Source organism: Mustela lutreola, chromosome 1 (assembly GCF_030435805.1).
Source record: "Mustela lutreola isolate mMusLut2 chromosome 1, mMusLut2.pri, whole genome shotgun sequence".
NCBI classification, from domain to species: domain Eukaryota; kingdom Metazoa; phylum Chordata; class Mammalia; order Carnivora; family Mustelidae; genus Mustela; species Mustela lutreola.
Genome location: NC_081290.1, coordinates 108961125 through 109033213, shown reverse-complemented (window position 1 = coordinate 109033213; position 72089 = coordinate 108961125). Strand labels below are relative to the sequence as shown.

The 72089-nt window shown below is 37.6% G+C and overlaps 2 protein-coding genes across 2 annotated transcripts in view; both read right to left on the bottom strand.

The window, feature by feature from the left end:
* LOC131830058 (all-trans-retinol dehydrogenase [NAD(+)] ADH4-like) overlaps window positions 1–5708 on the bottom strand; it is an 18412-nt gene extending 12704 nt beyond the window's left edge. The window contains exons 1-4 of the mRNA XM_059172465.1: window positions 5557–5708; window positions 4591–4692; window positions 3385–3526; window positions 1911–1998 (exon numbers count right to left, since the gene is read on the bottom strand). Coding sequence (XP_059028448.1) covers window positions 1911–1998; window positions 3385–3526; window positions 4591–4692; window positions 5557–5574 — 350 coding nt within the window. The 5' untranslated portion in view covers window positions 5575–5708. The remainder of the gene's footprint in view (window positions 1–1910; window positions 1999–3384; window positions 3527–4590; window positions 4693–5556) is intronic.
* A 41809-nt stretch (window positions 5709–47517) lies between these two features.
* Window positions 47518–64006, bottom strand: LOC131819641 (alcohol dehydrogenase 6-like). The gene is given in 9 exon segments (XM_059154891.1): window positions 47518–47542; window positions 48180–48318; window positions 52953–53081; window positions 54293–54557; window positions 55703–55919; window positions 56036–56123; window positions 60213–60354; window positions 61984–62085; window positions 63989–64006. Coding segments are annotated over 9 exon segments (1125 nt in total).
* Between the last annotated feature and the right edge of the window lie 8083 nt (window positions 64007–72089).

The window sequence follows — 72089 nt, the reverse complement described above, 5'->3', positions numbered from 1 at the left end:
CTGACCCTTCCCCAGCACCTACCCTCCCCCATGGGATGTTTTGTTTTTTTTTTGTTTGTTTTTTTAAAGATTTTATTTATTTTATTTGACACACAGAGATTACAAGTAGGCAGAGAGGCAGGCAGAGAGAGAGGAGGAAGCAGGTTCCCTGCTGAGCAGAAAGCCCAATATGGGCTCCATCCCAGGACCCTGGGATCATGACCTGAGCCTAAGGCAGAGGCTTTAAGCCACTGAGCCACCCAGGCGCCCCCATGGGATGGTTTTGAAGTAAACCTCACACATTAACAACTTCATTTGTAAACATTTTAGTATGTATCTCAAAAGGATTCTTTTAGGTTGACATATTGCATTCCTTTGATATGATTAAATCTCTTTTAATCGATAGGTTCTCACCTCCCTCCTTTTTCTTCTTTTTTTCCTTTGCAATTTGTTTACTGAAGAAATAGTCATTTGTCCTGTACAGTTTTCCTCATTCTGAAGTGTTCTGGTTACATTCCTATTAATTCCTCTTAATTACATTCCTATTAATTAAAACCTGAATTAATTAAATTATTAAGTAAGTGAATTTATTAATTAAATAAAATAAATAAAATTAAATAAAAAATTAACTAAAACCCAATTGGGTTTTATACATTTTCCATCCCTGTATTTCCTCTAAACTAGTATTTTCAGTCTAATTGGCTGATTTAATTAAGGTTTTATATTTTGTAGGACTATTTCAGAGGTGGTGTTGTGTATCTTCATCTGGAGACAAATATTACCTTGTAGGTAATTCTAGGAAGAATTGATGGTCATTGCCAAAATCTGTTATTTCTTTAAATTTTGCAAAAGGGTATATTAATTCTTTAAATATCTAAACAACCCTGCAAAGTAAACATTATTATTATTCCCATTTTATAGATGAGGAAATTGAGGCATGGTATTAGATGTAAGAGTAGTACAGTTTAGCTTCTGAAATAACTAGCTTTATTTGGCATTAAGGACAAATAGAGTTTTCTGCATGTAGTCTCATTAAAGAATAAGGTGATGAAGGTTTTGAACTCTGGAGTCAGACCATGTTCGAAATCTAGCTCAGAACTTATATCTGTAGGCCTGGGAATAAATTATTTTAGTGCACCTCATTTTATTATTTTCTCATTTCCTATAGAAGTAGCTACTATTTTGAGTTTATTTATTTATTTGAGAGAGAGAGAACAGTGCGAATGGGGAGAGGGAGAAGGAGAGAAGCAGGTAGAGTCTGATGTGGGGCTTGATCTCACCACCCTGAGATCTAGAGCTGAGCTGAAATCAGGAGTCAGAGGCTTAAGGGACTGAGCCCCTGTGTATTGTACTGTTTTGTATATAATATCTTACTAAATATATTTGTCAGCAACTTGCTTTGTTCCGTTAACATTATGTATGTGAAATTATTCTATGTTGTTGTATGTGGCTCAAGTTTAACCCTTTCCATTGTTGTATAGTTTTCCATTATGTTACTACAGAGCAATTTGTTAATCCATTCTCCTATTGGTGGACATTGGGCTATTTTTTTTTTTTTAAGATTTTATTTATTTGACAGAAATCACAAGTAGGCAGAGAGGCAGGCAGAGAGAGAGAGAGGGGAGCCCCATGGAGCAGAGAGCCCGATGTGGGGCTCGATTCCAGGACCCTGGGATCATGACCCGAGCCAAAGGCAGAGGCTTTAACCCACTGAGCCACCCAGGCACCTGGACATTGGGCTATTTTTAAGTGCTGTTATAAACAGTGTTGCAGCGAACATTTTAGCATATGTTTCTTTGGGTAATTTTGCAACAATTTCTTATATACACCCAGGCCTAGAATTGGTGGGTAGAAACTTCAGGTATTGCCAATATACTTCCCCATATATTTATATCAATTTATAGTTTTACTAACCAGAGTATAGAGCTTACCTGAGTTTTGTACAGAAATTTGTGAGTGGACTCAGACAGAACTTGCATTTTCTACATTGAGGCATGTAGAGTGGAATTACTTTGTCACCTGGAAAGAAAGACCATATGCTGGATGTTGCCTAAGATACAGCTTCTAAAAAGTTTCTACCAGAAGAGTTAGTAGAAAACACCATTCTTTATGATACACATTTTATGTTCAGCAGGAAGTGTAAATGGGGATGGTGTTTTGTTGCTTTATAAGATTGCTGATTCTTCCAAGCATTGCATAACTGTCTTTTTAACTTTTTTTTTTTCCTTTTTTTTGGTTACTGGGCATGTAAGCAAGAAATCTGCATTGATACCGCTAGCTACGGTGTCCTGTCTGAGACTCTGCTGTCATTGCAACTCTCTGCATCATGACTCTTACTATTATTTTTATTTTTTACATTTCTGAGCATCCAGTAGGGAACAGAGTATCCTCATATAATAGGAGAGGTTGACAACAACATGCTGGATATGGAGATTAAACTTGATGTCATTGCCGCGTGTCACCATTTAGTTCACTCTCACATTCTGTATCTTTCTGCCTTTTACTCTATTTCAATTTGATAATGGCTTCTATTCCCTGATGACCATTTAGTATGGACTAGGCACCTTCTAACTGCTTTGCATACTATCTCATTTAATTCTCAGACAATATTTGAGATGGGTACCTTTTCTCTCCACTTCACAAAACAGAAATCTGCTGTGTCATAGAAAAGTGACTTCACTGGTGGAGGTCACACATCCACTAAATGGCTCAGTAAACGGCAGAGCTGGAACTACATTCGCCAGACTAATTGACAGATACAAAACTTACAGGAGCAGTTTATTTCTCTGATCTTATTTGGCATGGAATCTAAAACACTTCTAGGTTTGGAGCATTCTCATTAAAGGAGGAAAGAATGATATGGGTCCTCCTACATGACAAGTGAGTACTATATAGCCCATATTCCAGTATTTTGTGAATATGTTATAAAATGTGAAGTAAATGATTTCAGCCATTGCCATACTTCATTTACATACTATTTTTATATTACAAAGTTTCAAAAAGACACATAAGCTGACATGGGCATATATAATATTTCTCACTTAAGCTAACTGTAAATACTCATTCTTTAAATTCTTTATGATATTAAACTATTTTTGTTTTATTTAGAAGAGGCTGTCATGAATTTTCATTTGTGCCCCACTTTGTGGCTTTGCTTCATAGCACAGTTTCTTGATGCTATATGTAAATAAAGTGACCATATTTTCCAGACTTTATTAGTTCTGATATCACATATTCTGTCTCCTTGTTAGACTGTGGTAGATTGCATGTCTTACTTAGTTTGTTTTTGGAAGATATGGTTCCCCTATAAAAATAGAGATCAATTATAACATGCAAAACCAGGACTCTTTCAGTTCTCAAGCTATCTGGACATTTCCATTGAATCGGAGACAGGAAAGAACATACCTGGTTTGAAGTTGGTCACTCCTGGCCCCACACTTTCCACAATTCCGGCACCCTCATGGCCAAGGATCACTGGAAGAAGGCCATCTTTAAATTTAGGATTGATAGGATGGGCATCAGTATGGCACAGGGCAGTGGCGATTATCTACAAGGCAACCATAGACTTGAGTCCTGTTTCTGTCATATCACTGGAGTTGTTAGGAGGGTAGTTTTAGGTCCAATGTCACCCTGAAACTTTACAACATTCCTGGAGCTCAGTAAAAGAATTACATTTTGGAAAAAAAAAAAAAAAGAACAATTAAAAATATCAGCATATAGTCTTTTCTTCTAAATCTTTGTTTTCTAACTTTCATGGCCCCTGGAAAATTAGGCGAAGAGATGGAATTGGCAGTTAGTGTCTCCAGGAGAGGAGAAATCAAAGGTAAAAGAGAAAAGCTGAACAGAATCTTTTAGAAGAGGGAGTGTAGGGAACACAGGTTCCTAGGGCTTGTGCAAATTTTGTTGAAATTTTATGAAGTGAAATAGAAATAATACAATTTTTATAATTCAAAGTTATAGCAGATAAAGGATTGTCTCAGTCACCAACATACCCCTTACTCTTCAAGATTCTCTTGGTGAGGCTATCCTATTCATTCTCATGTATAAACCTGTCTTGTAGTGGTCCGGAGGTAAAAATGGAAGCCAGGCCAGCTGTGGCGAAAATGGAGAAGTTCTGCCACCTTTTGATTTGTGATCTCTGCCTCCTTGGGATGGTCTCTTTTCCCTGCTTACCCATACTTCCCCCTTTGCGCCCCCAGGACTCTTACTGCCCTGGGCAGCACTTCAGGTCTTTCCTCTATTTTGTTTTGGAGCCAGTTCCCCCCCCCCCCCATTTTTCTTTTAATAACACTTTCCAATACCTGGCAACTGGAAACCAAAAGAAAATCTACCTGATTCTCATCTGAAGTGAATTCCTTGGTCTAATTCTTAGGGCTAATGATTAATATAAAGATAGTTCAAATAAATGTTAAACCTGTTATCAGTAACAACTGGTAATTAGTAATTTGCACCTCCTGAGATAATGTGTATTTTTATCTGGACCTAAAGACTGTAGTTCTGCTGAAGGTGAAACTCCAGGTACTCTCAGTCATGCCACGCAGGCTTGACCTGAAGAAGGCAAGTCTGCACTTAGTGCCTCGTCTGTACGGGCTATGAAAAATCCCCACTTACTTGCACACGAACTTCATGAGCCTTGGGGGGAGCTACCTCAACCTCTTCTATGCAAAGAGGCTTGCCTGTTTCCCAGGCAACGGCTGCTTTGCATTTAATAACCTGAGAAAGAGGGAGGAAGGGGAAATTAATCACATAAATAACAGATAAGCCTTAAACTAGCATTAATCAAGATTGTATTTAAAAATTTAAGTATGACATTGAAGGAAAGTGGAAAGAAACAAACCTATAATCCTCTATTGTAATGCTACTATTTTTGATTTTGGTATGCTTTTCCCAGTCTTTGACACATGAATCCATAATTTTTGGTAGTTATGCAATTTTAGAATTATATTTTTAAATATCATTAGTCTTATTGCAGATGCAATATATATTAATTATGGGAAGTTTCAAAATACAAATAAAAATAAAAGAAACAAAATCCATCTGGGATTTTATGACTTATTTTATGATTTTGATGTAAATTTTTTCAATATCCCTATATGGGATCTTTTGTAATACTTTTGTATTATAAAATACTTTTGTAATACTTTTATATTAATATAAAATATGAGAAACTAATACAAAATACTTTCATAATACTTTTGTAATAATATGAAAACGTAATACTTTATAATCTACATTTTCTACTTATTAATACACTATTTTCCATATTCTTTCATTTCTAACAGATGCAAATTCTATTGTGTTATTGTAGCATAGGTACTCAAATTCCTCTTTTTTTGACCTTTATAAGTAATATTTAATTGAACACTCTTGTATTAAGCATTTTGGCAAATCCACAGTAATTTCCTTAAATTCCTAGCACGAGTTCACTCATATCCTTTTGATCAGCTTTAAATAGCTGCTTTCTGAGAGTAATCCTAAAGGAAATTTGTTTTAGTAAACTTATAAAGAGACAACAATAACAAAAAAACCCAACCACACAAACCAAGAATCAAATAAAGAAACAGTATATTTGCTTACTTTGCCCTTGGTGCCCATTTTCCTTTGGCAAACTAGGCTTGGAAGTTTCTTTCTGATTTAAGAAGCTCTTCCACGTCTGTTCAGTGTGTTCTGTGTCCTGTAATGACCTGTCTTTGAATAAATACCATTACTGCCTTTTATTATCCAATCACTTTCTCGTTTATGGCTTTGACACATAGCTCTGCACATTTCTCATGTGATTTGTGCTATCATATTTCAGCTGCCAATTGCCACTGCTCCCAGCCCTTATTTGAAGAGTTTATGTTTCCCTCCCTCCCCGTCTTTCTTTCTTTCTTTCTCTTTCTTCCTTTCTCTCTCTTTTCTTTTTCTTTTCTTTCCTTTCCTTTTCCTCCCTCCCTCCCTCCCTCTCTCTCTCTTTCTTTCTTTCCTTCTTTCTTTCTCTTTCTCTCTTTCTTTCAAGATTTTATTTATTTATTTGACAGAGAGGGACGGTGAGAGAGGGAACACAAGCAGGGGGAATGGCAGAGGGAGAAGCAGACTTTCTGCTGAGCAAGGAGCCCTATACTCTCTTGGAATCATGACCTGAGCTGAAGGTAGATGCTTAACAGCTGAGGCACCCAGGAGGCCCAGATGTTTATGTTTTTTTCCCTTTAATTGAAAAATAAAAGATAATAGAGAAAAGATTTTTAACCTTACACAGATGAGTTAACATATAAAGTAAAGGATGTTTCTACTGCCCTAGACCTTCTCCTTCACAAGCCTAATCATTTCCTTATAGTTTATGGTTCTCTACGTGGTAAGTTTTACCCATTAGAACCTTAATATGAAGGAATCATAGTGTATGTGTTCTTTTGTCTTTTTTTTTCTCTCAACTCCAATTTGTGAGATACATCCACATTAATCTGTTTTATCACCTATTTTCCTTTTTGCTTTTTTTTTTTCCTTATGATTAATCAGTGGTTACATAAAAATCCTTTTAAAAAATTATTCATTTATTTATTTACATAAAAATCCTTTTAAAGTATTCTGTTGTACATGTGCATAAGTTTCCTTGGGGGAAAATATATGATTAATGTGCAACCAGTACACAATATTATGGGATTATTAAGGCGATGCCAACTGTTAAAACATTGAAATTTTTGTTCATTTGCTAAAAAAAACCACTACTCCAAATTCTCAGATTTCCTTTTAACTCTGTGGTGGCCCTGGGAGCCCTGTTCAGTCACTGCTAAGGAGCTACTCTCTTGCTCCTCCAGATGTGTGAGCTCATCATGCAGCCCCCAGAGGTTCTGCGTCTCTGATGGTATGTAGCAGGGTAGTCTCTGGACCCCGGTAGGGAAATCCCTAGTGCCCTTCAGACATCCTGGGGCTATGACCTATGGTGCTGTGGGCCATAGATCCCTTGAATCATACTTCGGAAACTGAACATTGGTTGTTAAGTACTTTGACTAGGAGTGGAATTGCTGAGTCTTCAACTTTGATAGATAAGATCAAAGAGTTTTACAAAGTGGCTGCACTTATCAGCGTTGTTGCTGATAAGAGTTTCCATTGCTCCATATCCTTGCCTATGCTTGGAATGGTGGACTTTAAAACTTTTGATAATCTGTGGTTGTGAATGGTATATGTGTTTGAAATTTGTTTTTAAATTTGTATTTCTCATTCATTTTTCTTTTTTTTAATTCAAGATTTTATTTAAATTCAAGTTAGTTCACATATAGTGTATTATTATTTTCAAGGGTAGAATTTACTGATTCACCAGTTGCCTATAACACCCAGTGCTCATTACATCAAGTGCCCTCCTTAATACCCATTACCCAGTTACTCCCCCACCTCCCCTCCAGCAACCCAGTTTTTTCCCTATATTTAAGAGTCTCTTATGGTTGGCCTCCTCTCTGTCTTTATCTTACTTTATTTTTCCTTCTGTTCCCCATGTTCATCATTTTTGTTTCTTAAATTCCATATATGAGGGAAATCATATGGTATTTGTCTTTCTGACTTATTTTGCTTAGCATAATACACTGTGTACTTCCATTCACATCATTGCAAATAGCAATTTCATTCTTTTTGATGGCTGAGTAATATTCCATTGTGTGTGTGTGTGTGTGTGTGTGTGTGTGTGTAGATGCACATTGTATGTATATGTGTGTGTGTATACATATACACATATAATGTGTACACACACACGCATATGCACACATATATCACATCTTTATCCATTCATCGGTTGGTGGACATCTGGGCTCTTTCCATATTTTGGCTACTATTGATAATGCTGCTATAAACGTTGGGCTGCATGTGCCCCTTCAAATCACTATTTTTGTGTTCTTTGGATAAATACCTACTAGTGCAATTGTTGGGTCATGGGGTAGTTCTATTTTTACCTTTTTGAGGAGCCTCCATACTGTTTCCAGAGTGGCTGCACCAGCTTGCATTTCCACCAAAAGTGTAAGAGGGACCCCCTTTCTCTGCTTCCTCACCAGCATTTGTTGTTTCTGTAAGTTGTTAATTTAAGCCATTCTGGCTGGTGTGAGGTGGTATCTCATTGTAGTTTTGATTTGTATTTCCTTGATGCTGAGTGACATTGAGCATTTTGTTCATGTGTCTGTTGGCCATTTGTATGTCTTCTTTGGAGAACTGTCTGTTCCAGCCCATTTCTTGACTGGATTATTTGGTTTTTGGGTGTTGAGTTTGGTAAATTCTCTATAGATTTTGGATATTAGTCCTTTATCTGGTACATCATTTGCAAATATCTTCCCCCATTCCATAGATTGCCTTTTAGTTGTGTTGATTGTTTCCTTTGCTGTTCAGAAGTTTTGTCTTGATGATGTCTCAGTAGTTTGTTTTTGCTTTCATTTCTTTTGCCTCTGGAGACATGTTTAGTAAGAAGTTGCTGTGGCCAAGGTCAGAGTGGTTGCTGCCTGTGTTTTCCTGTAGGATTTTGATGGGTTCCTACCTCACATTTAGGTCTTTCATCAATTTTGAATTGATGGGTCTGATTTGTGACCCAGTATGTTGCTCTAATCTGGAGAATGTTCCAAGTACACTCAAGAAGAATGTGAATTCTGCTGCTTTGGATGAAATGCTCTGAATATGTCTGTTATGTCCATCTGGTCAAGTAAGTCATTTAAAGCCCTTGTTTTGGGGGTACCTAGGTGGCTCAGTTGGTTAAGCGTATGTCTTCAGCACAGATCATGATCCTAGGTTCCTGGGACGGAGCCCCCACGTTGAGCTCCTTGCTCAGCAGAGAGCCTGCTTCTCCCTCTCCCTCTTGCTAGTGCTTTCTTTCTCTCTCTCGATCTCTCTCTCTCTAACATAAATAAATAAAATATTAAAAATAATAAAGCCCCTGTTTCCTTGTTGATCCCCTTAGATGATTTGTCCATTTCTGTAAGTGGGATGTTAATTTCCCTACTATCATGCATTATTATCAGTGAGTTTCTTTGATTTTATTGTTGAGTGGTTTATAGATTTGACTGTGCCCAAGTTAAGGATATATATATATATATATATATATATATATATATATAATTATTAGGTCTTCTAGTTGTATAGATGCCTTCATTATGATATAGTGTGCTTCTTTATCTCTGTTACAGTCTTTGGCTTAAAATCTAGTTTGTCTGATAGAAGTATGGTTACTCTAGCTTTCTTAGTTTTTTTTTTTTTTAACATTTTATTTATTTGAGAGAGAGAGAGAGAGAGTGAGAGCTTGAGCAGGGGGAGGGGCAGAGGGAGAAGCAGACTCCCTGCTAAGCAGGGAGCCCAGTGTGGGGCTTGATCCCAGGACATCGAGATCATGTCCTGAGCCAATCGCAGATGCTTAACTGACTGAGCCTCCCAGGCCCCCTTCCTCCAACTTTCTTTTGATGTCCATTAGCATGATAAATGGTTCCCTACCCCCTCACTTTCAATCTGGAGGTGTCTTTGGGTCTAAAATGAGTCTCTTGTAAGCAGCATGTCAGTGGGTCTTGTTTTTTTTTTTTTTTAATCCAACCTGATACCATGTGTCTTTTGGTTGGGGTATTTATCCATTTACATTCAGAATAATTATTAAAAGATATGAATTTGGTGCTACTGTATTGCCTATAAAGTCACTGTTCTTATAGATTGCCTCTTGTCCTTTCCAGTTTTTGTTACCTTTAGTGTCTCTTTCGTGCTCAAAGATTCCCCTTTAGTATTTCTGGAAGAGCTGATTTAGTGTTCATGAATTCCTTTAGCTTTTGTTTGTCTTGGGAACTGTCTCTCCTTTTATTCTCAATAACAGCCTTGTTGGATAAAGTATTCTTGGCTGCACATTTTTCCCATTTAATACCTTGAATATATCATACCAGACCTTTCTGGCCTGCCAGCTCCCTGTGGACAGCTCTGTTGCTAACCTTATGGGTCTGCCCTTGTAGTTTAAGGATCTTTTGTCTATAGCTGCTTTCATCTGCTTTCAGAATTCTCTCTTTATCTTTGTATTTTGGAAGTTTCACTATGACATGTTGTGTGTTGACCTGGATTTTGTTGATTTTGTGGGAGTTCTCTGTGCCTCTTGGACTTAAATGACTATTTCCTTCCCTAGATTAGGGAAATTCTCAGCTATAGTTTGTTCAAATAAACCTTCTGACCCTTTATCCAACTCTTTTCTGGGACTTCTATGATATGGATATTATTTCTCTTTATGGAATCACTAGTTCCCTATGTCTACCTTTGTGATCTAATAGTTTCCTTTCCCTCTTCAACTTCATTATTTTCCATAATATTTTAAATATTTTATTTATTTGACACCCACCCACACACACACACACACACACAGAGAACACAAGCAGGGTGAGTGGGATAGGGAGAAGCAGGCTTCCCACTGAGCAGGGAGCCCGATGCAGGACTTGATTCCAGGACCCTGGGATATGACCTGGGCCAAAGGCAGATGCTTGATGACTGAGCCACCCAGGTGCCCTTCCATAATTTTATCTTTAATATCACCTCTTCTGTCCTCTGCTTCTTCAGTCCTTGTGCTTATATCCATTTGGTTTTGTGTCTTAGTTATAGAATTTTTTTAAATTTCAGCCTGACTAGTTTTTAGGTCTTTTATTTTTGCAGCCAGAGTTTCTCTGGTGTCTTCTACACTTTTTTCAAGTCCATTTAGTAGTCTTAAGACTGTTGAACATGGAGTCTACTTGGGACTCTCCCTTTACTCCTCCCCTCTCCCCCTTCTCAAATAAATAAATAAATCTTAAAAAACAAAACAAAAAAAAAACAAACCCTACTGCTGCATCTCTGCCTACTAAATTCTAATTTATTCTTTTTTTTAAGGAATTAAAGAAAATTTTTAAGCTTTACATCAAATGCGGGTCTCAAACTTGTAACTCTGAGATAAAGAGTTTCATGTTTTACCAACTGAACCAGCCAGCTGCCCTTAAACTCTAATATATTAAGTCCATCTTCATGTACATATCTATCTTACCTTTTCCAGTTCTCCTTTTTGGGTGCAATCTTTTCCCTCTTTGAAGCTCCACAGCACTCATGTTTACATAGGTTGTACTGTTCACACATAGATAGCTATATGAAGCAAAAGTTATTCTGTCTTGTGTTCTGTTATTTTTATCCTTTCTGACACCTCATTTCCACCTCTAGCTTCCTTAATTGTAAAAATTTTATTTTACTTGCATTTCAAATCCTTCAGGGTATAGTTCAGAGACTGAAAAGTTCTCCATGCTTAATGAATGCTGATCAAATTTAATATTTACCTCAGTTGCACAGTAGCCATTAATGGACTTATTAGCCTTCTTTCTGCTTTTGTTTATGTGTTGCACTTTGATGAGTTTCTTTGAAGATAGAGATTTTATTTTTTATAAATATCAAAAGAACCTGCTAAAAAGTGTTTTGAGAGGAAGCTGGAAAACAGATTTCAGAATGGTAAATCCCTGGGCTTTTGGATGTGAGGGCTGCTTCTAATTAAAAAAAAAAAAAAAAAAGAAGGTCATGAATTTTTCTTGAGAGACTGGATTTACCTTTCTTGATCATTGATTTTTAGGGTTGTAGTTTTCAAGATTCTCCGTGTTGTATACATCTAAAAGTGTAATATCCCTCCCATTACATTTCTATATATAAATAATTTTAAGATGATAATTCATTAATACCAACATGAATATCCAAATAGCTTATTTGGGACCTGTGATGGTCCAAACTGAATTCACTGTGTTTCTGCATAAAATAGATTTTTCTCTATTTCTAAACTACATATTTTCTTTATTTCCTGCATCTAATTCTACATTTCCTTCATTCTAAAGCACTTTTTTATAAGATAAAATTTTTTTTTTTTTTTTTTTTTTTTTACAGATTTTATTTATTTATTTGACAGAGAGAGATCACAAGTAGGCAGAAAGGCATGCAGAGGGGAAGGGGGATGCAGGTCCCCCACTGAGCAGAGAGCCGGATGTGGGGCATAATCCCAGGACCCTGGGATCATGACCTGAGCTGAAGGCAGAGGTTCAACCCACTGAGCCACCCAGGCGCCCCCTAAGGTAAAATTTGTTGTACCAGTTGCTTCTTACCATCAATGGCATATCATTGTTTAATTGGTAGTATTTTTCTTTCCTTCTGGTATATAAAATTATGATGCATCTTAACATTGATTGCACTTTAGCTCTCATAAAATATAATAGTTGCAAAAACATGTGGATTATAACTCCTTAACTTTTCACCCATTTTGTTTCTACTCACATGACCTTTACTGTAATTCATTCTTCAGTTTCTTTTTCTTATCGAGTTAAAATTCATTTAACATAAGATTCACCATTTTAACTTCGTAGGTGTACAATTTAATCACTGAATATATTCACAATATTATGGAACCGTCACTAATACTAATTCCAGAATATTTCTGCCACTCCCAAAAGAAACCCCATTCTTTCTAATCCCCCCCTCTGCCTATTTTCTGCAACCACTAATCTACCTTCTGTCTGTATGGATTTGCCTATCTGAGACATTTCATTTAAATGAAATCATACATATATACAAATATACATACATATACAACCTCATGTGCTTGGCTTCTTTGATTTTCTGTAACACTTCCAAGGTTCTCCTGTGCTGTAGCATGTATCAGTGCTTCATTCCTTTTTATTGCCAAACAATATTCTTTTGTATGGGTATACCACAGTTTGTTTACCATTTTTCAAGTGATGGATATTTAGGTTGTTTCCACTTTTTGGCATTATGAATAATGCTACTATAAGTATTCCCATATAGGCTTTTGTGCAGAACATACATTTTTAACTCTTATGTATATACCTAGAGGTGGAATTGCTAAGTTATGGTAACTCTGTGTTTAATTTTTGAGGAACTGCAAAACTATTTGACACAGTGGCTGCACCATTTTACATTTTACATGCAGTATATAAGGCCTCAAACTTCTTCACTTTTCATCAACACTTGCTATTTGCTATTTTTCTTTTTTTCCTTTCACTATAGCCCTTCTAGATAGTGTGAAATAGTGTTCCTTACTGTTTCTTAAATGGTGTAGCCCTCATAACTTCTTCATTGACCTTCTGGTTTCTTCTCATTTTAGTTCATCCAAACCCCACTGGCCTAGTAGGTTTCCAAAGGGAAGTTATATAATTTCCTTTAAAACTATTTTTCAATGGTTCCACAACAAATCTGTCAAATTAGGTAGGACTTTGTTATTCCGGATGCAAAGACTTTAAATATATCTCTCTATAAATTTTGCTGCTCTTATTTCACTCCTTCACTGGTAATACTTTGTTTCAACAAATCTGGAAGATTCACTGTCACATGAACATCTCCTATACTGTCTTTTGTTAATTTTGTTTCCTATACCTTCACTTCTATAGGTGGAATTTCTACTTTTCATTAAAGGTTCATCTCAGAAATCCTCTTCCAAGTGAAACCTCTCATCCATACATGATTTTCCCTCTTCGGAGCATCTAGAGAAATTGGTATATTTCATATATTATCCCTCTCGCTCTGCCTTTTAATATGAAAGATCATGTTCTTTTCTTGACCTTCCTCATTAGGTACAAAGACTTACTCATCTTGTGTCTGTAGTTTTTTATAAATGTAAAATATTGATGAGTGCTGTGAAGTGTGTAAACCTGGTGATTCACAGACCTGTACCCCTGGGGATAAAAATATATGTTTATAAAAGATAAAAAATTAAAAAAATATATTTAATAATTAACTAATTTCACTATGAAATGCTTCAGTGGTTTCACAGAATTAGGTGAATCTTTTTGAAGTATACTGTGCTGTGTGTTAGGGAGGTTATGTGTTAGGGAAAAGAGAAAAAACTTGCTTTTAGTCTGTTGGAGAAACAGGAATGAAAATATGAAATCTACAGAAATATGAATCTGTGAATCTAATAACTTTAAACTTGCCTTGAAGGCAAAGAATCATGCTGGTGGATTGGTAATGTGGTGGACAGAATAAGAGCAGATTCCTGGGAATTGAGCTGGAACTTTAATTTAAAGGACAGTATTATTTGGGAAAGCTGGAGCACAATATAGGAAAGGCTGTTTCTTCAGTAAATCTAGTAACTGAAATTAAGTTACATGTTTGGTAAACTGTCTTATTGATTGGTTTAATTATTTTCAGCTGTGTGTTTTCAACATCTTTGAAGTGGCCTCGATATTCAATGACCCATGTTGTTAAATGACCTTTGTCTTCCTGAGGACTTTACAGAGCAAACAGGTCTGAGTGATGATTTAAAAAGATACTTCAGTTTATGCCAGTGAGGAGTTACGAAATTCAGGTACTTAAATAGTAATAAGTAGACCAGGGAGCATTTGATGGTGGTGAAAGCAGTTTTGTCATGAATAGGCTGCCTTGTCTAAGGGCTGTGAATATGGCTGAGATGTGCCTGTTTGACTGGAATTTCCCTTTAATTATCTTCCCAGGAGGAGATTGGAGGAATGTGCAGGTGCTGTCCCAGCCCCAGACCACAGTTGCTCTGTACTTTTGCAGTTATTCTTATACTGCTACAATATTAAGGTTATTAATGAAAGGAAAGATACTTCTAGCCCCAGATAGTTTGGGTTAAGACTTTTGAAGAGTCACCCTCTGAGGGCAATGTGTTTTTTAAAAGTATAGTATAGTAACTACTGCATTTTGTTTCTTGATTTGTGGGGGGAGGGGAGGCAGTAGAGTGGAATAATTAGGTGTTAGGATCTATTACTGCAAATATTGGCTCAATTTTGTGTATTATGTATTTGTGTATGGCTGGAGATGATTACTCTTACACTTAAAATAAGTTCATATAATTTACCTCTTTATGATTCATCTTTTTAAAGCATATCTCAGAATACAGACTAATATATTCATTAGCATATCATAAAAATGTGGCCCATTATTTTATTGCTAATTTTAGAGTTCCAGAAAACAGGAACTTTTAAAAATTACAAGATAAGGTAGTACTGAGAAAGGAAGCACAATAAATTAAACTCCTAGGTGTCTGCACACTGTAATGCCAATTTGTTAATTTATAATGGGAAATATATAGGGCCTGTCAGATTTCTGTGACTGATTGCTGCAAAGGCCACATCTTTACTGACCCATGGGTCCATTTTGAAACTTAAATTAGAGTTCAAAGTTCAGACAATTCACTTGCTATTGGGAAACCAAAAGAAAGTTGGGAATAATTTATTTAGACTACAGGGGAGGGAACTAAATTATTCAAGACATTTTTAGCGGGAAATGATAGGAATATCTGACCCCGAATTAGCTTAATTAAGATCATTATGGCTTTAATTAGATTTCTAGATTTCCAGGGTTGACTTTCCAGGTTGACTTTTGAGGTGGCTGATTTACTGGGTCAACGATGTCAGTAAGAACTTAGATTGTATCTTTTTCTCTGCTCTGCTGTCCCTGTTGAATTCATTGGGGGCCGTTTTTTCTTGTGATTAGAATCTCTAATTGGTACTACATGCTTCCTCATTCATTTGAAATTGGGAGAGAAGAGGAGAGGGGTATTTTGAATTTGATACTAGCTTTGAAATTCCAGAAAAAGAAGTGCCATCCCACTGAATTCCAGAAAATAGGAATGTCATTTCACTCGGTGATGTAGTCGTGATAAAGCGACAAAACAGCCAACCCAGATAGAACTCAGTTAAACTCATGGGAGATTATAAGCTGATTGGGTCAACTCAAGTCACGTGCCCATACACCAAGAACAGTTGTGGGGAGAATGTTAAAAGCTACTGTTAGATTTAGTTTAATCATCCGTGGGGAAGAATAATATTGGGGAATCAACCAATATTACAATAAACCTTAATGAATGCTCCTTTTTCTTTACTCTGGAGCTATATTTGCTTAAAGAAACAAAATTAATGACTTAAAGTCAAAACAACCTCTTCCACACATAGACATGGATGAATAAATATTGGCACCTTCTGCTTTTGTTCGTGTTCTATGTGTGTTCCTTGGGATTTCAAATTCTGGGACTGGAACTACAAAGATTTTTACTTTGTGATCTTTTCTTTTTTTCCATCATTGGAAACTGGAAAGAACATTTGCATATTTATGTTAACTTATCCAGCTTTTTTTTTTTTCATTTTAATTTTTCTACTCTTGGAGTATTTTTAAATATTAGGCATTCATTTCATTCCTTTTATTATTTCATTTCAAAATCCTGAAATGTATACCACTAGTATCTCTAAGTAGAAATCTTTTTAGTCTCCTTGTTTTTTTCTATTATGGACTTAGTTTCATTTTTTTTGCCTTAGGTGTAGCTTATAAATTGATTTTTTAGGGTCCCTGAGTCCTATGCAAAGCTTGGGGTTCAGAAGATATTCCTAAGAAATCCCAATAGGGGAATGGCACCCAATGGATACAAGGTCTAGATTAATTAGTAAGGCCTGTTATAAAACAGAAATTTGATACCTTTGAAATCACCTAATCTACTTTTCATAGATTATTACAGAGTTCTCAGTGGTTCTATAAAACACTGTGATTACATGTAATAACTACTTTAGCTCTACTCTCTCAGTCTTTTTTTTTTTTTTTTAAAGATTTTATTTATTTATTTGACAGAGAGAAATCACAAGTAGACAGAGAGGCAGGCAGAGAGAGAGGAAGGGAAGCAGGCTCCCTGCTGAGCGGAGAGCCCGATGTGGGACTCAATCCCAGGACCCTGAGATCATGGCCTGAGCCGAAGGCAGCGGCTTAACCCACTGAGCCACCCAGGCGCCCCATCTACTCTCTCAGTCTTGAGGATGGAGTTCTTTCTGAGATTTTGCTTGAGATAGCAATTGCATTGACTCCTTTTTAAAATTTTTTTTTTTTTTATTTTGAAAAACATTTTTAAGTTATAGAGAAATTGCCAAAGTATTAAGGCCGTGAAAGTCAAGGGAAGTATGGGGAGCTATTCCAGTTCTGGAAAGGTTAAAAAGATATGTTAACTAAATGCAACTTGTGATACTTAATTGGATCCTTAGGTTTTAAGGACATTATTAGGATAATTAATGAAACTCGGGTGAGGAATAGATGGTAGTAAAGTATTAATATGAATGTCCTGATTTTGATGTTTGTACTGTTAGAATATCTTTGCACAAAATATAGATTAAAGAGGTCGGGGATAACAGGACATTACATTGTCAACTTATTCTCAAATAGTTCAGGTGGATAAAGTCTTTGTTCTGTACATGCTACTTTTCTGTAAATTGGGTTGTTTCAAAATATGTATTTTTTAAGCATGAAGAAAAAACCCCTATATCCATATTCTAGTTTTGATCATTTTCCAATAAGTTACTTTTTTTTTTTTTAAGATTTTATTTATTTTAGAGAGAGCAAGATTGCAGGGGGTAGGGTGGAGGAGCAAAGGGAGAGGGACTAGCAGACACTGAGCTGAGTGGAGTCTGATGTGGGGCTTGAGCCCATGATCCTGAGATCTTGACATAGGCTGAAATCAAGTGCTGGATGCTCAACCAACTGAGCCACCCAGGCGCCCCTCCAATAATTTACATTATAGCATGTTTCCCCCTATGAGTTCCAGATCCAGTCCAGGATCATGGATTACATTTAGTTGTCATATCTCATTTGTCTCCTTCAATTGCGAATGGTTTCTTAGGTTTTATCTTTCATGATATTGAAATTTTTGAAGAACTATATGCCACCATTTCTTGTCTAAATTCTCTTTAAATTTTGAATATAAGTCCAGCGGACTTATGATCTTTCATGTTTTTTAACAAATAAGAATATTTTGATGATCCGGTGAATGCACACAGGTCATTTTCCTGGGATGCCTTCACTTTCCTTTGTTGCAGTTGGCTCTTGTTAAAGAGAAAAAATCATTCATGACAATTGTTAGAGACATAAAGAAGACTTTATTCAAGAGAGAGAGACTTGAGCAGAGCAGGTTTTGCAGTAGGGGAGAGAGATTGGGCTCAACTCCAAATATGACAAAGACAAGTGGAGATTTATGGCCAAGGAGCAGGGTTCAGTGGCAGTCAGTGGAAGGAAAATTACTAAGAGCAAAGGTCAAGACTAGGAAGGTTCTTGCTAGCTTGGCTCCATGGGATCCTTGCTGAAGACAAGCAAGGGTGATAAGATACCAAGGGTGGAAGAAGAGAAATTAGACCAGATATTGAACGTAATTTTTGTTTTTGTTTGTTTTGTTTTGCTAAAATAATTCAGTATTATTCCTAAAACTGGACTAAGCAGGCCAAGGACAGTGCCCAAGGCCAGGACCTAGTTGGGAAGAGGGCTCAGAGGAACCTGAATCAGATTTGGTGAAGGAGAGCGTCTTTATCACTCCTTGGTAGGGAATGAAAACCTTTTGTTTCAGATGGAGTTTCCTTAGATGCATTGATATATATCCAGTTAGGTAAGTGGGTAAGTTAGGTATATCCAGTTAGGTATATATTATATATATCCAGTTAGGTAAGTTAGGTAAGTTACATCAGTATTGGTGTAATAGGAAGAAGCAGTATTATTTTAGAATCTGCCTATATGGTTTGTGATAATTGGCCAGGAAAAAGTGAAAAATTCAATCTGGTATAGGAAAAATGCCTTTGTGGTCATGGGTGGTTATGTCGGGCAAGGCGTCTGGCCAGGGATTAGATGGAAGAGGTATAGACGAATAATTATGTTAGTGTAAGTAAATTATAGCTGGATTTTTAAAATCTTTTTTGTGTGGGTGCAACAGAATAACGTTGTTGTCTGTTCATGTTTCACTGCATTATCATCTATCTTTCCTAAGCCCTCAGCAAAGTCAACTGTCCACCGGGGCCTTGTGTTAGTGGTGCCTTGGAAAATACAGAAAGAGGGAAAGTACAGCATATGGTGAGGTGACACAGATGACAGTAGCTTTAGGAGGACAGCTGACCCATGGGATGCTTCAAAAAAAAAAAAATTCAGTAGGACTAGGAATTCAGACCACATGAACGTAAGCCCAGAAATACTCAGAAAACATGGAAGGGAGTCTATACGCCAGGCATTTTTTTGGGAGGGGGAATAGTGAATGCAAGAGGGGATGCACGTGTGTGACAAGTATCTGGATTACACTGTGAAAAATCAAAGTCTTTTTTCCTACCAGGGAAGTCATTTGTTTTTATTTTTAATTAAATATTGTCATGACTTTAAACAATCTATGTATCTATATCTAAGTTGAAATAGTTGTCTCATTGTAGGGGGTGCTCCTGCAGGTGAGCCATCAGAGTTAGGCCTGTGTTATGCAAATTGTTAGGTAATTCACAAGAGGTGTTTCTATGGAAACAAAAGAAAAACACAGATTAAAGTTTGGAGCAAAGTGCAAATATAGTGTTTGAATCCAGTGAGACGATTTCTGGATATCAGACTAAAAGCATCCTCAGATGGAGTAGGGGCAGGCAGTGGCAACCTGGTGGATTTTGGGGGCTTGTAGTTCACAGGCCATTGGTTGATCCTTCTGAGTGACCACAGAGCATTAGGCAGGAATATTGTGTAAACATGGACCATTGTGGCAGTTTCTCTGCCCGTGAACATAAGTCTAGCTAGCTTCAGTTTTCAGGGCTTTGAGGAAAAGGGCAGTTCTATTTCTCAGTGATTTCAAGTCAAAAGAATCAGAGAATATTAGAAACTTTACTTTGAAGTCATAGCCAGATATTTAAGGAAATCAGAAGAATTCAGGATCTGGCCTAGGTTTATAGGCAAATAGGAAACACTCAAAGACACTTTATCAGAATTAGAATTTAACATCCATAATGTGTGTTATTGAAATCTTTTTCTCCAAAATCACCCTCATTTCCACAGAAGGATAGCCAAATTAAGACTAATTTATTGTTCGTAAAAACAAATCCAGTTTTTTTTAAAAAAAGATTTTATTTATTTATTTATTTTAGAAGGAGGGGGAGATAAGAGTGCACAAGCAGAGGGAGGGAGAAGGAGGGGTCAGAATCTTAAGCAGACTCTGTGCTGAGTGTGGAACCTGATGTAGGGCTTGGTCTTACAGCCCACCCTGAGCTGAAACCAAGAGTGAGCTGCTTAACTGGCTCAACCACCCGGGAGCAACCAAGCAAATCCAGTTTTAATGAACTTGACCTAATTGTTTACATAAGTATTGCAAGAATAGTGATTGACCACATGGGTTTTTGAAATCTGTTTTGCTGGACAAAAAATTGGCTTTGATGGAACTTTTTATAAGGAATTTCAGATTGAATATTTAATAGCCTCTCAGGGCCAGAAGCCAAGTCAAATAGTTACCATCAAACTCACTTGCAGTATGTGTAGATTTGAGTGAATTCCTCTCTTCCTGATATTTCCTTCCCAAATATCCTGAGTTTCCTATACCTGTCAGGAAGTTACATTTTTTTATTCACCTGGTAAGGCTGCTGGAAACTTTGTAAGCAAGATATCAGGTCCAAATTTCCAAGGGGCTCCATTGGCTCCATAAAGTTAACCTTAGTTCCTTGAAACTGTCTGGTTAAATATGTGTCTATGCATCTCTTTCAAATATAACATCCCATTCAAAGTCATAGTAAAATAACCAATGTTAAAAGGAGAACAAATTCTTTTTCTTTTTTTAAGTTTTTATGTAAGTAATCTCTACACCCAAATTGAGCCTTGAACTCATGACCTCGAGATCAAGAGTTGTATGCTATTCTGACTAGGTACCCCAGGAGAACAGATTCTTATTGAACTTACACAAATAATGATAATTGCCATGAAATAAAGAATACTCACTGAGAGTTTTTTGAATTATAGAGGTTTCAGGTAAGGGAAAAAGATAAATATCTTAATTTGTTTATAAAGCATTTTTTAAATCAAATTTTTATAAGTTGTAGATACCATAAGAGAAAAAAATTTCCTTATATCTTGAAGAGCAAAAATTAGAAAACCAGCAGTGTTTCAAATAAGAGTCATAAAAACTATAACCATCCTTCTCAGTTCATTTAGTCCAGTGTTATACTTGTTTTGTTTGAATGCAGTTTTCCTATTCTAGAAAGTTTTAGTTTAGTTTTGTGATATTAAAAATATCAAAAGCCTGTATTTGTCAAAAGTCCTTATTTATTTATTTATTTTTAATTAATTTTTAAAAATTTTAATAAACATATAATGTATTTTTAGCCCCAGGGGTACAGGTCTGTGAATCCCCAGGTTTACACATTTCACAGCACTCAACATAGCACATAACATCCCCAATGTCTCTAACCCCACCATCCTCTCCTGACCCCCCCTCCCCCAGCAGCCCTCAGCCTGTTTTGTGAGATTGAGTCTTTTATGGTTTGTCTCCCTCCTGATCCCATCTTCTTTCATTTTTTCTTTTCCTACCCCCAAACCTTCACGTTGCATCTCCACTTCCTCATATCAGGGAGATCATATGATAGTTGTCTTTCTCCAATTGACTTATTTTGCTAAGCATAATACCCTCTAGCTCCATCCATGTTGGCACAAATGACAAGATTTCATTTCTTTTGATGGCTGCATAGTATTCCATTGTGTATATATATCACATCTTCTTTATCCATTCATCTGTTGATGGACATCTAGGTTCTTTCCACAGTTTGGCTATTGTGGACATTGCTGCTATAAACATTCGGGTGCACATGCCCCTTTGGAGCACCACGTTTGTATCTTTACGGTAAATACCTAGTAGTGCAATTGCTGGGTCATCAGGTAGTTCTATTTTCAACTTTTTGAGGGACCTCCATGCTGTTTTCCAGAGTCGTTGCACCAGCTTGCATTCCCACCAACAGTATAGGAGGTTTCCCCTTTCTCTGCCTCCTTGCCAGCATCTGTCATTTCCTGATAAGTCCTTATTTTTTTAAGGGATTTTTATTTATTTATTTGTAGAGAGAGAGAGAGCGAGAGAGAGAGAGCAAGCAGGAGGAGTGGCTCGCAGAGGGAGAAGCAGGCTCTGCGCTGAGCAAGGAGCTCAATGTGGGACTCTATCCCAGAACCCTGGGATCTTGGCCTGAGCCAAGGTTGATGCTTAACCAACTGAGCCACCCAAGTGTCCCTCAAAAGTCCTTTTAATGAACCTCCTTGAAACTGAAATGCATCTTTGAGAGCATCAGGGTCTAACAATAATCATAAATGGCAAAAGACTCAAAATGGCCATGGTTAAAAATCTAATGAGAGTTCATTTTAATGCAGTCCACAAAAAAATTTGGTTATTTTTGGACACATAATATTTTTTTTCTTTGTTTTAAATTTTTTATTTTTTATAAACATATATTTTTATCCCCAGGGGTACAGGTCTGTGAATCACCAGGTTTACACACTTCACAGCACTCACCAAAGCACATACCCTCCCCAAAATCCATAATCCCACCCCCTTCTCCCAAACCCCCTCCCCCCAGCAACTCTCAGTTTGTTTTGTGAGATTAAGAGTCACTTATGGTTTGTCTCCCTCCCAATCCCATCTTGTTTCATTGATTCTTCTCCTACCCACTTAAGCCCCCATGTTGCATCACCACTTCCTCATATCAGGGAGATCATATGATAGTTGTCTTTCTCTGCTTGACTTATTTCGCTAAGCATGATACGCTCTAGTTCCATCCATATTGTCGCAAATGGCAAGATTTCATTTCTTTTGATGGCTGCATAGTATTCCATTGTGTATACATACCACATCTTTTTGATCCATTCATCTGTTGATGGACATCTAGGTTCTTTCCATAGTTTGGCTATTGTGGACATTGCTGCTATAAACATTCGGGTGCATGTGCCCCTTTGGATCACTACATTTGTATCTTTAGGGTAAATACCCAATAGTGCAATTGCTGGGTCATAGGGCAGTTCTATTTTCAACATTTTGAGGAACCTCCATGCTGGTGGCATCACAATTCCGGACTTCAAGCTCTATTACAAAGCTGTCATCATCAAGACAGCATGGTACTGGCACAAAAACAGACACATAGATCAATGGAACAGAATAGACAGCCCAGAAATAGACCCTCAACTCTACAGTTAACTAATCTTCGACAAAGCAGGAAAGAATGTCCAATGGAAAAAAGACAGCCTCTTCAATAAATGGTGCTGGGAAAATTGGACAGCCACATGCAGAAAAATGAAATTGGACCATTTCCTTACACCACACACAAAAATAGACTCCAAATGGATGAAGGACCTCAATGTGAGAAAGGAATCCATCAAAATCCCTGAGGAGAACACAGGCAGCAACCTCTTCGACCTCAGCCGCAGCAACATCTTCCTAGGAACAACGCCAAAGGCAAGGGAAGCAAGGGCAAAAATGAACTATTGGGATTTCATCAAGATCAAAAGCTTTTGCACAGCAAAGGAAACAGTTAACAAAATCAAAAGACAACTGACAGAATGGGAGAAGATATTTGCAAACGACATATCAGATAAAGGACTAGTGTCCAGAATCTATAAAGAACTTAGCAAACTCAACACCCAAAGAACAAATAATCCAATCAAGAAATGGGCAGAGGACATGAACAGACATTTCTGCAAAGAAGACATCCAGATGGCCAACAGACACATGAAAACGTGCTCCATATCACTCGGCATCAGGGAAATACAAATCAAAACCACAATGAGATATCACCTCACACCAGTTAGAATGGCTAAAATCAACAAGTCAGGAAATGACAGATGCTGGCGAGGATGCGGAGAAAGGGGAACCCTCCTACACTGTTGGTGGGAATGCAAGCTGGTGCAGCCACTCTGGAAAACATAACATTTTAATAATTAGAATTTTAAGTGATAGCATTGCACCAGAACATATTAGAACTTTAAGAATTTTAAATGCTTTCTATTACAGTTATAGAATTCACTCGTACAATATAACCTGAGAAGATTTATCATCCCTTAACTGACAATGCTTTCCATGTAGTTTTTTTTTTTTTTTTTTTTTTTTATAATTTTTTATTTTTTATAAACATATATTTTTTATATACATATATTTTTATCCCCAGGTCTGTGAATCACCAGGTTTACACACTTCACAGCACTCACCAAATCACATACCCTCCCCAATGTCCATAATCCCACCCCCTTCTCCCCAACCCCCTCCCCCCGGCAACCCTCAGTTTGTTTTGTGAGATTAAGAGTCACTTATGGTTTGTCTCCCTCCCAATCCCATCTTGTTTCATTTATTCTTCTACCCACTTAAGCCTCCATGTTGCATCACCACTTCCTCATATCAGGGAGATCATATGATAGTTGTCTTTCTCTGCTTGACTTATTTCGCTAAGCATGATACGCTCTAGTTCCATCCATGTTGTTGCAAATGGCAAGATTTCATTTCTTTTGATGGCTGCATAGTATTCCATTGTGTATATATACCACATCTTCTTGATCCATTCATCTGTTGATGGACATCTAGGTTCTTTCCATAGTTTGGCTATTGTGGACATTGCTGCTATAAACATTCGGGTGCATGTGTCCCTTTGGATCACTACATTTGTATCTTTAGGGTAAATACCCAATAGTGCAATTGCTGGGTCATAGGGCAGTTCTATTTTCAACATTTTGAGGAACCTCCATGCTGTTTTCCAGAGTGGCTGCACCAGCTTGCATTCCCACCAACAGTGTAGGAGGGTTCCCCTTTCTCCGCATCCTCGCCAGCATCTGTCATTTCCTGACTTGTTGATTTTAGCCATTCTGACTGGTGTGAGGTGATATCTCATTGTGGTTTTGATTTGTATTTCCCTGATGCCGAGTGATATGGAGCACTTTTTCATGTGTCTGTTCGCCATCTGGATGTCTTCTTTGCAGAAATGTCTGTTCATGTCTTCTGCCCATTTCTTGATTGGATTATTTGTTCTTTGGGTGTTGAGTTTGCTAAGTTCTTTATAGATTCTGGACACTAGTCCTTTATCTGATATGTCGTTTGCAAATATCTTCTCCCATTCTGTCAGTTGTCTTTTGATTTTGTTAACTGTTTCCTTTGCTGTGCAAAAGCTTTTGATCTTGATGAAATCCCAGTAGTTCATTTTTTCCCTTGCTTCCCTTGCCTTTTGCGTTGTTCCTAGGAAGATGTTGCTGCGGCAGAGGTCGAAGAGGTTGCTGCCCGTGTTCTCCTCAAGGATTTTGATGGATTCCTTTCGTACATTGAGGTCCTTCATCCATTTTGAGTCTATTTTTGTGTGTGGTGTAAGGAAATGGTCCAATTTCATTTTTCTGCATGTGGCTGTCCAATTTTCCCAGCACCATTTATTGAAAAGGCTGTCTTTTTTCCATTGGACATTCTTTCCTGCTTTGTCGAAGATTAGTTGACCATAGAGTTGAGGGTCTATTTCTGGGCTCTCTATTCTGTTCCATTGATCTATGTGTCTGTTTTTGTGCCAGTACCATGCTGTCTTGATGATGACAGCTTTGTAATAGAGCTTGAAGTCCGGAATTGTGATGCCACCAACGTTGGCTTTCTTTTTCAATATCCCTTTGGCTATTCGAGGTCTTTTCTGGTTCCATATAAATTTTAGAATTATTTGTTCCATTTCTTTGAAAAAGATGGATGGTACTTTGATAGGAATTGCATTAAATGTGTAGATTGCTTTAGGTAGCATAGACATTTTCACAATATTTATTCTTCCAATCCAGGAGCATGGAACATTTTTCCATTTCTTTGTGTCTTCCTCAATTTCTTTCATGAGTACTTTATAGTTTTCTGAGTATAGATTCTGTGTCTCTTTGGTTAGGTTTATTCCTAGGTATCTTATGGTTTTGGATGCAATTGTAAATGGGATTGACTCCTTAATATCTCTTTCTTCTGTCTTGCTGTTGGTGTAGAGAAATGCAACTGATTTCTGTGCATTGATTTTATATCCTGACACTTTACTGAATTCCTGTATAAGTTCTAGCAGTTTTGGAGTGGAGTCTTTTGGGTTTTCCACATATAGTATCATATCATCTGCGAAGAGTGATAATTTGACTTCTTCTTTGCCGATTTGGATGCCTTTAATTTCCTTTTGTTGTCTGATTGCTGAGGCTAGGACCTCTAGTACGATGTTGAATAGCAGTGGTGATAATGGACATCCCTGCCGTGTTCCTGACCTTAGCGGAAAAGCTTTCAGTTTTTCTCCATTGAGAATGATATTTGCGGTGGGTTTTTCATAGATGGCTTTGATGATATTGAGGTATGTGCCCTCTATCCCTACACTTTGAAGAGTTTTGATCAGGAAGGGATGTTGTACTTTGTCAAATGCTTTTTCAGCATCTATTGAGAGTATCATATGGTTCTTGTTCTTACTTTTATTGATGTGTTGTATCACATTGACTGATTTGCGGATGTTGAACCAACCTTGCAGCCCTGGAATAAATCCCACTTGGTCGTGGTGAATAATCTTTTTAATGTACTGTTGAATCCGATTGGCTAGTATTTTGTTGAGTATTTTCGCATCTGTGTTCATCAAGGATATCGGTCTATAGCTCTCTTTTTTGGTGGGATCCTTGTCTGGTTTTGGGATCAAGGTGATGCTGGCCTCATAAAATGAGTTTGGAAGTTTTCCTTCCATTTCTATTTTTTGGAACAGTTTCAGGAGAATAGGAATTAGTTCTTCTTTAAATGTTTGGTAGAATTCCCCCGGGAAGCCGTCTGGCCCTGGGCTTTTGTTTGTTTGGAGATTTTTAATGACTGTTTCAATCTCCTTACTGGTTATGGGTCTGTTCAGGCTTTCTATTTCTTCATGGTTCAGTTGTGGTAGTTTATATGTTTCTAGGAATGCATCCATTTCTTCCAGATTGTCAAATTTGTTGGAGTAGAGTTGCTCATAGTATGTTCTTATAATAGTTTGTATTTCCTTGGTGTTAGTTGTGATCTCTCCTCTTTCATTCATGATTTTATTTATTTGGGTCCTTTCTCTTTTCTTTTTGATAAGTCGGGCCAGGGGTTTATCAATTTTATTAATTCTTTCAAAGAACCAGCTCCTAGTTTCGTTGATTTGTTCTATTGTTTTTTTGGTTTCTATTTCATTGATTTCTGCTCTGATCTTTATGATTTCTCTTCTCCTGCTGGGCTTAGGGTTTCTTTCTTGTTCTTTCTCCAGCTCCTTTAGGTGTAGGGTTAGGTTGTGTACCTGAGACCTTTCTTGTTTCTTGAGAAAGGCTTGTACCGCTATATATTTTCCTCTCAGGACTGCCTTTGTTGTGTCCCACAGATTTTGAACCGTTGTATTTTCATTATCATTTGTTTCCATGATTTTTTTCAATTCTTCTTTAATTTCCCGGTTGACCCATTCATTCTTTAGAAGGATACTGTTTAGTCTCCATGTATTTGGGTTCTTTCCAAACTTCCTTTTGTGGTTGAGTTCTAGCTTTAGAGCATTGTGGTCTGAAAATATGCAGGGAATGATCCCAATCTTTTGATACCGGTTGAGTCCTGATTTAGGACCGAGGATGTGATCTATTCTGGAGAATGTTCCATGTGCACTAGAGAAGAATGTGTATTCTGTTGCTTTGGGATGAAATATTCTGAATATATCTGTGATGTCCATCTGGTCCAGTGTGTCATTTAAGGCCTTTATTTCCTTGCTGATCTTTTGCTTGGATGACCTGTCCATTTCAGTGAGGGGAATGTTAAAGTCCCCTACTATTATTGTATTGTTGTTTATGTGTTTCTTTGATTTTGTTATTAATTGGTTTATATAGTTGGCTGCTCCCACGTTGGGGGCATAGATATTTAAAATTGTTAAATCTTCTTGTTGGACAGACCCTTTGAGTATGATATAGTGTCCTTCCTCATCTCTTATTACAGTCTTTGGCTTAAAATCTAATTGATCTGATATAAGGATTGCCACTCCTGCTTTCTTCTGATGTCCATTAGCATGGTAAATTCTTTTCCACCCCCTCACTTTAAATCTGGAGGTGTCTTCGGGCTTAAAATGTGTTTCTTGGAGGCAACATATAGATGGGTTTTGTTTTTTTATCCATTCTGATACCCTGTGTCTTTTGACAGGGGCATTTAGCCCATTCACATTCAGGGTAACTATTGAGAGATATGAATTTAGTGCCATTGTATTGCCTGTAAGGTGACTGTTACTGTATATGGTCTCTGTTCCTTTCTGATCTACCACTTGTAGGCTCTCTCTTTGCTTAGAGGACCCCTTTCAATATTTCCTGTAGAGCTGGTTTGGTATTTGCAAATTCTTTCAGTTGTTGTTTGTCCTGGAAGCTTTTAATCTCTCCTTCTATTTTCAATGATAGCCTAGCTGGATATAGTATTCTTGGCTGCATGTTTTTCTCGTTTAGTGCTCTGAAAATATCATGCCAGCTCTTTCTGGCCTGCCAGGTCTCTGTGGATAAGTCAGCTGCTAATCTAATATTTTTACCATTGTATGTTACAGACTTCTTTTCCCGGGCTGCTTTCAGGATTTTCTCTTTGTCATTGAGACTTGTAAATTTTACTATTATGTGACGGGGTGTGGGCCTATTCTTATTTATTTTGAGGGGCATTCTCTGAACCTCCTGAATTTTGATGCTTGTTCCCTTTGCCATATTGGGGAAATTCTCCCCAATAATTCTCTCCAGTATACCTTCTGCTCCCCTCTCACTTTCTTCTTCTTCTGGAATCCCAATTATTCTAATGTTGTTTCGTCTTATGGTGTCACTTATTTCTCGAATTCTCCCCTCATGGTCCAGTAGCTGTTTGTCCCTCTTTTGCTCAGCTTCTTTATTCTCTGTCATTTGGTCTTCTATATCACTAATTCTTTCTTCTGCCTCATTTATCCTAGCAGTGAGAGCCTCCATTTTTGATTGCACCTCATTAATAGCTTTTTTGATTTCAACTTGGTTAGATTTTAGTTCTTTTATTTCTCCAGAAAGGGCTTTTATATCTCTCGAGAGGGTTTCTCTAATATCTTCCATGCCTTTTTCGAGCCCGGCTAGAACCTTGAGAATTGTCATTCTGAACTCTAGATCTGACATATTACCGATGTCTGTATTGATTAGGTCCCTAGCCTTCGGTACTGCCTCTTGTTCTTTTTTTTGTGGTGAATTTTTACGTCTTGTCATTTTGTCCAGATAAGAGTAAATGAAGGGGCAAGTAAAATACTAAAAGGGTGGCAACAACCCCAGGAAAATATGTTTTAGCCAAATTAGAAGAGATCCAAAATCGTGAGTGGGGAGAAAGGGGATAAAAAGAGGTTCAAAAAGGAAGAAAGAAAAAAGAAAAAAAAAAAAAGAAAAGAATTTTTTTTAAAAAAGAAAACACCTAAGAAAAATGTAAAAAAATATATATATATATTAGATAAACTAGTAAAAAATCGTTAAAAAAGAAAAAGGTAACAGTTAAAAAAAAAAAAAATTTTACCCGAAGGCGAGAAAAAAAAAAAAAAATGAAAAAGAAAAAATTAAATTAACTGCAAGACTAAAAAAAATCACAGGAAAAAAGCCATGAGTTCCGTGCTTGGCTTTCTCCTCCTCTGGAATTCTGCTGCTCTCCTTGGTATTGAAACCGCACTCCTTGGTAGGTGAACTTGGTCTCGGCTGGATTTCTTGTTGATCTTCTGGGGGAGGGGCCTGTTGTAGTGATTCTCAAGTGTCTTTGCCCCAGGCGGAATTACACCGCCCTTACCCGGGGCCGGGGTGAGTAATCCGCTCGGGTTTGCTTTCAGGAGCTTTTGTTCCCTGAGCGCTTTCCGTAGAGTTCCAGAGGACGGGAATACAAATGGCGGCCTCCTGGTCTCCGGCCCGGAGGAGCCGAGAGCCCAGAGCCCCACTCCTCAGTGCGCCCTCAGAGAATAGCGCCCAGTTACTCCCGTCTGCCTGACCTCCGGCCGCGCTCCGAGCTCACCGAGCCTGCGACCGGTTCAAGGTAACACGGAGCTGCGAGCTTACTGTCGGCTCTGTCTCTGTAGCCGGCTTTCCCGTTCCAATACCCGCAAGCTCTGCGACACTCAGACACCCCCGATCCTTCTGTGACCCTGCGGGACCTGAGGCCACGCTGACCCCGCATGGGCTTCGCCCCGGTTTAGCCTCTGGAGCGATGTCCCTCAGCGGAACAGACTTTTAAAAGTCCTGATTTTGTGCGTGGTTGCTCCGCCGCTTGCCGGGAGCCGGCCCCTCCCCCCGGGGTCTATCTTCCCGTCGCTTTGGATTCACTTCTCCGCCAGTCCTACCTTTCAGAAAGTGGTTGTTTTTCTGTTTCCAGAATTGCTGTTCTTCTTCTCTTCGATCTGCCGATGGATTTTCAGGTGTTTGCAATCTTTAGATAAGCTATCTAGCTGATCTCCGGCTAGCTGAAGCAGTCTCAGCTTGCTACTTCTCCGCCATCTTGACTCCTCCCGCTTTCCATGTAGTTTTAACATAGCAAGTAGACAAGCTAATTAGTCAAAAAGACTTCATTTTATGATTTGAATATTTGAGAAGTTATAACAATCAAAAGATTGTTTTTTAAAGATTTTATTTATTTATTTGACAGAGAGCGAGAGATCATAAGTAGGCAGAGAGGCAGACAGAGAGAGGGGAAATCAGGCTTCCTGCTGAGCAGAGAGCCCGATGCAGGGCTACATCCCAGGACCCTGACATCATGACCTGAGCTGAAGGCAGAGGCTTTAACCCACTGAGCCACCCAGGTGCCCAACAATCAAAAGATTTTAAAGCATATGCCTAAATAGGATCACAGATCATTTCAAAACTTAGAATTTAATTATCTGTTTAACCAAGGTAGCCATAAGACATTCTGGACAAATACAGAAGATTACACAGTTGTTAGAAAAACTTAGCTCCTTTAACATTGAGAAGATTTAAACTTCTTAAGCAATTGAAGACCTGATAAAGACGAAATATAGAAACTTTCTTTGGGCAGATAAAGAAACGCCTTTGTTCATGATTTTTTATCAAGAGCAGACCAACAATCCAAGAAAACTTTGTCTTTCTAACAGAGAGAAAAACTGAATTCTAATCTTATACTAGTATACTTTTAAGACTTATTCATTTCTCTAAGTCTTGGCCACACTTAAAATTCTTTTCTTAATATTCCCCTTTACAACTTTCTTTTTTCATTTAGATTTTGTCCTAAAAATTTCCTCTCTAAATAACCTGTCTCATTTCATGACAAAATTACTTGTCATTTCTTATACCATTTCTTTTTACATTTCTCTTACTTTCCTATGTATAAAGTTGCTATCTTTATCATTTCTAGCAGTCTCAATTACATTTATCAGAAATTTAACTTTTAGAAACTTCAGCTTCCAGTGAAAAACTAAGTAGTAACACATTGTGAACTGTTACATTAGAAATCTTTAGATGACAAATTTATGAATATTTTTCATAACTTCTAGAAACATGTGTTTTTTCATAGTGTAACTATCAATAAAGCATAAAACATATTTACTCATAGACCCAAGTATCTACAATTTCTCTGCAATAGGACAAAAGCTGTCAAACCTGTGTTTTGTAATTGTTTTAGTATTTTATCTTACTTGGAAAAGACTTACATATTCAATGAATTTAACCCAATATATCATTTAACCTAGCAAAACTTCAAAGTTCTAGGTTAACAAAGATTTTGAAAGCTATTAAAAGTTTACCTAGAAATCTTTTTATTTATTTAACCTGTTTGCTCTTAAACAATTACCCATGAAAACTTTGAGACAGGAAAAAAGTAATCATTTTAAGTAATTTTTGCTGACAGATTGCAACAGAGATAACATGAACTTATTTGACCTATAGGAAATCTTGGTAGAATAAACATTTTATATTTAATGATGATAACTCTAAGTACATCTATTTTAATTAAACCAGCAATCAAATTTTAATTTACCAAAGATTATCCCGGATCACAGGAACTTGAAAAACTTTTGGGTTAGTTCTTATCTTTTTGAGTTTCAGAGTGCCCAATTTTTACAAACACTAGCTTTTAAACCAATTAAATAAAGCTCCTTTACAAATTAATTTCAGCAAAACAGTCTAGGGGTAGAGAAAATATCTCATACTTATAACATATGTGGACACATACACACAAGACACAAACAAAATCTAGCCTTTATTTCACTAATGTTTGTGGAGAGGACATTAATGGCTCAAATTCTAAATATCTCTCTTTTACAGAACAAATCTAATTGCAAGATAGCATTATAATGGATAATCCATTAATTAGTCATTTTCCCACTTTCCAATTAGTAGCAATTAGAACACAGCTGGTTTTGTCCAAAGATGCCAAAAGCTGTAGCAGCAAGCAAAACACATGAAGCCCCAGAGTACCTCTGTGAGCCTTGGTTCCTCCCAAATCGTTCGGAGCTTCATCGATGGATTCAAATAGCTTCCTAGTTTCTGGTTACTTAATCTTATAGCCAGCTCTGTCTGATTGTGGGGAAGAAAACTAAAACAGATGTGTCAGAAAAAGTCACAGGGGTTTGTTCCTGTTAAAATTCTTGTTTAGTATATAAATTATTAACTAAATTAAAACTGTGGTTGGTTTTATTTAGTTGGAAGAAAGGAACACTTATTGACTGCCTGGTGATTATTAGGCACTTTGTTACTAGTTTCATCCTCTCTCGCAGTCCTGGGAAGTAGATAGTATGTTTCCTATTAGCTTCTAAACACTTGTTAGTTAAGAAAGTGAGGATTTGATTTGAAGTCTGTTTGAATCCAAAGTTCATGTTTGTTTTTTTTCTAGTTAAGCTGTGGAAAGTTTTACCTTACTCAGCACAATTTGGGCTCTGTGGTTTCCCTTCTCTTGCCATGACTTCTAAATACAATTGTGACTTCTAGGATGGTGTTCATTTTACTTTCATTGTTGTTAAATTAGTAAACATGTATAGCACTAATAGGTCCTAGTTAGAAAAAAAGAATTATTTTTCCATCTTTAGATGAGTGTCTGTAAGATAATTCATAATAACATATAATACATTTAGCATTGGGAGATCAGGAAAATAACTCTTGTTTTTCAGATTTTAGCATAAGCGTCCCTTGTTCTAGTTAGTCCTCCCCAAATCCCTCAGATTGGGTCAGGGCCCCTTGTGCTTTACTCTCACAACACCCTTTCCTTTTCTGTCATGGCACTTTTAACTTACACTTTTAAATTTGGTACTGTTGAGTAGTGTCTCTTTTTCACCTAGTGATTAGGATGAATATATAGCGTGCAGGATTTAAATGGACTTACAGTAATTCTTCACCATCAACTTACCACACAAGCTCTAGGCGATCATACGTTATGTCAGGAGAATATTTGCAGAATAAACTGAACTGCTCTGAAACAGAATCAGCATGATGTATTTTTCCTCCAGGGAAAACAAAGGTCAGAAGAAGCCTGAAGGGATCACGGAAGGAGATACTGAGTTGTTAAATGTTACAAATGTTTTATTGAATATTAATGAAATAAAAAGTGAGAATGGTATCTCAAGCACTTTCATGTCCTGCTAATGTTAGAAGCAAAGTGTGGCTGCCAAACCAAATAATAAAAACCTAAAAATCAGAGAACATACCAAAAAAGACAATAAATGCTGTATTTTCTAGAAGGCTCAGGATAAACACAAACCTATTATGTACACACATTGCTGTGTTAGTATTCACAGCTCACCTTAGATTCCAGTTTCAAAATAGATTCATCCTATTATTTTCATTCTGGTTCACAGCAGCCAGTTATCCTCAAAATATTTATCACAGTTTGTAATTATGTATTTATTTGTGTGTTTACACATTTAGTGTCTAAGACTATAAGCTCTATAAAGGTAAAGGCCCATGTCTGATTTGTTCAGATCACGCACATGGCCTGCCAACATGCCTAACAGACAGTTCATATACAGACAGTTTTTTTCTAGAATGTTCAATGGCTGCGTTTAGTGCTGTCTGTACTCTGAGCCATCTTTAAATAGGGAAGGGTCAATTTGGCATTAGTACCATGAGTGTTAATATCATTAAAAAACATTTCTTATTAAAAATTCTTTCCTGTTAAAAATTCCTTTTTTTTTTTAAAGATTTTATTTATTTATTTGAGAGAGAGAAGGAGAAAGCAAGCATGAGCTGGGGTGGGGGAGGGCAGAGAGAGAGGGAGAGGGGGGATGCCCCACTGAGCAGGGAGCCTGTTGCAAGACTTGATCCCAGAACCCCAGAATCATGACCTGAGATGAAGGCTTAACCACCTGAGCCACCCAGGCTCCCCTCCTGTTAAAATCTTTTAACCTTAGATCTTTATATAGTCACTGTGTATTTTGTAGATCCATGGCCAATTATGGGGTAAAATATAATTTGTCAGACTGCCAGAAACTCCCAGAGGTCGTTCTGTGCATTAAGACAGGTAGCTGGAAAGAATGTCTGTTGGATTGATGAAGATAATTGCTACTGAAAATATTATATTCAAGGAGGGATGCTGTGGTCCAGAGGATTTGAACCTCATCTGGAAAACACTTATGAGATACCTTAAGACTTGTAGATATTAGGCAAGAGCATGTTGTTGTTGAGTCTTAAAGGCTTACATTTTTAATTATTTTGTTCTTAAAAATTACATAAATAATACATGTTTGTTGTAAAAGGCAAAAGATTTGTAAGATATGAAGAGAAACCAGAGTATTTACATATTTGTTGTAAACATGAGATGGGGTTGTTTCAATCCCTTGTTTACCAGGTGAGTCACTATATATAGTTTACTTTTTGATTATGGCCTTTATAGCCTTCAGGTCTTTTCTTCCCGATATGTGGGTTATCTCTGTTTGTATCTGGCACTGTAGCATCAGAACATCATGAGAAAAACCTGGGGTGCTGGAAAGGACACGTTTATGGAGTTGGGGGAAATTAGAAGGGGAGGTGAACCATGAGAGACTATGGACTCTGAAAAACAATCTGAGGGTTTTGAAGGGGCCGGGGGTGGGAGGTTGGGGTACCAGGTGGTGGGTATTATAGAGGGCATGGATTGTACGGTGTTGTGTTGAAATACTGTTATGCTGAAAATAAATAAAAAATAAATTTAAAAATAAGTAAATAAATAAATAAATAAATGTCCCTAGTTTTTGAGGTCTTCAGGGTGTTCATGGCAAACAATGGCTGAACACTTGAAAATGTAAGAGTAGCTGCTTGGAAGATTTCCTGGTGAAGGTTCTGCCAGTAGACTTTCCCTGCTCAGTTTCAGCATCTTCTCCTTTTGGTAGACTGCCTGGACAGAGGTGCCACTGCTTCCTGGCACTAGAGCCCGTCCTCTGGCCTCAACTTGTCTAGTTACTGTCTCTCCCAGGATGTCCCCTGGGCCATGATGCACATGGAGCACTAGCTGATGATACCTGGCGGCCAAGCTGTGCCAGTTACTGTGTCTTGCATTCAATTTGCAGCAAGTCTCTGGTTTAGGATAGTGTCTTTCAAGTTATTGGTAGTGAAGGATGACTTCTGTTTATATTCTCTGTCCATTGTGGGCTGGTGCTTTTTTGGTAGAAAATATAAAAATCAATTGCTAGAAAAATGAGATTAGAAATATAAACCCCAAGACAAAAATAAGACTTGATTTTCATTATTATATTGAAAAGACATAAAAGTACTCTGCTAATGTGCTATGGAGGTTTCTAAATGTTTACTCTCAACTTTGGTATTTACTTTGTTATGGGCTGACAGCAAACAGTTCCTTGACCTGTACTGGTTCCATTGTCCATGCTTTGAGTGGCTGGTTAAGGCTTTTGCTCTGAGACCATTGCCACATATTTTTGGAATGTGTTTGTATTTGGAGACATTACGTGTCTTCCTACTTTATGTATTTCTGTGCGTGTGTGCATGTGTGTGTGTGTGTGTGTACACGCACACATATGTGGGGTGGTGGTGACAGTTGTTTTCTTTCCCCACTATCTTCTCTTTGATCTGACCACTTCAGTTTCAGTGGAACCTCCAAGAGTGTTTTCCAACAGCATGGCTCTACTCCTGCACATTCTTTGGGAGTGCCAGGGGCTTATCACATGCTGCACCTCTAGTTGCTCATGCCTGGACATAGCCTTTTCTTTTCCTTTAAAATTTTATTAAGTTTTTAATTTTAATTCTAGTATTATCATACAGTGTTATATTAATTTCAGACGTATAATATAGTGATTCAGCAATTCTGTACATTATCAGTGCTCATGATGGTAAGTGTACTTTTAAATTTTCTTCATCTATTTCACTCACCCCTCCCCCCCAAACCATCAGTTTGTTCTCTATAGTTAAGAGTCTGTTTCTTGGTTTGCCTCTCTCTCTTTTTTCCATATATGAATGAGATCATATGGTATTTGTCCTTCTGTGATTTATTTTACTTAGTATTATACTGTGTAGTTCCATCCATGTTGTTACAAATAGCAAGATTCATTTTTTTTAAATGGCTGTGTAGGATTTCATTATATATATATATATAAAATACAGACACACACACCACCTATTCTTTATCCATTCATCTATCAATGGGGACTTGGGCTATTTCCATAATTCAGCTATTATAAATAATGCTGCAATAAACATAGGGGTGTGTATGTCCTTTTGAATTGGTGTTTTTTTACGGTTCCTAGAGGGGTGGGGGTTGTGGGCCTGGGGTAACTGGGTGATGACCATTAAGGAGGGCATGTGATATAATGAGCACTGGGTGTTATATACAACTAATGAATCACTGAACTCTATATCTGAAACCGATAATACACCAAATGTTTGGTTAATTGAATTTAAATAGAAAATAATTTTAAAAAGAAAAGAATTCGTGTTTTTTGCATTCTTTGGGTAAATACCCAATAATGTGATTACTGGTAGTTCTATTTTTAACTTTTTGAAGAACCTCCATACTGTTTCCCAGAGTGGCCGCTCTAGTTTGCTTTCTCACCCTCAGTGCATGAGAGGGTTCCTTTTTCTCCACATCCTCACCAATACCTGTTGTTTCTTGCATTTTGATTTTAGCCATTCTGACAGGTATGAGGTGATATCTCACTGTAGTTTTTGATTTGGTTTTCTCTGATGACAATGATGTTGGGTACTTTTTCATGTGTCTGTTGGTCATCTGAATGTCTTTTTTGGAGAAAGTCTGTTCATGTCCTATGCCACTTTTATTTGGATTATTTGTTTTTTGGCTATTGATTTGTATAAGTTCTTTATATATTTTGGCTACTTGGACATAACCTTGTCTGATAGAACATAGCCTCCTACTTATAAACCCAAAGGGATATGACAAGAGTATCTCTGGATATACACAAAAATGCAAAGATTACAAGAGCATAACACATGGTGGACAGCACTGTTGGTGTCTGTCTTGTTTGCTGTTTGTTTGCCCAGTGTACAGCTGTTAAACTATTTTCTCTCAACTCCAAATACCCTTGTACACTTGGTTCCATGATGCTGGCACTCCTGTAAACCACTGTTCTGCTTTGCTGGCTGAATCCATTTTATTCTCTGCCAACAGGGAGCACTGGGGTTATGGAGGAGGGGGACCAGGAGGGTGGAGAAGGAAGAAGGACTTGCTCTTTCTTGTTTATGCACAGAGAGCTTCCCGTTTTATTCTTTGATGCTTACATTTCCTGTGAATATCACCCCAACATCATTTCTTCACCCCAGTAGCAGCAAGGCCCTCTTATAGCAGCAGCTTATTCCAGTTATAAGTTTTCCCAGCCCTTGCAAAAGTCTCTCATGATGCATCCGCAGAGACCCCAGCTAGCCAGAGCCCCCTCCTCAGAGGTCTGAGTCTCAGGTTGGCTGGGCCCTTCTCTTAACCTTCTGTTTTAATAATTCCAACATTGTCCTTTTATTCTCTCAACCCTAAAGATTGTAGCAGTTTATTGGAATTGCTACCTTTATTACATGGTAGTCTTCTCTTCTTGGCTTTTTAATCACCTAGTAAACCAACTCTCTTGCCACCTAACAATTTCTTAACTGGTATGGTTTCTGTCTCTTGGCTGAATGCTGACTGAAGCATAGCAAAATGCAATGGCAAGGACCTTTGGCTGTTTAAATTTGTATGCTTTGAGTATGCTCAATAATGCTTATTTGAACTTGAGGTTGAGCTAAGTTTTGTATCCTAGAAGGCAATAATAAAATAGAGTAAAACTGGTTTGGCAGTCCTGAACCTGGGAAAGTCAGTACATTTGTTGTTGATGGCTATTTTCATAGATTGTACTCTTTCCCTGATTCCTACCCCACTTTAACCTTCTCACTTATTTTTGCCATTTTGCATAATCTATCTCAGTTAAACTCAACAGTCCTTATTGTATCCAACTAGGACACTTTTTACAGATACTAAAGTAAATCCAAGGCCACCCTTAAATGCACTAGTAGGGGGGTAGGACCGTGTCATAAACCAGGCTTCAGATCGCCCATAGCACTCCTTGCCACCCAGTATTCATGCAGTCAACTCCCACTCTGAGTAGGGCCAACCTGTATTATTAATGGAATATTGTAGAGATGATGGGATGTGACTTCTAAGTCTAGGTCATAAAAGACATTGTGACATCTTTCTCACTCTTTCTGGATCACCGGCTCTGGGAGAAGTCAGCTTCCATACCGTGAGGACGCCCACACAGCCATATGGATAGGTCCAGGTGGTAGAAAGAGAGAGTAGCCAGTGCTCATTTGCCAACCATATGAATGAGGCCCTGGAAAGCAGTTTATCCAGCCCTAAGCAAGCTTCAGATGGCAGTAGTCCCAGTTCCCGTCTTCACTGCAACCCTAGGATAGACTGTGAGGTGACTCCATCTAGCTCAGCTTTCCTCAAAAAGCTCACTCCCAGAAATGGTGAGGTAATAAATGTGGTTGTTTGGGACATAAGTTTTGAAGTAATTTGTTATGGACCAAATAGATGCCAAATCAGAGCATTACATTAGTTGGTATATAACTTTGGTCTTGGTGACGAGTGTTATGATTGAGGTAGAATACAAGTTGTGGTAAAGACACCGATGAAATAATAGCTCTGCTGAAGACAGCCTGCTACAGTTTTCATGTATTCTGTAAGCATGCTATAAATGAGGACTTATTAATTGCAAAATAATCAGAGAAAGGGAAGTATTTATTTCTTTGTACATGGAAACAACCAAGCACATTTTCTGTATGAAGTTCTATAGATTAAGGGCACTTTAGTTTCTGTAGCTGATACTACAACTTTAACCACGGGGCTAGATTCCGGAATTCATGTTTTTGTTCTTCAAGTTTGGAAAAGCAACCAACAATAAGTAGGGTCAGATAAAAGGCTTCCAAACAAGATGTCTTGAAGAACTTCAAATTACTGATTCCCTTCTTCCCCCAGTAAGTTCTTCCATAAACTGGAATGCCTCATCTTCCACAAAACTTTAATAGGGGAACACGCTAGCATTTTGGTTATCCCAGTATTAGTGTCAGCTCAGACTCTGTATCTGACAGTTCTTGAAAGATCTGGGTATTCCCTTTCTCCCTGTGTCTAATTATTTTAGTTTGTCTGCATGGGAGAGGATTAGGGGAATTGGCAGTGTATATATTTACTGTGTGGTGGATTCTTTCTGAACCACTGGGTGCATTTCTTTCTGCTATAGTGAAAGGGGTGCTCCCTCTGGATTCTACTGAGGACCATGGTCATCTGGTAGATTTTCAGATTTTTATGCCAGACCTACTGTAACATGCCAACCTCTCTGAGTGTCTCGACTTCTGGTACATTGCCAAAGTACTTCTGGCATTTCCACTTTGCTTGTTGTAGGCCATAATTCTCCCTGACCGCCCCCCCCACCCCCGCCTCCCTGCCCCAAGCTTCAAGGAACTGTTCCAGCAGCACAGAACTGATTCTAGGTGTCCTCCTCAGTAGTTCAGTCCTGAGTTATAGATTGTATCCATATCAATAACCTCTCCCTTATATAGGCTCTTCCCTTGGTCCAGTCTGCTTATAATTGATTTTCAACATGTTTTTCCAGTTCTTTCTGGTACATGTGAGCCACAGCTTGTGGTTATTTTGGTCAACTATTTTCCTAGTCAGGCTGAGACTTGAACTTATTTATTGGTGGAGAAGTCATGAGGGAAGGAAGGTAGGTATCATCTTATGAGGCATTTGCCTTAGTAAAGCTCCTGTGGTGTCCAGGCAGGGAGAACCTGGTCTCACGTGGCAGTGGGCTGTGGGCCACTTCTTTAGGCCTTTAGGGTTATCAGAATCTGTGGCTCAAGTTTCTGAAGATATTCCCCAAAGAGTTTTAAGACCTTAATCCTTCCCTATCAGGGCCCTGATTTTAATGTTGGAGATTAAAGGAAGAACTTTAGATGAAAACTTCTCTGCAATTTGACTGATAATCAAATCCTAGGCCTGATTTTTTAGCCGAATCCGTCCTCTGGTTATAGCCAGCAGTTACAACTAGAGTAATCAGAGGAGATAAAGGGACAGTTTAAGTGCTGTTAGAGAAGTTTTGTGGTTTTCAGTTGGGCTTTTAGTTGGTGGTTGGTTGACTCAACTTGTCATTTTGTTTTTCCTTCAGCATATTGATAGCACTTAACAAAAACCAACTAAACCATTTTCTCTGTCAGGTGCCAATGATGTTGCACAAGCCGTGCATATCCTGCAATCAGTATCTCCTCCCAATTAACCACAGAAGATTCTTAGTAATTGTATTACAAGAGCATGCGAAGGGGGATTATTACCCACTTAACACCAGTGTTATGTAATGATTCCACTCGTATAAGTGGAATCATTCATTTAGTGTACTTTTATGACTGGCTTATTTCATTCGGTGTATTTGTCTTCAGGGCTCAACCATGTTGTAACATGTCAGGATTTCCTTCCTTTTAAAGGCTGAATAATATTCCCCCACATATATATACAATATTTTGTGTATTCATTCATCTGTCAATGGACACTTGAGTGGCTTCTTTCATTTGCCTGTTGCCAATAATGCCACCATTAACATGGGTGTAAGAGTGCATGTTTAAAGCCAATTACCAGAATGGGCATCGGGAGTTTAATCCCCTAGGGGTACTCTGTGGATTGTATATTTTATAGCAACTTCTGTCAGTTATTAGTTAAGGGCTGCTTGGGGGAGGTATAAATTCTCTGGGATTTCTGGTTTACCTAACCTGAAAGTGGGCAGAGAAACCTTCTGCTATTTTGGCAAAAGCCCTCAGGCATGGGAATCCTGATTCTGGCAGCTGGAAGCCAACAGGGCAAAGGAAAGTGGTAAGGGCCCAAGGATCTGGATGAAGCCCTGAAGGCAGCAGCCCCCGGAGCCGTCCATGTCAATCGTAACTACATCTGTTGGTTTTAGTTCCAAAGTTTTTCTCTAGTCCGTTTTAATCCACAATTTTTCTAATTGTTCTTCCTACTTCCGGTCTCTCTCCTATCCACAGGATCCTCCACAGTGCTGCCAAAGTAATGCTTTTCTGAAACACGGGTTTTAAACATGCTAGTTGTTGGGACGCTGGGTGGTTCCGTCAGTTAAGCACTTCCCTGCCTTTGGCTCTGGTCATGATGCTGAGGTTCTGGGATTAAGCCCTGCGTCGCACTCCCTGTTCAGCGGGACGGCGCTTCTCCCTCTGCATTTGCCCCTGCTCGGGCTCTCTTGCTTGCTCACTATTAAATAAATAAATAAAATCTTAAAAAACCAAAAACATAACATGCCATTTGTTTCCTTGGACTCCTTTTGTGTCAATGCTTGCTTTCTGGGATGAAATTCTTCCTTCTTATCACTGCCTGTCCAGTCACACCTCTCTCCCACCGTCTCGTATATACCATCTCTCAAAGGAGGGAATCTCAAGCCTCCTCCCATGATAGACCGTACTCTTTCACCACCTTCAACTTTTGTTCGTGCTTTTATCTAGGCTCTCAGTACTTGTTTTCTACTTGGAAAAATCAAGTATGCCTGTCAAGGTTCAGCTCAAAGGTGATGTGCTCTGTGGCATTTTCTCCAGTATCTCCCAGGCGAGACTGATTTTTTCCCTCCTATTTCTTGATTGCATATTCCTCTGCCATAATGGTTATTAAATTGTATGTTTTTTAAAAGATTTTTTTATCTTTAATATCATTTTATTGCATTGACCAAGTTATTTTCTATAAAACGTTCTTACCCAAAGATTAGTTAGCAACAACAGCAGCAACAACAAATGTAGAAAAGAAGCATGGTATATATACATATATATATGTATGTGTATATATATATATAATGCACCAATGTGTATATATATATGTGTATATATATATATGTGTATATATATATGTGTATATATATATATGTATATATATATGTGTATATATATATATAATGCACCAATGTGTATATATATATGTGTGTGTGTATGTGTGTGTGTGTGTATGTGTATACACATATACAAAATCTATAAAGAACTTATATATATATATATATATATATATTCTGCCCATTTCTTGATATATACACATATATATGTGTGTGTGTATGTATATATATATATACACACATTGGTGCATTATATATATATACACATACATATATGTATATATACCATGCTTCATATATATATATATATATATATATATATATAATGCACCAAAACCTGTAATCTTTCTTCTTTCCCTTCTTACTTAACCTTCTTATCTCTTTTTCTAAGGACTGATAGGAAGAGGAAGTAAAAAAGTGTGTGTGTGTATATATATGTGTGTATATATATATATATATATATATATATATAATTAACATATAATGTATTATTTGTTTCAGGGGTAGGTCTGTGATTCATCAGTCTTACACAATTCACAACACTCAACATAGCACATACCCTCCCCAATGTCCATCATCCAGCCAACCCATCCCTCCCAAACCCCTCCACTCCAGCAACTTTCAGTTGGTTTCCTGAGATTAAGAGTGTCTTATGGTTTGTCTCCCTCTCTGGTTTTGACTTATTTTATTTCCCCCTCCCTGTGATCCTCTGCCTTGTTTCTCAAATTCCTCGTATCAGTAAGATCATATGATAATTGTCTTTCTCTGATTAACTTATTTTGTTTAGCATAATACCCTCTAGTTCTATCCATGTAATTGCAAATGGCAAGCTTTCTTTTTTTGATGGTTTCATAATATTCCATTGTATATATATACCACATCTTCTTTTTTTTTTTTCCAAAGATTTTATTTATTTATCAGAGAGAGAGAAAGAGAGCACAGGCAGACAGAATGGCAGGCAGAGGCAGAGGGAGAAGCAGGCTCCCTGCCGAGCAAGGAGCCCGATGTGGGACTCGATCCCAGGACGATGGAATCATGACCTGAGCTGAAGGCAGCCGCTTAACCAACTGAGCCACCCAGGTGTCCCTATACCACATCTTCTTTATCCATTCACCTGTTGATGGACATCTAGGTTCTTTCCATAGTTTGGCTATTGTGGACATTGCTACTATAAACATTGGGGTGCATGTGCCCCTTCAGATGACTGCGTTTGTATCTTTAGGGTAAATACCCAGTAGTGCGATTGCTGGGTCATAAGGTAGCTCTATTTTCAAGTTTTTGAGGAACCTCCATACTGCTTTCCAGAGTGGCTGTAACAGCTTGCATTCCCACCAACAGTATGGGAGGATTTCCCCTTTTCCACATCCTTGCCAACATTTGATGTTTCCTGACTTGCTAATTTTAGCCATTCTGACTGGTTTGAGGTGTATTGTATTTCCTTGATGCTGAGTGATGTGGAACACTTTTTCATGTGTCTGTTGGCCATTCATATGTCTTCTTTGGAGAAATGTCTGTTCATGTCTTCTTCCCATTTCTTGATTGGATTATTTGTTCTTTGTGTGTTGAGTTTGATAAGTTCTTTATAGATTTTGGACACTAGCCCTTTATCTGATATGTCATTTGCAAATATCTTCTTCCATTCTGTTGGTTGTCTTTCAGTTTTGTCAACTATTTCCTTTGCTGTGCAAAAGCTTTTTATCTTGATAAAGTCCCAATAGTTCATTTTTGCCCTTGCTTCCTTTGCCTTTAGTGATGTTTCTAGGAAGAAGTTGCTGTGTTGAGGTCGAAGAGGTTGCTGCCTGGGTTCTCCTCAAGGATTTTGATGGATTCCTACCTCACATTTGGGTTTTTCATCCATTTTGAGTCTATTTTTGTGTGTGGTGTAAGAAAATGGTCCAGTTTCATTTTGCATGTGGTTGTCCAATTTTTCAGCACCACTTGTTGAAGAGACCATCTCTTTTTTATTGGACATTCTTTCCTGCTTTGTTGAAGATGAGTTGACCATAAAGTTGAGGGTCTATTTCTGGGGTCTCTGTTCTGTTCCACTGATCTATGTGTCTGTTTTTGTGCCAGTACCATACTGTCTCAATGATGACAGCTTTGTAATAGAGCCTGAAGTCTGAAATTGTGATGCCACCAGCTTTGGTTTTCTTTTTCAACATTCTTCTGTTGATTCGGGGTCCATATTTTCTGGTTCCATATAAATTTAAGGATTATTTGTTCTATTTCTTTGAAAAAAGTTGATAGTATTTTAATAGGGACTGCATTAAATGTGTAGATTGGTCTAGGTAGTATAGACATTCTCACAATATTTGTTCTTCTAATTTATGAGCATGGAATGTTTTTCCATTATAAAAATATTTTAGTTATTTATTTGGGAGAGAGAGAAAGCATGAGCAGTGGGAGGAGCAGAGGGAGAGGGATAAGCAGACTCCGTATTGAGTGTGGAGCTCAACATGGGGCTCTGTCCCACGACCCCGAGATCATGACCCAGCCAAAATCAAGAGTTGGAGTCTTAACCAACTGAGCCACCCAAGTGCCTCTAAATTGTGTTTTAATTGTTAGCATATCTCTCTTATAGACATCAAGCTGTACCAGGCATTTTTATGTCTCCAACACCAAGTACATTTACTGAAGAAATGTTTGTTGTATGAATAAATGATTAGTTAAGTGACTATCAGTGTGCCTCAAAAAGGCAAAGAAAAGCTAGTGAATTTCTTCAGTATCTTGTTAGTTGTGGTTGGTTATCTAGTGTAAGAATGTCAGAAATAAGGGGGAGTGATATAATTCTTCTAAAATTATAATATATGTTAGTATCAAATACTCTGCTGGAGAGAATTCTAGTGTTACCTTACAACATTTATTAAGAAATTGAAGTTCATGTATAGGATATGAAAACATTTCAGCAGTTTGTGCCAACACCAGTATAAAGCCTTCCTTGTGACTATGCAGGAGCATATGGTTATCACTTGCAACTTGTCATGGAACATTAATTATCAGTAGTGTTGTTGTAATTGGGCATCTGGATGCATATCATGTGTTAATAGAAGGCTTCGGTTGTATGGACACACATTGTTTGAGTGATAGCTTAGAATGTGATTATTTTTGTTTTGAGGTCAAAGTCTAAAAATTCTTCTTCTTTTTAAAAAAATATTTATTTATTTATTTATTTGAAAGAGGAGGTGAGGAGCAGAGGGAGAGGGAAAGAATCTTAAGAAGACTCCCCACTGAGCATGGAGCCTGACGCAGGGTTTGATCCCATGGCCCTGAAACCATGACCTGAGCTGAAATCAAGAGCTGGATGACCAACCAACTGTGCCATCCAGGCACCTCAAAGCTCTGAAAATTCTCAAGGTTTCTCATTATACAGGCAAGAGGTGTGGACTGTAGTTCTCCCTGAAGGCTAGAATCCCACTGTAGGTCTGGGACTAGAAAGCCATAAACTGCCCTAAGAGAGTGACTGTCCAGGGAAGTGCTGCACCCAAGAATGGAAAGAAGTATTTTGCTTTGTGATTGGAACAGGACATTTAAATGTGGCCAACGTGGTAGGGTTTAGACCCGAAACCCAGAACTTAGAGTCCATTCACAGAAAGTTTATGGCGCCAATGTTAGGAGTCTGGTGTAGCCTCCAAGTGAGCAACGGCAGTGAAGGAGTAGGTAGTGATGTGGATAGTCACCAGTACTTGTGTAATACTTTTAGACATGCATCAACAGAAAGAAAAAAAATCTGCATTTTTGCAGATTAGAGAGGATTTCACAATAAGGTATATTATAGAGAGACATTTAAAGTAGCTTCAAGAATTGGGCTTTATTAGAGCAAGGAATATGGACTCTGTTTACAGCCAAACATTTTGGACAGACTCAGACTTTGCATGAACTGAAGATTCCTCCAACATCTCACTGTTAGTAAGGTTAATTTGGGAGGCAGAGCAGGAGGACACCATAGCTGCCCTCTGGGAAGAGGAGAGCACAGCAGTGTGTTGGACATGGAAATTCCAGTTCAGACTTGGGAAGATGGTGAAGAGTCATCCCAAGGCCGAGTGAATAGGTTTGTTAGCACCTATCCCCTCCATCTGCAGGGAGCAGGCACCCTGAAGGGAAGGCAGGATGTCCACCTCATGATGCTTACTGTTTGGAAAGCAGGGTCTCACAAGAGTCCCTTGACATCATGTGATAACCATGATATCCTATCAGAGATAGTATCAGATTATCAGAGATACTAAGTATCAGAGTATCAGAGATACTTAGTATCAGAGTATCAGAGGTACTTAGTATCAGAGATACTAAGGATGTAGCCCACCTTCCTGACCAATCTTAGATCATGAAGCTAGTGGGTTTAGGATTTTTAAAAATGGTATTTTATTTCCTGGTCTCTCAAGGTCTCCTGATGTGTTGGCTCCTGTCTAATTCAGTGGTTCCAGATCTAGGGAAGCCCAGGCTGGGGCAGAAGAGACTTGAACTAGGAAGGGAGCTCCTGTTGTATGTATGGTGGGGAGAGAGTTGAGAAGGAGACTCTGTATCTAGGAGATAGGAAAGGAAGTCCTGTCCCAAGAGGACTGATAATCCTGGTTCTAGGAGAATTAAGAAGGGGTTTAGGCAGGGTGTCAGGGAGCCAGGTTAGAGGGATTGGATGCCACCAACCATTACTGGATCTTGTCTTCCCCTCCTCCACTTCCTGGGGGAAAGAATCTGTGAGACACATTAGGAAGGCACTACACAATTATCCCCTTTCTGTGGAGAGTGGAATAAAAACTAGTTTTGTTGTTTAATACCACAACTGTCTCCCAGGAAGTGTGGATCCTGATAAATAACAAGATTCTCCCCAGCCCACTCCTCCCTCCACCCCCTTTTTTTCCCTGTGGAATCCCTAGATGACTTAGTTATAAGGTCAGGTAATCTGTACCGCTGAGGGCTAAACTCTCCTGGCCAATTGAAGAAGAACTTGAGATTGCTTTGACTGGAGAGAAGAGGGACGTGCCAAAGATGTAAGTGATGGCTTAAGGCTAGGTTACATAAGATGAAATACCACTAGAAGTTTCTCTGAGGGGAGTTGTATTAAGAATGAAATACTTAATGTTCAATGGGGATTTATTTAAGTTGATGTAATGAAGACTGCCACTGCCTTCCATCAGCTTGCTTTAGCCTGAATGTTTTATAAATTCATGAATGGTGAGTTTTGTTTCTTTGGTGTGAAATGAACAGAGCTTACCGGAGTGGGAAAGAAAAAATATTCAAGGAAACATGGGCCGTGAGGTAGAGATGAAAGTGGGAGTATCTTGGGGTGACTTGTTTAAAGGGTCTGGAATTGGGTGATTCAGATCGAACTTAATTTAGCTCTAAAGGGGAGGATGTTACTGGGGGACATTGGGTCACCTAAGAACAATGTTGATGGGGGTAGTGAGGGTAGGTAGAAGCCAGCTATGAGCCTACTGCTGAATGTATCAGAGGCAAGAAATTAGAAACAGTGTTGTGTGGATAATTCTTCTAGACCACGAAAATGATGCAGAGCACAATCTAGTTGGTGAAAGAAACTGCAGATCTTAGTTATATGGCATTGTCCTTAAAGTAGCAGGATACAGCGGATACTGGAAAAAAAAAGTTGAAATGTTTCTAAAACATCTCTTTTGGATTTCAGTTTTTTAACTTTGTAGACAAGTAAGTTAGATTCTCTTAGGTGAGCCTAAAATGGGCAGATTAAATCAGTTGTGAGATCTTTCAAAATGGCATGAACTCCAAGGGTAAAAGAACAGGGATGCAGGCTTAGTCTCTTGTGGGGAATACCAGTGCCCCAATTTATAACTGTTGTCTGGTTTGTGGGCCAAAGATAGACATCAGAATTTAGAATTCTGAAGATAATTTCCCCTTTAATATAAACAAAAACAATAGTGGCCTCTTTATAAACTATGAACTTGAACTTGGGCTAGAATTTTGTGAGCTAACTTCACTAGGTAATCTGTCATGTAAAAAAAAAAAAAAAAAGAAACCCACTAGATTGTAAATTAAATGTTATTGGTAAGGGCAGTTGAACACTTAAGTATTTTCAGGATTACATATTTTATAAACTGGGAATAAAATAAAATATAAAGCAGAAGGAAATGTTTTACAAATTCCTGAAACCTTAAATTGCAGCCCTTAACTTCCTGTTTACTGCCTCCCCCAGTCCCCACACTTCTATTTCTTGGTCCCAAACACTCAGACATAAAAACCATGTGAGCAACTTGCCATTTTCCAGTTCTCATTAATTCAACTGCTTCATTGATTTTATCCAGATTCAGAGTGTGAGTAATTAGTGGATCTAGATTAAATTTCTTTGCCATGTAATCAGAAACCAGTTTAGGGATGCTCTCTCTGCTTTTCCAGCCTGGAAATACACAGATAAACCATAAATTTTATGTATGAGACTCATCATACAGGAAAGGCAATATAAGGTAACTGCTGGAGGTCCTGGCTTTGAGGGGATCTAAGGATTTCCCATTGATTATCTCAGTCATCCTGGGAATGACTGTCCCAACCATACACCTATGGAGAAGGCTTTTCTTTTGAAGAAGACCTCTGATATTAAGAGGAGGATTTACTCAAAGCAGATAGAACATGGGTCTCATCTTAGATGTTTTTGGTGTCAGTTTGTACTATTTGGGGAGCTGTAAATCCATATCTAATGTGTAACAAAGACCAAAGTCTTGGGAACTGTGAAAGGAAGTAGTGCAAAGGTTGTGCGTGTTTGTGTTTTGATCTGCAGCTTCCTGAAAAAGCCAAATATCTTAAGAACTTTCATCATGGCAGTGATTTCAGTCAAGCTTTGAGGAAAGAATGAGATGTGCTTTACGGAACTAAGAGTTGCACAGGAAAAGAGGGGGTCAGTTAAGGCAATGTAAGCTTGCTGTTCTCTTTTCTTTCTCATGATTTTCAAGAATCATGAGATTCAAGAATCATGATTTTCATGAGACTCAAAAATCATGGTTTTCAAGAAAATACTACCTTTATTCTTTCTTTTATTGATGTGTTGTATCACATTGACTGATTTGCGGATGTTGAACCAACCTTGCAGCCCTGGAATAAATCCCACTTGGTCGTGGTGAATAATCCTTTTAATGTACTGTTGAATCCTATTGGCTAGTATTTTGTTGAGTATTTTCGCATCTGTGTTCATCAAGGATATCGGTCTATAGCTCTCTTTTTTGGTGGGATCCTTGTCTGGTTTTGGGATCAAGGTGATGCTGGCCTCATAAAATGAGTTTGGAAGTTTTCCTTCCATTTCTATTTTTTGGAACAGTTTCAGGAGAATAGGAATTAGTTCTTCTTTAAATGTTTGGTAGAATTCCCCCGGGAAGCCGTCTGGCCCTGGGCTTTTGTTTGTTTGGAGATTTTTAATGACTGTTTCAATCTCCTTACTGGTTATGGGTCTGTTCAGGCTTTCTATTTCTTCCTGGCTCAGTTGTGGTAGTTTATATGTTTCTAGGAATGCATCCATTTCTTCCAGATTGTCAAATTTATTGCCGTAGAGTTGCTCATAGTATGTTCTTATAATAGTTTGTATTTCTTTGGTGTTAGTTGTGATCTCTCCTCTTTCATTCATGATTTTATTTATTTGGGTCCTTTCTCTTTTCTTTTTGATAAGTCGGGCCAGGGGTTTATCAATTTTATTAATTCTTTCAAAGAACCAGCTCCTAGTTTCGTTGATTTGTTCTATTGTTTTTTTGGTTTCTATTTCATTGATTTCTGCTCTGATCTTTATGATTTCTCTTCTCCTGCTGGGCTTAGGGTTTCTTTCTTGTTCTTTCTCCAGCTCCTTTAGGTGTAGGGTTAGGTTGTGTACCTGAGACCTTTCTTGTTTCTTGAGAAAGGCTTGTACCGCTATATATTTTCCTCTCAGGACTGCCTTTGTATTTAGCATTTATACATCCTTATATTTAGTATATTTAGTATACATCCTTATATTTAGTATTGTGCTAAGTAACCTGCCTGCTGGGGCACAACCCAGAATTTGGTGGCCTGCTCATTCCTGGAAAGGGTGAGTGTTGTGTAATGGTGCAGGGAAGTAGCAGTGTCAGAACAAGCTTATACTGTGACAGGATCTTGGCAGTTACTTACTTTTCTTGCACTACTTCCTTTCACAGTTCCCATATTCTATATTCTGCATGTAATGCATTATATCACCAGGACTTACTCATTTTTTAACTGGAAAGTTGTACTTCATAACCCCCTTTACCCATTTTGCACACAATCTTCATCCCCTCCGATAACCACAAATCTGTCTTCCGTATCTATGAGTCTGGGTTTTGCTTTGTTTCATTTGTCATGTGGTATTTGTTTCTTTTCTCTCTGATTTACTTCACTTAGCAAAATAGCCGCAAGGTTCATACTTGATATTGCAAATGTCAAGATTTCATTCTTTTTTTTTGGCTGAACAGCATTCTATTATACACACACACACACACACACACACACACACACATCTTTATGCATCCATTCACAGACAGGCACTTAGGTATTTCCATATCTCAGCTATTGTAAATAATGCTGCAATGAATATAAGTGTGTCTGTATCTTTTTTGTTAGTGTTTTCATTGCTGGAATTGCTGTATCATATGGTAGTTCTATTTTAATTTTTTGAGGACCCTCCCTACTGTTTTCCACAGTAGCTGCACTAATTTACATTCTCACCAGCAGTGCCACGAGGGTTCCCTTTCTTCCCCATCCTTGTGAATACTTGTTATTTTTGTCTTTTGACACTAGCCATTCTGACTCATGTGAGCTGGTATCTCATTGTGGTTTTGATTTTCATTTCTCTGATGATGAGTGATATTGAGCATCTTTTCATGTTCCTGTTGGCCAGCTGTTTGTCTCCAGTGGAAAAAAATGTGTATTTAGTTCCTCTCCCATTTTTTTTTTTAATGGGATTGCTTGATTTTTTGTTACTGAGTTGTATAAGTTCTTTATATATTTTGGATATTATTATCAGGCATATGATTTGCAAATATTTCCTCCTATTCAGTATGTGTGTATGCAGCCTTTAGGCTGAAAGCAGGAAAATGCTGGACTGCTTGTGCTTGCCAGTTTTAGTCAGGGGCAAGGGAGCACTGCAACCGCCCAAGCTCACAGACTTTAACTAGGTACCAGGAGAACTCCATTCATGATTTCCTTGCCCCAGAGAGAGAACAGGGGAGCACTACAACCACTTGTGCCCTCTGGCCTCCTTGAGTGCCATGGGAGTGTGCTGTATCCAAGCTTGCTTACCTATGCTAGCAGTTTTGTGGAGAGTACAACAATGGCATTGGCTAGTACCTCCATCACTGAGGAGCTTCTCATCTGGCCCCTGTCCTTCCAGCTGATGACCCCAGATTAGCAAATGTATCTCCCTCACATATAGTTTAGACAGTTTTCAAACTGCTGATTTTTCACTGGGTCTTGGGGTGAGCAAGACCATACATGAGCCTTCTAAGAGAGGAATCTCAGTTTCCTATAGCACTTGGGACCCCCACCTAATGTCAGCCCTGGTGGGTTTTCCAAGCCAGACATTCTGGGGTCTCATCTCATCCTTGTGCAAATCTCAGGGGCCAGGGTGCCTGTTGTAGGGAACCAATCTTTTGCTCTTCTGGAACAAGCGCCTATCTGCTGAGGTTCATCCTTACTGTATATCACTGAAGCAGGGGTGGGGTTTTTGTAAGACCATGTCTCTGCATCTTCTCCCCATGGCAATAGGATCCTTTTATCCTTTGTTGTGTAGAGCATTTCATCTAGTTTTCAGTTTTTAGATCTTTTCCAGAGGGAAGTGATCCATGTGGGGCTGTAGGCTTGATGTGTCTGTGGGAGGGGATGAGTTTAGGATCTCCCTATACTGCCCTCTTGTATCCTCCCTTTCTTAAATATTGTCATTATTTGAAAACTATTGACCCAGAGGATTATACTGTCTATGGAAGGTATGATTCATTTAATAATAACTATATGAATGCCTAAGTGGCCAGTGATATAGTTTATGGGAATTATTTAAAATACTGGTGATCTTATTTTATAAGAGTTAGCTGAGTATGTGTATTTGGAATCAATAGTTTTCATCTATAAAAGGGGGACAATGCAGTGGTTGTATCCAATTATTACAAATGGAAGAACTGAAATTTTTAATTTAAACTGGATTATTTATGTATTTGTTTGTTTGCTTTTGCTAGCCCTGCCATTTATCTACTCTTCATAAATGAATTGGGTAAGACTCTTAGTGTCTATAACAATACATTGCCATAGCTAATTTGGAGACCACAAATAGCTCACTGGTCCAAATAATTCAGATAGCTCCTAATCCTTATCTCTTCTGCTCCCAAATTCAGATTGTCCCAAATTTCTGGATAAAACATTTCTTCTTAAATAATAGATTACTTGCTTATGAGTCCAGAATCCTAAGCAGATTTATTTAGTTTTCTACTTTCTTAATTTTCTCAATAAACTACTCTTTTAAAGTATATTAGAATGCAGGTTCTAGGACAGGCTTAAAAAATGGAAAATCAAAGGATTCTATGAAAAAATTTTTTTTCTGGGAATAATTCTCATTTGCTTTATATTGGTAGTATTTCTTTTTAGTCACTAATCCATTATGTTTAATATCTTTGAGTTGATATAAGGCTTACATTAGTCGAACAGTAGTAGTTCAGTATATTCTTCAAAGAATCTCACTTGGCAGATATATAATTCAATTGAAGTATAGTTTTTGATCACAATATTGCCTTTTCTTTTCAACTTATAATTTGTAATAAACTTTGGACACCAGTTTCTTTATTAATCAACAAAAAGCTTACCAAGAAGTAACTGTAAGTTTCAATAAAATTAAAAAAGTAACTGTATACATCAAATATCCATCTCCCTATCTTGGATATTTATGTGTTGAAACAAAAACTGTAATCTAAAGTTCTTGTTTTATTTCCTTCTTAAGCATTTATGACACATTTCTCTACTTATCATCTCTAAAACCTCATGCATTTTCCCTCTCCCCTGTTTCATCCATACCTCCAAAAATGGTTCCCTTCAAAGAACGTCCTGAAAGAAACAATAAGCCACTGATGTTGAGACGGACGCCTGCCAAGAACCCAACAATCACACAGACCCCATGGCTCTCGTGGCACAAGGCCAGGGCAGCTTCCTGTTGTGAAGCAATGCAAGACAATGCAAGAGTTAAAAGATGTACTTGAGAGTTGGACCTAATTTCAGATAAACTGCTAAATGGTCTGTGATCTTTTCTGATGCTCCATGACCTCATTTGAAATAACATTTATCTCACAGGGATTTACTGAAATGACATTGCATGATGCCTAGTGTAATACCTGGCACTTTAAGACTCAGTAAATGGAAATTAAAAAATGAAAATACTAAACACACCCGTGGTGGTAACAACAACAGCAACGATAGTAATAATTTTTATGAGAACCATTACTAATATGGGTGATTTGTTAGAATTGACTTTTTCTTTTAGACATTGACGAGTACAGCTGGAGAGTTGTATAACATCTTGTATTAACCAAGTGATAAACAGACATGTTCCCATTAGTTATTTTCAAAAGCTGTTTCTCATAGCAAGACTATCTGTGGGAAAGACTGTGAGAAAGATTTGGTTATACATTTTTACACACGAGGGAGTTCATGTGTAGTGAGGAATGAAAACATTTTGTAAGCTGAGGAAAGCACTGAGATTGAAAGAGACGGTGATTGGGTTTTCATACAGCTAACTAGAACACAGAGTCATGCAATTCAATAGTATGTTATTTCTACAAATCCTCAAGGAAAGCATCAGATTGTGAAATAACTCCCTCTACATTTATATTCTTATATAAACCATGTTCAGCTGGAAAAACAACTACTGCTTGCTTCACTTTTGAAATGAATCCATCTAATCAAATTGGCTAATATTTTCTTTGGAAGCTTACTCAGATCTACCGTGAAAGACTGCTCAAAGTGCAAAGCTCATTCCTTTATACGGTGGTTAATCCAGTACTACCCTTCTTTCTTAACTCTCCTGGCTTGGAATCTGTAGTTACCAGGTTGTTGTTCATGAAATAATTCAGTGAGAATTCTTTACAAAGCTTTTCTGTACTGCCTGTTGGAGGTTGTCTTCTTATTTGAAGGAATGGTATGATGGAAGAGAGGGAGAAATCTCAGTATGGGAGTTCAGTGTTGGAGTAGTGAATAGATTTGTAGGAGTGGACAGAGGATACCAGCTGGGATGTCATGGGGGCACAAGGAAAATTAAATAATTTAGAGGAAATTAAATTAAAATCTAAATTAAAATTCAATTAAAATCTAAACTTACGACGGGCAGAAATATTGGTTATTTTCCCTCGGGAAAAAATCACATATCACAGTTTCTGGATTTCCGATGACCTCAAAGCAAAATTCCACACCAGCACCTGTCATATCAAATAAAACTTCTTGGATGGGCTTCTTGAAGTCCTGTGGGTTGATGCACTTAGTGGCACCCACTTCCTTCACCTTCTCAAATTTATCTTTGTTGATGTCCACCCCAATGATCCTGGCTGCTCCTGCTGCTTTACAGCCTATGATCACAGACAGGCCGACTCCTCCAAGGCCAAACACCGCACATGTGGAACCTGGGGTCACCTAAGCACACGAAGGCAGAAAACAAAAGCAAAGGGGACATGTGTCTTGACTCAGTTGGAAAGAGCCAAGTCTGTATATACTTTTTATGAGATATAAGCAAAGGACATTTTCAGATAAAACTCATTGTAACTGAGAGTTTTAGTTTCTGAGGGTATTTCTAGATGTGGAATACTGTTTGCTAGAGGAGCAAAAAACTGCCTGTAAATACAATTTTAAGTTCTGGGAGTTAACATGAGTAGAAGCAGTTTAATGAAATTTCATTGGATCTTAAGACTTACTTAACAGAATATTTGATTCCAGTTATTTTTGAGTTTTTAAAAACCATCCTCATCTATCTCCATGCAACTCTTCATTTCTCTTTTCCTTTGGAAAACTTTGCATCCCTTTAAATGTCAATGCAAATAATAAGCAAAGGCTTATTTTGGGGGGGGTCCAAAATGAGACTATTTCAAATAGAACCCCTTCTGTCCTATTTCTCTAGGATGGGGACTAACAGACTTTAGAGTAAAACAAAGTAATGAAGTTCAACAGCTATTTACAAAAGGTAGCTGGGAAGGTTTGGGGGATGTCTCAAAAACAGTAGTTCCCACTACTGAGTAGTTCCCATTCAGTCAGAGTGGGATTACCTGACCAATTTGTCTTATATAGCAGTATCTCCTCTGCCACCTGGTCTTTTTGCTATCCTTTTATTTTTATGAGCACTTGACTTTCCCCTGATACATTATACAACAGAATAGCAGCTCAGTGAGTTTTGTTAGCTGCCGAATGCCAGCACCTGGAGCAGTGAATGACTCCATAAATGTTTGTTGAATAAAAACAAAACAAAACAAAAAGGATAAACTGGAATGTGGAAGAACACAGTAATTTTGCAACTGTTTTATGTTTAACTCCCAGGAATTCCTGGTATCTCCACTTGTGACTGTCATCCAGACTTGATTTGCTACTTACCACTGACCAAAAGGGAATGGGAAAGATATTGAAGGGTGTAAGAGGATGACCAGACAGTAAGGAACTCAGGGATGTTTAGAGGAAGGTTTGTGATTCTTCCTCAGGTTGTTTGGTTAAACATGCCCAGCCAGGTGCATGAGGATTTTCATCTCCATCGACCAAGAATTCCGTTCATACCTGGTATAAATGCTCCTCACCTTGGCAGTATTGATTACAGCACCATACCCGGTGGAAAAACCACAGCTCACTAGGCATACTTTCTCCAGAGGAGCAACTGCATCAATCTTGGCAACCAAGATTTCTTTTATCACTGTGTATTCAGAGAAGGTGCTTGTATTTGCAAAGTGATACACTGGTTTTCCCTTGCAGGCAAACCTACTGGTACCATCAGACATCAGGCTGGACTCTGACTGTCTGTTATAGACAAAAACAAAACAAAACACAAAACCAAATTTTTCTTTTGAATTAGAAAGCTTAGTTTCCTTCTAAGGAAATTGAATTTTTCAAAAAGAATATTAGTAAAACCTTACTTGGTTTGTATACAAAAATTATCCCCAGGATTAAGGCAAGAGGCACATTCTCCACACTGCGGTAGAAAGAGTGTGATAACTTTATCTCCTGAAGAAGAAAAGCATTTATTAGGTTATTATTTTTCCAAGTAAAGATATAGCTGACTTTCAGGACTTCACCAACAAAACACCCAAGAAAATATGGTAACTGTGAATTATTTCTGCATTTAATGGTGCTCAGTTTTGTGGAAAATATCAAATACTTATGAAAAGAGGGGATGTCTTCATCTGTGTCTAGCCCTGGGCTCAGCAACTGAATGTCAAGGAACTTGCCATCCTGTAAATTCCTCTTGAAGTCAAATGATTTTGTTATGTAGTCATTGAGCCATGCCTTACTTTATATTTTCTATACAACTTCTGCTGTGAAGGATTGGATGTAAAATAGAATGGATTCTAGTTCAGAGAATAAGTAAAGAGTGTCTCTTTACTCTCCTCTGTGTTTTAAATCAGTCCTTCTTGGCGGTGGTTCCTCTAATAATGTGCAAAGTATAAGAAAAAAAGTTCAGGCAGGTTCCTCTAGTAATGTGCAAAGTATAAGAAAAAAATTAGAGTAACTTGCTTGTAATGGACTTACTGACTTGTAATCATACAACCGCATTATCTATTATTGTAGAGGAATTTGTTTCATATTTTTAGTTAAGAACACTTACAGGATTTGGACTTTATAAATTTACTTTTAGTTTTTAAAAAGTATACATGCATATGTCAAAACATTTAAATTTCACAAAAGTGTAGTTTATGTTCTTATCAATGGTATCTTTCAGAGTTGTAACCCATTTCAAAATATAAAGGCTAACATATGGCTTATCCTCTTTGTAGGTCTTACTTTTTTACTTAATAATAGACCTTGGAGATTTAGTGATTTTTGTTTAATAGTTACATAGTTTTTCTGTCGTATAGATATATCATCATTTATTTAACCAGTTCTTTGGACACTGATAGACATTTAGGTTTTTTTCCTAAACAGTCATAACAAGTAACAATGCAATGAATATTTTGTGCATACATGAGCTGTGGTAGGCAGAAATTTTAAAAAGTGCCCCTCCAAGAGGTCCCATTCAAATCCCCAGAAACTGAATGTGTTATCATGCCCATGAATATGTTACAGGGGAAAGGGGGTTTTGCAGATGTAATTAAGTTCATTGAGCATCTGACATGAAAATAGGGAGATCATCCTAGGTTATTTAGGTGGACCCAAAGTAATCACATGAGCCCTTGAAAGGAGACAAGAGGAAAAATCAGAAGAAGACAAAGTGATTGCAAGGTTGAGTAGGATTGGATATGCCAGTGCTGCCTTGAGACTGAAAGTGGGCAAAGGGCCACATGAGAAGGAATGTGAACAGCTTCAAGGAGCTGACAGTGGCCCTAGCCAACAGCTGTTCAGCTAACAACCTCCAGGAAATGCATACTGACAACAACTTGAATGAGCTTAGAAGTGGATTTTTCTCCAGAATCTCCAGATGAGAACCCAACTGATCAACACCTTGATTTTAGCCTTGTGAAACCCTAAGCAGGGAACTCAGTCAACCACCCAGACTTTGGACCCACAGAAACTGTGAGATAATAAAGTTGTTTTACTTTAAGCTGCTACATTTGTGGTGATTTTTTTTTTTAACATCGTTAATAGAAAGCTAATCCATGAGTATAGAACTATAGAATGACTTTCTAGAATTGGAAGTATTGGATCCAAAATATACACATTTAAATGATGTTACATATTGCCAAATTCAGAGTTGTACAAATTTACTTTCTAGATAATAATGTTTGAGGTAGCTATTTGCCTGCACTCTGTCAGCCCTACATATTACCAGAATTTTAAACCTTTGCTTATTTGTTAGATAAACAGTGTTTTCCTCCTACACTGTTGGTGGGAATGTAAGCTGGTGTAACCACTCTGGAAAACAGTATTGAGTTCCTCAAAAAGTTGAAAATAGAACTACCCTACAATCCAGCAATCACACTACTGGGTATTTACCCTAAACATAAAATGGAGTGATCCAAAGGGGCACATGCTTCTGAATGTTTATAGCAGCACTGTCCACAATAGCAAGACCACGGAAAGAGTCTAGATGTCCATCAACAGTGTATATATACACCACAACAGATGTGGTGTATATATACAATGGAATACTATGCAGCCATCAAAAACTGAAATCTTGCCATTTGCAGTGCTGTGGATGGGACTGAGAGTATGATGCTAAGCAAAATAAGTCAATCAGAGAAAGATAATTATCATATGATCTCTCTGATATGAGGAATTTGAGAGGCGGGGCAGGAGGTCATGTGGGGAAGGGAGGGAAAAATGAAACAAGATGGGACCAGTGAGGGAGATAAACCATAAGAGACTCTTAATCTCAGGAAACAAACTGAGGGTTGCTGGAGGGGTGGGGAAGAGATAGGGTGGCTGGGTGATGGACATTGGGAAGAACATGTGCTATGGTGAGTGCTGTGAATTGTGTAAGACTGATAATTCACAAACCTGTACCCCTGAAACAAATAAAACTTATATGTTAATAAAAAAAGCAAAAGCAAAAACAAAAAGCCAGTATTTTACCATTGTATTTTGTTTTAAACATTTTAAAATTTAAATTTGATTAATTAACATATAATATATATTTGGTTTTAGAGGTATAGCCCTGTGATTCATCAGTCTTACATAATACCCAGTGCCCATTGTATTTTAAATTTTTATTCAGTATGTTTGAGGTTAAGCAACTTTTCATGTATATATATGTATTTTCTCCAAAGGAAATATACATTTCCTTTGGCTATTTTTCTACTTGGCTGTTTTTATCAAATGGCTTTTAAAAAATTCTTTATATATTAGGGGAATTTGCCCATTGTCATATTTGTTGTTGATTTTGGTGTTTTTTTTTTTTAAGATTTTATTTATTTATTTGACAGATCACAAGTAGGCAGAGATGCAGGCAGAGAGAGAGGGAGAAGTAGGCTCCCTGCCGAGCACAGAGCCCAATGAGGGGCTTGATCCCAGGACCCTGAGACCATGACCTGAGCCGAAGGCAGAGACTTAACCCATGGAGCCACCCAGGTGCCCCGGGGGTTATTTTTTATAAACAAAATTTCAAGAACTTTTTATGGTGTTAATTTAATCGATGTATTATTTCATATCTTCTAGATTTTTTTGTGTTGATTAAAATTTCCTTCCTTTCCCTGAGGTAATACAGTGTTCTCTTATGGTATTTCTTTTTTTTTTCAAGACTCCATTTATTTATTTGAGAGAGAGAGAGCACAGAGGGAGAAGAAGGAGAAGCAGGCTCCCTGCAGAGCAGAGAGCTGGGTGGGGAGGTTCCATTCCCGGACCCTGAGATCATGATCTGAGCTGAAGGCAGATGCTTAACTAACTGAGCCACCCAGGTGCCCCTCTCTTATGGCATTTTATAGCACTTCTGCAGTTTCACTTTTCACATTTAATTCTTGGGTTCATAATGTGTATTTCCTTGACATAAAGAATGTAATAGCAACTCAACTTACTTTTTCCCCAGATGACTATCCAGTTGTTTCAACATCATTTACTGAGTAATCCACATTCTCCCCCTCAAATTTGAAAGCAAAACCAAACCAAACCCTGTGTTAAATTGGGTTTTGGAGGGGGTAGAGGGATGGGTGAGTAGGTATTAATGTGGTAGGTGTTAAGGAGGGCACGTATTGCATGGAGCACTGGGTGTGGTGACTAAACAATGAATTTTGGAACACTGAAAAAAAAAACAAAATAAAATTTAAAAAATTAAAAAAAAATTCTTTATATATTTGATCTAATTCTGGACTCCTTCTCTCTTTTGTTCCACTACTGCATTCAGCTATTTATTATATGCTTCATTTTAATAATTTTCAACAGTTTTCCTCAGTTTCCTTTTTTATAAATTTTTGCCTCATTTGTACTTTATTTCAAGTTCAGTTTATTGCATGCTACTTGTTTTTATTAATATCAAAATAGGAATGCAAATATACATTTTGTGTTTTTGTGTAACTTATAAATAATGATCCCTCCTTTCCTATGAAATGGGCAACTTCTCACATTTTGTTTCCAATTGAGCTTAACATTTAAGAGATGCTTGTTATTTTCCTGATGGGGGTTCTAAGTTGCTGCAATTTCCTAGCTCCCAGTGCTAATTCATACCTGTTTTCACTGTGCTCACTCCTTCTCCCACACTCTCAACTATTCCAGCTGCTTAGTGGCCCATAATGACAGGATAATGGTTGTAAAAGATTTTATTCTCCAACATTTTCATCTCTGAACCACAGAGCCCCGTGGCCACAATCTATATGGAAGGCAAAAAGTAAGATGGTTTTCTCAGTGTCAAACAAAGGTGTTTCAGAATTGTTAATCTTTTTTTAATGTTTTTCTAAAAATTTAAATTCGATTAATTAACATATAATATATTATTTAGTTCGGGGGTACAGGTCTGTGATTCATCAGTTTTATATAATACCCAGTGCTCATGACAACACATACCCTCTCCAATGTCCATCGCCCACTAACTCATCCCCCTACCCAATTCAAAATCAGGGAAATACAAATCAAAACCACAATGAGATACTACCTCACACTAGTCAGAATGGCTAAAATGAACAAGTTAGGAAACGACAGATGTTAGTGAGGTTGTAGAGAAAGGAGAACTCTCCTATGCCATTGGTGGGAATGCAAGCTGGTGCAGCCACTCTAGAAAACAGCATGGAGGTTCTTCAAAAAGTTGAAAATAGAGCTACCCTATGACCCAGCAATTGCGCTACTGGGTATTTACCCTAAAGATACAAACGTAGTGATCTGAAGGGGCACATGCACCCAAATTTTTATAGCAGCAATGTCCACAGTAGCCAAACTATGGAAAGAGTATGAATGTCCATCGACATATGATTGGATAAAGAAGATGTGGTGTATATATACAATGGAATGTTATGCGGCCATCAAAAATGAAATCTTATCATTTGCAATGACATGGTTGGAACTAGAGAGTATTACACTAAGCAAAATAAGTCAGTCAGAGAAAGACAATTATAGTGTGATCTCACTGATATGTGGAATTTAGGAAACAAGACAGAGGATCACCGGAGAAGAAATGAATTATTAATCATTTAAAACTTTTTATGAGTTTGATACACTGCATTAATTTTAATGCATTTATTTCTTAGATTTAATTGTAGAGAGGGGTCAATAATAATTTGTTTAAAGCAATTCAGTGGTTTTCATTAGCTAATTTCAGAAGCAAAATGATGATTTAAGACTTACATAGGTTCAGAAAAGACATCTGTACAACTGTAGTGTACATCAGAGGTCTCACTTGTCCTTCATTGAAGCTTGTGGGTAGGAGTATGGAGGAGGAAGACCAATTATAGAAATGAAATAATTGGAACCCAGAAAAGCAAGAGATGTTTTCTATTATAATTGAAGACTTAATTTATTTCACGGTGGAGGGGGCTTTAGGGTTGTATTAATCATACAATATGGTTTATGGGTAGAAGCTTCTTTTAATTAGTAGTTAGTATTATAGTTGTAAATAAGTATCCTTTATGCATTTAGCCTATGCTATATCTTCCCAATCTTTTGTCTGGCTGGATTAAAAGACTGATGAAGTGACGTCTGCCTTCGGCTTGTGTCGTTGATCTCAGAGTTCTGGGATTGAGCCCTGCTTCAGGCTCCCTGCTCAGTGGGAAGCCTGCTTATCCCTCTCCCACTCCCCCTGCTTGTGTTCTCTCTCTTGCTGTCGCTCTCTCTCTGTCAATTAAATAAATAAATAAAATCTTTAAAAAAAAAAAAAGACTGGTGGAAATGGAAAAGAAATAGCAGAGTATGTAGCTTTATTTCTGAGTTGAGCATTGCGAAAAGAATGTGTAATTTACAGTTAATAGCTTTGATTTTTGGTGTGGAAATATGATTTTTTTTTTTTTACCTTTATGCGAACTTCCTTTGCCTTTGGTGGGGCAACTTCTACCTCCTTGATGGAAAATGGTGCACCAGGCTTCCAGAGTATGGCTGCTCTGCACCTAATGGTCTGGGAAATAGAATATGGGGGCAGAAAGGGAAACTTCTTAGGCCTAAGAGCTGGGGAATTCCTATATTAATGAATATTAGAAGGTTTAGTTCAGTTCTACACTCAGAACTGAAAAAAATAATCATTGCTTAAATATATGCTATATGTAGTTTCTAAATACCAATTCAGCTTTTCTTGTGCTATCAGTTTCTATATTCTAGTTATTTTCACAATACTAATTATATAATGCTATACAATAAGAGGGTAGATGTCCTATTTTTGATGTTTGTATCAAGAATGAAGTTGTCCAGTGGCTGTTTCGGCATGAGGATGGCATTTGCATTGTGGGAATTTATGTGATCCTAGGTATGGAAGATCATCAGTTTTGGGGTAGAGGGGTCAATTATGGAGCAGGGAATGGAGACCATTAGTTGTGGTAGTTCATCACATGGTGGTGGTCACTGGCAATCTAAGGTCAGAAAAGTTGTTGGTGGCAAAGTAGTATTTAGGGGTTCTCATTTCAGTCTACCCCTATACTTGCTATAAAACCTCTTCCTATGTTGTTTTACCTTTCTTTTTATAGATTCAACCACTACCTTTTTGGAGATGACTTTGTCAGTCTGTATCTATAGATAAACTTGACCCTAAGCTTTAGACTTATTTATTCATCTCCTATTTGAATGTCCTATAGAAACATTTAAACATGAACACATTAGGGGTGCCTGGGTGGCTCAGTTGGTTGAGCGTCTGACTCTTGATTTCAGCTCAGATCATGATCTCAGGGTCATGGGATCAACCCTGCGTCAGGCTCCATGCTCAGTGCAGAGTCTGCTTGAGATTCTCACTTTCTTCTCCCTCTGCTCCCCCCCCCCTTACTCTCTCTCTCAAATAAATAAATAAATCTTTAGAAAAACAAAAACAAAACATGAACACATTATTTCTTTTTCCCTTCTTCTGTCCTCTTTTCACCTTCCGTTCCCTTTCCCCTCCTCAATGAGTGGAGGACACAACATATAATCTATTCCTCCCTCTGTAGTCTCTGTTTCAATGAGTGGCCATGTAAAGTATTCATTTATGTAGGAAAGAAACCTGGGAAGTATCCTTAGTTTATCTCTCTCCCTCAACCTCCACAATCTACCACTTTCTGGGAACTTTTTCCTTTTCTCTACTCTCGCCACCACTGTGTGGTCCACATCCTCATTGCCCTTCACCTAGCTTGAGTTCATCAATTTCAAATCCATCCTCTATGCTATTTGCCATCTGCACTATAATCCTGATCGTGCTAATCTTCTGCCTAAAAGTGATACTCTGATTGTTTATCAGGATCCATGACATGATCTATGGGGCTCTCCATGATCTTCCAATCAGTGTCTCACACCTTTCCTCTGGTCACTTCCTGCCTTAGATTTTACCCTCCAAGCACAGGAAAATATTCTGGAGATTCTTATGTGGTATATCTTTCTTGTTTCTATGTTGCTCCTCATGCTTTATCTGCCTGCACAACTGTCTTCTCCTGTACGTGGCACATTCTTCTGCAGGTTTCCTCTTAGGTGTCACCGTCTCTGGGAAGCAATGCTAGGTTAGGAGCACTTTGTTCTCTCTTTTTCTACCCTTGCACACTCTTTTATAATGATTCTTTTATAATTACTCTATCTCCTTGTGAAACCACTGAAAGAGGGGATGTCTCTGACTCTGGAAAATTTGACATAGGACTTAATATATTGATTAATGATGAAATGAAAAAATGAAGAAAGGCAAGTGCTTAAAAGGCATAAAATAAAAGGGAGTAGAGGAGCGATACTAAGATCAAGATAGTCTCCTACTTTGAAAAATATAGATACTGTTTGGGTGATGAGGTGTAGGCGAATAAGCAAGCACAGAAGCTGACACAATCATGACACAATATAAAGAGAAGACTACTTACTTTCCCTGTAGTACTCATGCTGCCCGTTTGGGGGTTCTTCTCTCCACAAGTGAATGTATTGAGAAAGGAGGGATTCTGGCTATAGCTTTCACTACGGGAAGGTTAGTATTACACAAGTCACTGGTTAGCCAAGAGGTTGGGTCATGAGTTTTTTTGTTTTGGTTTGTTTTTTAAATAATAAGGCCATCATTATGCCCAATGCCTGGAAACTGAGATTTTTCCATTTCCTTGAGGGAGGTTTTCCTAAGTATAATCTAAATAGATTTAGCTCAGTGAAAAAACATAAAATGTGAAATTACCTGAACTTCTTTTCTTTTCACAGTCGTGAAAGTCGTGAAGCTTCTCTCTTAGTACACCTGTTGAATTTTAAATTTGGTCTTTTAAATGTCCAAGTTTAGCATTTCTAATAGAGCTTACAAAATTGTTTCTTTTATGTTGCTTTTCAAATGCAAATATGATTGTCTGTGTCTCTAAATTTGAGTAATCCTTTTGATTTTCCAAACGTGTGTCACATTGTTGAGCATGTGACTAGACAGTTTTATCTGGTAGTTTAGCATACACTCTCCACCTCTTGGTATGCTGAACTGGTTACTCAGAGAGAGCAAACTCAATTTGCATAATGATCCTGACAGTCCGATTTGAATTTAAGATAAACCTCTGTATGTGGACTAAGAGAGTCTTGACCAAGACCCAGGACCTTGGTAAACAATGACGGGAACAAGTAAATACGTCTCTTGTGACGGGAAGAGAAGAAGAGTAAATGCTGTTCTATGTCAACTGCTGTGATCATAAGATTTTTTTTTATCATGTTGATACGGTGATTTACACTGATTAATTTCTTGATATTGAACCAGCTTTACCTACCCAGAACAAATTGCACTGGGCATCCAATTCCTTTTCTATAATCCTGGATTTATTTTGCTAATGTTTGTTAAAGATTTCTATGTCTCTATTCATGAGAGTTACTGGTGTTAGTTTTTCTTTCTATGTGCTGTCTTGGTGTGATTTTGGTATCAGAGTAATACTGCACTGACCCTTTCACTGCAGATGTTTGAACTGTGTGGGTCCACGAATTTTTGTTGATAAATGTAGAATAATAGTGTAAATGTATTTTCTTTTCCTTATGACGTTCTTAATAACACTTTCTTTTTTCTAGCTTTATTATAAGAATATAGCCTATAATACACATAGCATATGTAATATGTGTTAACTGACTGTTTATGTTATCAGTAAGGCTTCTGGTCAACTGTAGTTAAGTTTTTGGGGAGCCAAATTTATCTGCAGATTTTCAGCTGCACTGTGGTGGTGGGGTGTCTGTGCCCCTACCTCATGTGTTGTTCGAAGGTCAACTGTAATTTTGAGAAATTGATCCCTCCTCTTCTGTTTTCTGGGAGAGACTGTGTAAAATAAGTGTTAATTCTTTAAGTATTTGGTAGAATTCTGCAGTGAAGCTATTTGGGTCTACAGATTTCTTTTTTGGGATTTCTAAATCATGCATTCAACTACTTTAATATTTGTAAGGTATGCAAATGATCGATTTTATATCTGGTGAGTTGTGATAGTTTTTTAAGCAATTAGTTTGTTTTATCTAAGCTGTCAAATTTATGTGTATAGAGTTAATAGTATTCCCTTCTTTTTTTGTATTAAAGTATAATTATATACAGTGTTATATTAGTTTCAGTATAATATAATGATTTAACAATTATATAACTTTTTCACTGCTCATCAAAATAAGTGAACGCTGAATTCCCCTTATTGTTTCACCCTTCCTCCCACCTACACTAGTAGTTGTCACCACTGATAACTACTAGGTTTTCTCTGTATTTAAGAGTCTGTTTTTTTTTTATTTGTCTTTTTGTTTGTTTATTTTGTTTCTTAAGCTCCACATATAATTGAAATCATATGGTATTTGTCTTTCTCTGACTTATTTCACTGAGCATTATATCCTGTAGGTCACCCATATTATTGCAAATGTCAAGATCTCATTCTTTTTTTTTATAGCTGAATAATATTCTATTGTGTATATATATCTATATTTGTTCTTTATCTATATATATGTATTTATATCTTTATCTATTCATCTCTTGATGGATACTTGGGTTGCTTCCATATCTTGGCTATTATAAATAATGTTGCCCTAAACATAGGGCTACATGTATCTTGTTCCTGACCTTAGAGGAAGAGCTCTGTTTTTTGCCATTGAGTATAATCTTAGCTTCTTCTTCTTCTTCTTTTTTTTTTTTTTAAGATTTTATTTATTTTGACAGAGAGAGACACAGCAAGAGAGGGAACACAAGCAGAAGGAGAGGGAAAATCAGACTTCCTGCCGAGCTGGGAGCACGATGTGGGGCTCAATCCCAGGACCCTGGGATCAAGACCTGAGCCGAAAGCAATGCTTAACGAGCCACCCAGACACACTTAGCTTATTATTCTTTTGATGTCTGCAATGTTTGTAAGGATATCCCATTTTATTCTGGGTATTGATAATTTGCATCTATTTTTCTTTGTCATTGTTGCCAGAGATTTATTAATTTTATTGATATTTTAAAGGAACAACTCTTTCTTATTGATTTTTGTTTTTATCTTTTCATTTCATTGATTTTTGCTATTATGTTATTTTATTCCTTCTGCTTGTTTTGAGTTTATTTTGCTCTTTTATTTCTGGGATCACGAGGTATGAGTGAGAATGATTTGCAGCTTTTCTTCTTTTCTAAAGCAGGTGTTTAATGCCATAAATATTGGATCAGTGTAATTTTGCTGTATCACACAAATTTTTAAAAAAATTTTTCAGTGAATTCTATTTTTTTAAAAGATATTATTTATTTATTTTAAAGAGAGAGAGAGAGCATAAGAGGGGAGAAGGTCAGAGGGAGAAGCAGACTTCCTGTGGAGTTGGGAACCTGATGTGAGTGAGACTCCATCCCAGGAATCTGGGATCATGACCTGAGCTGAAGGTAGTCACTTAACCAAATGGGCCACCAAGGAGCCCCTGTGTCACACAGATTTTTGATATTATTTTTTTATTTTCACTAAGTTCAGTGTGTTTTGAAAAATTTTCCTTGAGTATTCTTTAACCTAAAAAAAGCGTGTTCTTTTGCTTCTAAATGTTTAGAAATTTTCTTTTTATTTCTGTTACTGATTTCACATTCAGTCTCGTTATTAATTTCTAGTTCAACTCCATTGTAGTTTGATAATGCACTTTGCATGATTTATAATTCTTTTACATTTGTTAAGGTTTGTTTTATGGCCCAGGATATGGTCTCACTGAGACATGTTTTGTGGGCACTTGAAATGAATATGTATTCTGCTCCCTTAGTGAGGAGTGTTCAATAAATAAATGTTATGTTCCATTAGTTGGTGATGTTGTGAGTTCTTTTATACTTTTGTCTTCTTTCTGTTTAAATTTTCTATCCATTTTTCAGACAGGGATGTTAAAATCTTCAAAATTGTGGATTTTTTTATCCTATTTTTATTTTTAGTTTCATTACACTATTATGTTTTTTTCTTGTGATGTCTTTGTCTGGTTTGGCATCAGGATAATACTGGCCTCGTAAGAAGAGCTGGGAAGTGCTTATTCTCTCCTTTTACATTTTTGGAAGAATTTGTGAAAAAGTGGCATTGATTTTTCACTAAATATATGTTAGGGTTCACCAGTGAAGCCATCTGAGCTCAGGCTTCTTCTTTTTCTTTTCCTTTTTTTTTTTTTAAGTTTTTATTTAAATTTGTTAGTTCACACAGAGTGTAATACTAGTTTCAGGTGTACCACATACTGATGCAACGCTTCCGTATGATACCAGGTGCTCATTGAGCTTCTTTTTCTGTGATAAGTTGATCACAAGTTCAATCTCTTCATTTGTTATGGGTTTGTTCAGAATGTCTGTTTCTTCTTGAGTTAGTTTTAGTAGTTTTTTTTTAAAGATTTTATTCATTTATTTAACACACACACACACACACACACACACATCACAAGTAGTAGGCAGATAGGCACAGAGAGAGAGGAGGAAGAAGGTTCTCAGCTGAGCAGAGAGCCTGATGCGGGGCTCAATCCCAGCACCCTGAGATCATGACCTGAGGCTGAACCCACTGAGCCACCCAGGCACCCCCATTTTGGTAGTTTTTGACTCTGAGAATTTTTCCTTTTTATCTAAGCTATCTAATTTAATGGCATGCAGTTATTCATAGTGTTATAGGATGGCAGGGTCCTTGACTCTCGGAGTTGAAGAATGAATCTATCTCGTAGACGCAAAAGGGTGAGGTGAAGTGCAAGTTTATTAAATGAAGGTGAGAGCAGAAAGCAAAGAAGCAGCTCTCTAGAGTGAGAAGGGTCCTGAAAGGGTAGCTACTGAAGGTTTCTAGTGGCAGTCTTTTAGTGAGAATTGACTGGGAAACTTGTGACCTTGAGATTCTTCTGCTGTCTTGGTTTGAGCATGGATTATTGATAACAACCTTAATGACTTAATTCTTTGAGATGTGACACTTTCTATGATATACTGTAGCCATCAAAGAAAAATGGTCTGTAACCATTCAGGACCAGCTGGTCTGTTTCCTTATCTCTTGTTCACTCTCGGTTAGCACTTCTGCCTGTCAGGAATAGATTCAGAGACCAGCCAGGGGCCGCCTATCTCTCCTTGTCTATGCCTTAACCCTTTCCTTATTCTGTAGCATTCCTTCATAATATTTTTTATTTCTATGAGGTTGGTAGTAATGTCTCCTCTTTCATTTCTGAATCTGGTAATTTGAATTTTCTTTCTTGGTCAATCTAGCTAAAGGTTTCTTAATTTTGTTGGCCATTTCAAAAGAACCAGCTCTGGTTTCATTAATATTCTCCATTGTTTTTCTATTTTCTCTTTCATTAATTTCTCTTCTAATCTTTATTATTCCCCTCCTTCTGCCTGATAAGGGTTTAGTTTTTGTTTTGATTTCCAGTGTTGTAAGGTAGAAAGTTCTTGATTTAAGATCTTTTTTCTTTTTATTTTTTAAAGATTTTATTTATTCGAGAGAGAGAGCAGGATTGAGGCAGGGGCATGGGCTGACAGAGAAGAAGCAGGCTTCTTGTTTAGCAGTGGGCCTGATGCGGCTTGATCCCAGGACCCTGAGATCATGCTCCAAGAAACATTTAACTGACTGAGTCACTCAGGTGCCCCTCCAGTAACATTGTTAGAAGTCTGTTTTGTTTAATATCAGTATAGTCTATCCAGCTAACATGTGGTTGCTGTTTGCATGCTATCATTATCCAGCCTTTCCTTTCAATCTATTTATATCTTTGAATATATAAATGCAGGCAGCATATATTTGGATCTTGTTTTTTATTTAGTGTGACAATCTCTGTCTTTCAATTAGATAAGTTATTCGAGTTTAATGTTATTATAGTGAGATATATATATATATATATATATAATCTCTACATTTATCTCCTCCTTTCTCTTATGGACACTAGAAAATGTCTCTTGAATTGAATACAGTGGATAAGTAGCAACCATGGGATCTGACATTAGTAATGGGAGGCAAAGACAATAAAGCAAGAAAGAGTTGTGAGCCTTGAGTTGTCATCTTGTTTGGATCCACAATTACAGGGTCCACTTTACCCCATAATTTCTAATCACCTTTCTGCTGGCCATGAGGTGGTCTGGTGGGAAAGGGAGAGTTTTCACAGCCTCTCTCTATTTTCTAATTGTCAGTGGTTACACGAGGATCATCACAGTATGATCCACTTCAGATGTTAGCTTCTTTCTTTAGTTCCTCATCTCCTGTGATGTAACATCCCCATTTTTAATAGCTGTGAAGTAGTTCTTTATTAGGAAGAACAATATACATTGCACATTGTATATTAGCAGATTCCCTAGATCTGTGCAGTAGTCTAATTTTTCTGTTCTAAATGTGTTTGTTTTAGGGGCCTTGGCTCATTAATTCATGCTCTTATTTATTCATTCATTTAAGCAAAATTTTTTTTTTTACTGAGCAGTTTTCATGTTTCAAGCATTATACTTGATGCTAGGTAATGATTCTGAATTAGATATTCAGAGAATCCAAAGTCTAATAGTGCAAACAAATAATTAATCAACAGTTACCGTACAGTGTTTGACCTGTTGCAATATGTCTAGGAGGAAGTAGAGGGTGAATTGAACAGAGAAGTATATGTAACTTAAATTTCTGGGTACTCAGAGGCCTTGGTAAACTGTAGTTTGGATGATGGCTGGGAGTTAAGGAACATGGAGCTTGGTGGGGATGGGTTTTGTGCATGGATGGGTTCCAGAACAAGGAGAACTACATGTGTGAAGGCTCAGAGACAACAGCCTGGCATCATCCTTTGAGGGGTGGGGACTGTGGGAAAATCGAAAGAAGCTCAGTGTGATTGAGTTATTGCATGTAAGGGGTGAAATAATAAGATGTGAATAACATGAAAGATTTATATATAGAGAGGAGAAGAATGCAGGAGAATTTACTCACCTGGTAATTTGCTATGTGATTCTAGGAAATTACTATACTGCACTTCCCTGGGTCCTGATTTTCTTCCCCATAAAATGTAGGAACACGCAAATGGCCTCAGGGGTTACATCTACTCATACCCTATAAAAGCTAAGTTCAAAAGGTCCCTTTGTACGAGGTTCCTACAGATAGCTTCTGTTAGTGGGGTTGAGGAAGGCTAATAATATTCTAGTCTAGGAATCTTTGTATAAAACCCAGGGGTAGGGACGCCTGGGTAACTCAGTTAGTTAAGTGTCTGCCTTTGGGTCATGTCATGATGCTGGGATAAGCCTTCTCTGCTTCTCCCCTCTGCCCCTGTCCACTGCCCCTGCCCCCAGCTCATGCCCTCTCTCTCTCATAAATAAATAAATAAATAAATAAAATCTTTAAACAAAACAGAAAAACCCCAGGGGCTTAGTCTGCATTTTTTTTTTCCCTCATTAAAGTTCATCTCAAATTCTTTGCACCCATTTTGTTCTATTACCATATACACTGCTATAATTACAATGGGGTAATATTTATTTATTTTACCATTGGTGCCAAACTCTAATGTTCTTAAATGACAAATGATTTTCAAGCCAGTTCCAATAAAGGAAATTTAAACAGAAGTAGCACTTCCTGATAGTCCAGTTCAGCAATGTAAATTGCTTGAAGACTTTGTAAATAAGTTGATGAAAATTGCCTGCTTTTATGGTCAAGTTCTGAAATTAGGTTTTAAGATAGGCAATATAACTGCTTTAAATTAATATCTTGGGCTTATTTTTAATCACTACCCTATTAGTCATAGTTAATGTGAATGGCAGAAATGGCAACTTCTCTGATCTTTTTATGTGCTTGTAAACTCTGCAAAAGAACCATCCACCTTATAAATAAAGCATGTTATTCATTAAATTAGCATCAGTGCCCATCTCACCACCTCAGGAAATTAGATTCACCCTTTTTATTTTTCCCTAAAATTTTGGTGACCTTGGTCTTTGACATTTTTTGAAAATACTATAAAAAAATCTTGAAAATCTTGGGGTGCCTGGGTGGCTCAGTTGGTTACTGTCTGCTTTTAACTCATGTTATGAACTCAGGGTCCTGGGATTGAGACCCACTTTGGGCCACTGTTCAGTGGGGAGTCTGCTTTCCTCTCTCTCTTTGCTTCTCCCCCTGCTTGCTCTTGCTCTCAAATAAATAAATAAATACATAAATAAAATATTTTAAAAAATTCTTGAAAATGTATATGTTATTATTATTCCCATTAGATATTTGAGGCATCATGGGTAACATGGATGACATGGGTAAAGGTAGCCATTTGGGGTCACACGGACACTGAGTAAAGGGTTGAGGTCACAACTTAAGTCACAACTGACTTAAAGGTCTTTTATTGTGGTTCTCTGAGCTGTTTTTAATAATTGCTTTCTTTTATACTTGCTCTGAGACCTCATTTTTCACAAAATTTTGCATTCAAGAGTCACATGTATAAAATATTTCACACAGATACATCTTATGCACATACACACACCACTCACACACAGACCACTTATGCACAAGAACCCACATATTTCTATCTCAGAGCAATTCATCTACCTTATTAATTAGTAAAAAGGCAAATTACAGGTTGTAAGCAAATCTATATTTTGACTTTGTTTTG